Source organism: Tympanuchus pallidicinctus, unplaced genomic scaffold (assembly GCF_026119805.1).
Source record: "Tympanuchus pallidicinctus isolate F22 unplaced genomic scaffold, pur_lepc_1.0 scaffold5, whole genome shotgun sequence".
NCBI lineage: Eukaryota > Metazoa > Chordata > Aves > Galliformes > Phasianidae > Tympanuchus > Tympanuchus pallidicinctus.
Genome location: NW_026294769.1, coordinates 62,206,573 through 62,278,661, shown reverse-complemented (window position 1 = coordinate 62,278,661; position 72,089 = coordinate 62,206,573). Strand labels below are relative to the sequence as shown.

The 72,089-nt window shown below is 40.2% G+C and overlaps 1 protein-coding gene across 1 annotated transcript; it reads right to left on the bottom strand.

The window, feature by feature from the left end:
- Positions 1-27,873: 27,873 nt before the first annotated feature.
- On the bottom strand, positions 27,874-47,646 carry SLC30A8 (solute carrier family 30 member 8). Its single transcript, XM_052703649.1, has 8 exons — positions 47,567-47,646; positions 38,454-38,662; positions 34,449-34,595; positions 32,308-32,461; positions 31,620-31,809; positions 31,117-31,222; positions 29,000-29,134; positions 27,874-28,019 (listed from the first exon to the last, which is right to left on the bottom strand). The coding sequence occupies exons 1-8, from the start codon at positions 47,644-47,646 to the stop codon at positions 27,874-27,876; spliced, it is 1,167 nt and encodes a 388-aa protein (XP_052559609.1).
- Positions 47,647-72,089: the final 24,443 nt, after the last annotated feature.

Genomic DNA, 72,089 nt, shown 5'->3' with positions numbered 1-72,089 from the left:
GGGTCTAGTGGGCATCAAGCGGGCAGTGCTGTGCCAGAGCTTGGAGTACCTCTGGGTTGTGAGCTGTCCTGCCTTTCTATAAGCAGCTCCTCATGAGAGTGGAAACCAGTAAGAAGCTGCCTGGCACAGCCTAACATTGTCATGGCTGATGGCATCATTTATAAGTTAGGTACCTAGGCACAACCAAGAGAAGCTGAGCTGTGTCACATCTCTCAGAGCTCTGCTGTTTAAGGGGAGGGACAAAACATTGCCTCTGGAGACACAGCACGGATAGGTGAACTATCTGCCTCTCCCTGGTTTTATATTATCATTTATTTATCAGTTACCTTTGGACTTCTACCTCTTTCCATCAATTTTATATGGCACTGAAGTGACTAGCTTTAACTACGTGCCTTGATATTACACAAAATGAAAGCATATGAATCCTTCCTTAAATTATTAACATCTCCACCTTGGGAGAAATAAACATTTAAAAGACTTCTTTTTTTTTTGTATCCCACAAGTAAATCTACAACAATATTGGGACTCAGCAAGTTTTTAAAGATTCATTGCTGCCTTAATAACAAATATGATACCAAATCATTTCTGCAATTATGATAACAAAACTGTGCATGAATTGAATATTTCTCACCACACCATAACATAAGCTACAATATGCATTCAGTGTAAACCTGCACAAGCTTCGAGCTTAGCCTTTCTCATCTCTCATACTTGTAATGAATTCAGTCAGGGATTTTTCTGTTTGCTTGAACTGCCTTTGGTTTGAACACTGGTTAAGGCAGGTTTATGCAGATTCAAAGCATAAGTACAGAATATAATTTCTCAGCTATTATTAATTTTGCCCAATCCTTTTCTTCCCAGAAAGTGCTCCTACGAAGGAGCTATTTCCTTTTTATATACTACTTTTCCTTTCCTAACTCTCTAGTTACATTTCATGACAGTGAAAGGATTTGCTTATAGCTAGGGAAATAAATCCTTATTCTCTACTCTTCAAAGACACCTGAAATGGTGATCTTCCAACGTGTTTTTAAGCAGAGTGCCCTGCAGTACAATGAGGGGGCTCAAGATTTCATCCAGAAAAGGGGAAACTGCTGCAAACTGATTGTCTGCGACCTCTGCTGCTTCTGTGGTTACAGGTGTGATGCTGCACTATAAAAAGAAATGTCTTACTCCATTTAGAGGTAGAAAAACTGTTAGAGACTCAAATCTCATTCCTGATGTATTAATCAAAGAGATAGGTCAGAAATTCCTTCGGATGATTGGTTTAGGCAGATAGTTTCTATGGATTTATATGTAGTTCATACTTAGACTACTTAGTAGAAATTTTCAATCAATAAGAATTAATTCTCAATTATTGTTATTAATTGGACACTCTCATTCTTTAGCTTTTTAAAATCAATTCCCATATGTCTAGGTAATGAAATGTCATTCTGCCAACCAAAGCAGTTGTTATACTGCAATGCGGTGAAGGAAAAATACAACATGCTGGGGTAAGGAAAAATTGTCTCCCTTCATCTTAAGCTTCAAGCAAAATTTTGACAAAATTGCCCAATTATTCTAGGGAAACTCAGAGAAATAATGACAATATAAATCCCAAGAGGTGTTTTCATTCAGGTTACAAATACTGGGACTACAAACATTAATATGGGAGCTTTTAAAGATCCCATCCAACTCATATGATTCTATGATTCTGTTATATACATATGTGAAGTAACAGGGAATGTCAAAAGAAGTAAAACAATTGAACACGGATGTGAACTTACTTTTCTTCAATTGGATCTTTCCTATAAGCAAACTTGTATGTTTTCATCAAGCTTTTCCCTTGTATGCTACAAAAATATGCTTCTACTGTACTACCTTTTTCTCGCTCCATTTCTAACAAGGATCCTGAGAAGATTTTCTTTCTGATGTTTCTCCTTTTATAACAAAAGCAGCTTTCTAGTATAACAAAAACATTCGTGGAAAACATCTGCTTCCCCTCAAAGCCTGTTTTTTTTTTTTTGTCAGGAAACAAAATCGACGCTCAAAAACCTTTAATCCAGAAATTCAAAGTTCATCTGATTTATGCTGGCATATATTTACACAAAGCTCATATACGTAGGTTTAAGACACTGTGTAAGCTCTCAGTACTAATATGTTCCATGGAATTACCAGCCTCATTCCTGTTTATTCATGACACATGGGGATGGGTCATCTCCATTTCTGCAGCTTCTGTCATTGTGAACCCAGACTGCTGCTTTCTGCCATATCTTCTTGTTATTTTCTTGCTGTCATCCATAGTCAACAGTCCATCCATCACCATTGCTTTGATGATTGCCAGAGCCACTGCAGCAGGACCACACTGTCAGCTTGACATCCTGCATGTGGAATGATGTGTCAGGGTTCACCTTCCCATTGCAGCAGGGATTTCAGGCAGCTCAGTGCTGTGGGATCATGCTATTGTTGGGAGCATGCAGATGAAAAACATTCTTTCTCCTGGTTTTACGATGTTCTTTTTAAATTATTTTTGTCTCTTTTGATTTGTCCTTCTGTTTATTCTGATTTCTCTCCTGTGCTCATGTTGCTACTTTGAGAGAATCTCTTACTAAGAAATGAAAGGATCGAACTGGATTTTATTTACTCCTGTTAACAGGAACACTTTATGCCATCGTCATTAGTTCTGATTTATCAGTAAGTATCTGCAAAGTGGTGCTGTAAATTTGTAACTCCCCTGAGCTTTCATTAGCTTGCATCAAAGCAGTTTCAAACAGTATGTTTTAAACTAGAAAACAGTGTGTTTGCTTTCATCTTCTCCCAAGTGCACAAAAAACCCTCCACACACTTACCTATATGTATGAAATTATCCAGATATATACATAAAAAGAGACAAGCGGGGCAGACTCAAAGCATAAGGTGACACAGAGGTCACCATCCCACTGGCACAGTTCAGTGTTTGAAGAGGCTGTGTCCTCAGAGTCCCTCAGTGAAGGAACCTCTTCAACACTGTCTCTGTTATGTCTGCAATTTGCAAGGATGCTCCAAGGGCTTCTATTTTAATCAGTCGCAGTCAATTAGTACACTTACATCTTTTATTACATTCTTTGATTTAATAAAAGAAAAAGAATAAATATTTAAAGATATATTTTGGTATTGTGGGTCCTTTTTCTCTTCTCAGTGCATATTATTCTTATTCTCTCAAGAGGGATATTTTGAACAGTTTTCCCTTGTACTCAGAGCCTTGTACTATTAAATTGCCTAATTGGTCCCACAGCATGGGAATAAATCATCCCAGAACACAGGATCCTGAAAAATATTTGTTTCAAGAGAATCTTTCTTTGTCATTCCCTTGTCACGTGTTTGCTGCTTTTCCCAATGATGTGGCCAGGATTGCTAAGGCAACGGAACGTTCTTGTTTTGAAGTCTGGGGAATGATGTTGCCATGAAGGATTTGCATATTCCCAATCAGAGTGGTGTTTTTTCTGACTGTAGTCAGCACAGTGCACGTTTGGCTAGGAGACTTTCTGGTTTTCCTCCTTGAGAGGAAACTAACCTGACAAAAGTGACAAAGCTTAAACATCTGCTCAGAAATTATAAAAATAGAAGTGATACTTTGCAACCTACTGTAGGGAACCTGTTTTGGCAGAAGTGGTGGATTTGATGACCCTCCTGAGCTCCCTCCGAACCCCTATGGTTCTGTGATTCTGTTAAGGCTTTGCTTTCTACTTTCTCTTCACAAATAACTATTTATCAGTGGAAATCTGGAGGCAGCCACTCTCCTCATTGTTGAAACTAATGGACAGCATCACCACCAGTAAATCAAATATTTGATCACTTTATAGCTTTCCAGATATGACTGCAAATAAAAAGATGAACTCTTCCAAGTGACAGAAAAAGTTAATGAGCATCTTCTGTACAATCCTGAAAACGGCATTTAACACAGCATAAGGAGGGAAATGTCTCCAGAACTGGAGAAAAAGTCTTTTGGAAAGGAGCTTCTATCTAAATGTTGAAAGACATTGAATCATATATGGTGCTAATGAATACAATTTGATGTAACTCTCAGAAAGGAAAATCACATCTAACGTCTCTATGGCTGAATTTGCACCTGGAAGTAAAGGAAAAACAGCACTTCATTACTGGAAAAAGGACCAGGTATAATTTCCTGAAGGCAATCAATTCTTGAACTGTCAGTAAGTGGTCTGCTCCTGTCCATGGTGTCCACACAAGTCAGGAGTTTGCCATTTCTCTCACAAAAATTATGACTAACTCTGACAGTACTTGGTCAGAAAAATTTCTGTTTTGGTAAATATGTGCCATTCAAACACATGAAATTAACAAAAAAATTATAATAATTTAAGTTTAAGCATGCATATCAAAAATCATAGCTGTCATCTTTCAACAAAGATAGATTTCAGACAATTTCAGACTCTCCCAATCCTAATTATATGCTTGTGTGTCCAATATTAGCTAAATCATCTGCTGTCTTATGAGGAAAGATCCCGAAGTACCTTAGATATATTTTTAGAGGCATACAAAATTAAATCAGAAGAATGGCCTTTCTTTTTGCAATTGCCAGGAATTTTCTGATTCTTTTTAGTATAATTAATTTAATTAATAATAATAAAATAATTAATAATAATTAAATGGCTCATGGACCAAGGATAGGCTGCCAACTTGGATGAGAAATCACCCTCAGGAGAACCAAAAGGACAGAAGGGCACAACCTTCTATCAAAGAAGACACGAGGCTTTGATTATTGCCTATCCCCAAGCATTCAAAGGTCATGCTCCGCTCCAAATAATATGAGGCTGGTGTGAAACTCACAAGGTTGAATGAAAGGTAAGATTTATTATATTTACTACCTGATTCTTAAGCCTAGTAGGAAGGAGGTGTTTGTGTTACATTTCAAAATTTCCCAGTGACTGTTAGGTTTGGACCTTGTAGCTACCTTCTGTTCTTTACAAATAAAGGAGCTTCAGGAGCTGAGATTGGCACTGCATCGCTTATTTTCAGAGGTAAATTTCCAGAGGTAAATCATAAACTATTGCAAGAATGAATGAAATACTGACAGTTGTCAGCACCGCATATACTGAAAAGTGTGAGGAATCTGACTTTGGCTTTGCAGAAATACATAATACAAAGTGCACTTTCACAGCAAGCAGGACTGGGGGCATGAAAAGTTTCTGTCAGATTCGTATTCCTATTTCCACATGAACCTTGCCCACTGCCCATAGTTACCTTTTCAAATGTCTGTCTGAAAGTTTTTACTGGTCACAGGAAGATTAGGGTATGTTGAAGAAAAATATTCTCCTTTATCAGCAAGTTTTCTTTCCTGTGTGCCTTTTGCTGAAGAATTTTAACAGCCTACAAGTTTATTTGTGTGTACAAAAGTACTGTGTTCAGTTTTGGGCCTCTCTGGATGTGCCCTGGAGCACATCCAGAGCAGGGCAGTGAAGCTCTGAAGAATCTGGAGCAGAAATCTTATGGGAAGCAGCTGAAGGAACTGGGAATGTTCAGTCTGGAGAAGAGGAAGCTCGTGGAGATTTTATTGCTATAAAACTGCCTGAAGGGAAGTTGTGGTGAGGTGGGGATTGACATCTTCTCTCAAGTAACAGCAATAGGACAAGAGATAATGGCTTTAAGATGCACTAGGGGAGGTTCAAGTTAGATATTAGGAATAATTTCTTCTCTGGAAGAGTGGTCAGGCACTGGAACAGGCTGTCCAGGGAGGTGGTAGAGTCACTGTCCCTGGAGATGTTTAGGAAATTTGTAGATGTGTAGACTGAGGGACATGATTTAGTGGGCATGGTGGGGATGGGTGGATGATTGCATTAGATGATCTTAATGATCTTTCCAACCTAAATGATTATGTGATCCTATGATTCTGTTTGTCAGAAATGGGCCAATCCCTATTTTCAGTAGTGGTTTAACCTCAAATTATTTTTGCAGAAGTGAAAAGCAGTGATGCACTGGGATAAAAGAAGACAATTCAAGACAATCCAACTCCCTCTATAAATAGTTATTTTTACAATTCTGCAACTTTTTTTTTTTTTTTTTTTTTTTTTTTTTTAAGAACTTACTTGTGCTGTGCTTTTCAGGGTGACTGTGTCCTTCATGGAGCCGATGCACTGCAGTGGGAATTTTACTGGAAGAGCAGCATTTCACTGCCCAGCAAAACACTGAGGTCCATCTGCTTGCCGGCAGCAGGGCTGAGTCCCCCTCTGCCTGGCCACCACAGACAGGGTCAAGCAGAGGACAGAGCTAAGATAAAAGGTTTATTAAAGTTTAAACAACCCAGCTGCTATGAGGACATCTTTTATTTGTGCTGACATCTTCACTGTCAGAAGGAATGACAAAGTACTCATCACTCACTTGCTTTCTCTTGGACTGAGGGAAATGGTAATCGTCAAGGACTGTGCCAGGGAATTTTATCAAGCTGAGCCATGGGATTTGATGGTGTTTCAGCAGTTGTTAAAGAACTGGTAGGCCAAGAATTGGCAGGAGGGACACCAAAACACCTTGCATCTCTGTTCATTACTGATGTCCCCAAGGAGCCCTTGTAAGAGAAACTTTGCAGAATGTGGTGAGGAACTCCAAGTAGGTATAGGGTCAAGAAAGCCAAGGCAAAGTTTGAACTAAACTTCGCAAGTGATGCGAAGAAGAAGAAAGACTTCTACATATATCTTAACCAGAAAAGGAAAGTCCAGGAGGGTGTACCTCTGAGTGACACAGACAAGCTGATAACAACAGACAAGGAGAAGGCTGAGGTAGTTTACAACTGCCTTGGTCTTCCCTGATAACTGCTCATCACACAGCCCTCAAATGCTTGGTAGGAGGGGAGTGGGGAAGCAACATCCCTCCCACTGTAAGCAAAGATCTGGTTTGTGACCACCTGAGGAACCTGCACATCCACAAGTGTATGAGTCCCAATGAAATGCATCCCAGAGTCCTAAGGGAATTAGCTGATGTAGTTCACCAAGCCACTCTCGGTGACGATTGAAAAGTCGTGGCAGTCAGGTGTAGTCCCCGATGACTGGATAAAAGGAAACATCACATCCATTTTTAACAAGGAAAAAAAGGGTGACCCCAGGAACTACTGACCTGTAATTTTCACCTCTGTGCCAGGGGAGATCATGGAACAGATCATTCTGGAAGCTATGCTAAGGCATACGGAAGGCAGGGAGGTAATATAATAGAACAAGCATGGCTTCACCAGGGGCAAATCCTGCTTGACCAACCTAGTGGCCTTTTATGAGGGTATAACTGCTTCAAAGGAAGAGTCACTGATGTCATTTATCTGGATTTCAGTAACGCCTCTGACACAGTATCACATCCACAAACATCCTTCTCTCCAAATTGGAAAGTTATAGATTTGATGGGTGATCTGTTCAATGGATGAACAACTGGCTGCAGAATTGAGTCCAGAGAGCGGTGGTCAGTTGTCAATACCTAGATGGAAATCAGTGATGAGTGGAATCCCCCAGGGATCAGTGCTAAGACCAATATTCTTTAGTATCTTGATCAGTGACGTTGACAGTGGGGACAAGTGCAACCTCAGCAAGTTTGCTGATGACACCAAGCTGTGGGGTGCAGTCAACACACCAGAGGGTCGGGATACAATCCAGAAGGACTTAGATAGGCTTAAGCAATGAGACCAAGTAAACGTCATGAGGTTCAATAAATCCAAAAGCAAGACCTTGCACTTGGATTGAGGCAATATCCACTACCAATAGAAACTGAGGGATTGATGCATTTAGCACAGCTCTGCTGAAAAGGACCTGGGGGTACTGGTGGATGGAAGCTAGACCTGAGCCAGCAATATGCCCCCACAGCCCAGAAAGCCAAACATATCCTGGGCTGCATCAAAAGAAATGTGGCCAACAGGGTGAGGGAGGTGATCCTGCCCCACTGCTCTGCACTGGTGAGGTCTTGCCTGGAGTGCTGCATCCAGATGTGGAGTACTCAGTACAGGAGAGACATAGACCAGTTGGAGCACATCCAGAGGAGGGCCACAAAAATGATCCAAGGGACGGAACGCCTCTCCTATGAGGACAGGCTGTGAGAGCTGGTGCTGTTCTGCTTGGAGAAGAGAAGGCTCCAAGGTGACCTGAGAGCAGCCTTTCAGTATCTAAAAGGCAGCTACAGGAAAGAAGGGGATGGGCTCTTTAGCAGCATCTGTAGTGAGAGAACAGGCGGAAATGTTTTCAAGTTTAAAGAGGGTAGAAGTAGGTTAGATATAAAAAAAGAGTTTTTACATTGAGGGTGGTGAGGCACAGGAGCAGGTTGCCCAGAGATACGGTTGGTGCCCCATCCCTGGAGACTTTTAAGGTGAGGCTGGATCAGGCCCGGACAACCTGGTCTGGCTGTGGATGTCCAGGTTCATTGCAGGGCAGTTGGACTAGATGACCTTTAAAGGTACCTTCCAATTCTAATGATGTTATGATTCTATGATTCTAAGTGAAGAATCCATTTTGGATCTGCTGAGAGAGAAGCAGCACTTCAAAAAGCAATCAGGTCCCTAATTCTCACTGCACCCTGAGTCTCTGAGGATCATTGCCTGAATTTTCAGCACTAGCTCTTGTGAAACAGTGACAGTATGAAACAGCATCAGTATTTCATGTCCTCTTTGATCTTTCCCAAATTGGTTGTTTCCTCACTCTCATTTACCACTTCCTCACTGACAGGTTTCCTGAGGTTCTCAAACACATTCTGAGGTAGAAATATAAAACAGAGTGTCACTGGGACACCCTCTAGGCCTTGTCTCTTCTGAATTAAACTGAACTGAGCATTTGTAAAAGAGAAATTAATCTGCCTTTCTGTGAAGGCTTAGGGTCTGAAGAGCAATTATCCTGCTTTACCCTCAGGCTTTCTCTCTTCAAGAGTCTGCAAGTCTGTAAGTACCACACCACTCCTAGCTCCAAAGTTTTGATAGGTCAAGGCAAGGATATCTAAGGTCTAGTGGGAGGTTCCTTATAAAGCAAGAGAGGCTTCTCCCTCCCAGTCATCCAAAGCAGCTGGCAAAAACATGTAGTTTCAGATGCAAGTGCAGACATCATTGTAAGGCAGAGACCTTAGTTATAGGATGCTTCTCTCTTGTTTTTCTCCCTTGCCCTAAGACTCAAACTATGGCCTTAAATCAACCACTATTTTGCCATTACCCTGAGAAAAGTAAAGATTTCACCTGCAGATTTTTCCTCTGTGATAATGTGCAGAGAGAGTGCATGACTTGGCTTCCCAGGCAACAAAAGAGAAGAGAGATTTTCCATTAAAAAAGATAGTTTCCTTTTAAAAGCTGATTTTAATCTCCTTTTGATACCCTGCCTAGGAAAAGGACAAAGCAGTGACTCTGTCTGTTCAATATTGCTAGGTTAGAAGTGAAGTAACTTTTGCTAGCAGTAGGTGAACTTATGCAAGGATTTTTATAGTGATATAAGATAACATATTTGTTATTTGGGATAAAGCAGATCAGAAAAAAATATGATTTTGAATCTGGATCTCAGGCTGTAATACTTTTTTTTCTTTGCTCTTACAATAGCTAATATTTTGTATTTCATTGTAGTTACTGTATGAGTACTGTAAATTACCTTTTGTTTCTCTTCATTAACATATGGTCTTATTTGACTGTAACATACTGAGATCAATAAATGCTTAATGTGTTAACTTCACAGACAAATTTTATGTGACATTTTGCTAAGCCAGCAAAAGGAATGGAGGACAGACTGGGATGTGCAGTTAAATTTGAGAGGTATTTCTATACAATAAACATGGAATTGTAGCACGTTTGACAGGTTTACTAAATTATTTTCACATCAGAAAGTCCTCCAACTACCTGTTTATGTAATTAAGACAGGGTCATCTTGCACTTCAAATACATTTTTTAACTATCAGGATTTAGTTCCTATCTGTGTCATAGATTTTGTCTGAGACCTTGGATAATGATCAGAGGGCGGGAGCACCTCTCCTATGCAGAAAGGTTGAAGGAACTGGGCTTGTTTAGCTTGGAGAGAAGGTTCCAGGGAGACCTCATTGTGGCCTTCCAGTACTTGAAAGAAGCGTATAAACAGGAGAATGAATGACTATTTACACGGGTTGATAGTGATGGGAAAAGGGGGAATGGTCTTATACTAAGACAGAGGGGGCTTATTTTAGATATTAGGATTAAGTTTTTCACTCAGAGGGTGGAGGTGCACTGGAACAGTTGCCCAGAGAGTGTGTGGATACCCCATGCCTGGAGACATTTAAGGCCAGGCTGGATGTGGCTCTGGGCAGCCTGGTCTGGTGGTTGGTGACCCTGCACATAGCAGGGGGGTTGAAACTAGATTATCTTTGAAGTCCTTTTCAACCTGGGCCATTCTATGATTCTATGATAATCACGTACTCTCTCTGCCTCTCACTTCTCTACAAACTGAAGTAGGTAGAATAACTTCTTAGCTGTGAGAATGAGCATGTTAGCATTCATAAGGCACTTACACAGAGGGTCCTTTATCTTCCTTGTTCTAAGATGGAGCTAATGAGAAGAATACAGGGACACTGTCTGGATGAGCAGAAGTGAGATTAGGAAAGTCAAAGCTCACATGGAACTCAGGTTGGTGACGGATATGAAAAAATAACAAGATAAATAAAAATAAAACAAGATAAATAAAAATCATCGGTTAAATACAAAGGGAGAATTAGCATAGAGAAGACTGAGGGACTCTGAGTTTTTTGCCTCAGTTTTCACTGGTTGTCAGGCTTCCCATATGTCTTGCATCCTTGAATCTCTAGGCAGGATTAGGGGGAGCAAATTCCCTCCTGCTATATGAGAAGAGGAAGTCTGAAACCTCCTCATGAGACTGAACATGTACAAGTCTATGCTGTCAGATGATATGCATCCCAGTGTCTTGAAGGTACTGGCTGATCCAGTTGCCAAGTCACTCTCCATCGTATTTGAAAAGTCATGGCTGGTGACTGGAGAAAGGGAAGCATCACTCCCAGTTTTGAGAAAGAGAGAAAAGATGACTCGGGGAACTAAAGGCTGGTGAGCCTCTCTTCTGTGTCAGGGAATGTCACAGAACATGCTCCTGAAAAATATGTTAAGGCACGTGTGAGACATGGAGGTGATTCAAGAAAGTCAGCATGATTTCAAAAAAGGGAAGGTGGTGTTGGCCAATCCAGTGGCCTTTTATGATGGAGTGATGGACAAGGAAGGGCAACTGGTGTCATCTAATTGGACTTATTCAAGGCCATTGACATGGTCTCACATCCTGGTCTCATATCCTGATCTCTAAATTGGAGAAATATGGATTTGAAGTTTGGATTATTCAGTGGATAAAGAAATGGTTGGATGGACACAGCCAGAGGGTTGCAGTCAAGGATTCCATGTCCAGGAGGCCAGTCATGACTGGTGTCCCCCAGCAATCTGTCTTGGGATGAGTGTCTTAACACATTTATCAATGACATAGACAGTGAGATTGAATTTGCTGATGACACCAAACTGAGTGATTCAGTTGATTCAACAGAAGGAAGGGATACCATTCAAAGAGACCTAGACAAGCTTGAAAGATGGACCCATGGAAATTTCATGAGATTCAACAAAGTCAAGTGCAAGCTATTGCACCTGAGTCTGCAATTCCAGATATGTGTACAAACTGAAAGAACTCATTGAGAGTAGCCCTGTGAGAAGGACTTAATTATTCTGGTGAATGAAAAGCCAGCAGTGTGCACTCATGGCCCAGGAGGCCAGCTGTATCCTGGGCTGCATCAAAACAGGAGTGGCCAGAAAAGAAATTAAGGTAATTGTTCAGCTCTACTCTTCCATCATGAAGTCCAATCTGGAGTACCGTATCTAGGTCAGGGCCCCCCAGCACGATAAAGACATAGAGCTGTTGGAATATGTGCAGAGGCGGGCCATAAATATGATCAGAGGGCTAGAGTACCTCTCTGATGAAGAAAGAGTGGAGAGGTACTGGAACAGGCTGCCCAGAGAGGTTGTGGTTGCCCCGTCCATGGAGGTGTTCAAGGCCAGATTGGATGGAGTCCTGGGCAGCCTGGTTGAGCGTTAAATGGAGAGGTTGGTGGCCCTGCAAGTGGCAGGGGGGTTGGAGATTCATGATCCTTGAGGTCCCTTCCAACCCTGACCATTCTGTGATTCTGTGATTCTGTGAAAGGCCAAGGGAGCTGGGCTTGCTTCTCCCGGAGAAGAGTCTGGGGGCAGTCCATTATTGCCTTCCAGTAATTAAAAAGAGCTTATAACCAGGAGGAACACTGACTTTTTATACTATCTGACAGTGATAGGGCAATAAGGAATGGCTTTAAAATAGAAGAAGGGATATTTAGATAAGAAGAAGGTGGGAAATTTTTCACTCAGAGGGTAGTGAGGTGCTGGAACAGATTGTCCAGAGAATCTGTGGATGTCCCATACTTGGAGGCATTCAAGGCCTGGTTGGATGGAGCCCTGGGCAGCCAGATCCTGTGAGAATTGTCCCTGTCCATAGGAGGGAGCTGGAAGTGGATGATCTTTTAGGTCTCTTCCAACCCAAGCCAGTCTGATTCTATGATTTTGTGGTTCTGATATAACGTTCCACCAGTAGTTCATATACAGTGAATTTCTTGCTCTATTAATGTTTAGGCCTGATCCTACTTGGTTTAGACTCAGACTATTCCCAAAAAGATAGTTCTACAGGTCTGAAGACCTTTGTTCACTCTGGTGCAGAGCCCTTTCTCCTCTCCAAAATACTGGGTTGAATTCTACCTTGATTCAACTCATTTCAGAAGATGAAAGCTTTCTGGGTACCCAGCATTGCCATATAGCCAGTAGTAGGACTTCATTTCAAGAGAGTATCAAGGCATAGCTGGAAGGATAAGAAAACCATGTATAATGAATTTGTTGTTTTTTCTTCAATATAAATTGAAAATTATCTGCATAATTTAGCATGCTAGGGGAAATGAGTATCTGCTTTGCTGCACAGCAGTTAGTTAAAATAGCCAGCAAACACATAACTTGGTTACATTTTGATCACGTCGAAGATTTCATAGTTTTCCAGAATATTTTAGGAGCCTGAAAGATTGCCATTGAAAAGATTATCAAGGAGATTTTGTATGGTGCGTATGATGTGTTGCATGTAAACACTGGGTGCATTCAGTGCTGTTTTGTGGTTCTTTGCAATTTACAGCTGTTGTATGCTCATCTCTTCCCATTCACACAAAGTGAATTTCACGACCTTGTGTGTCTGACACAGACCTTGTTTAACGTCAGTATGTCACAGAGTACACAAGGGACACTAGAAAGGTGATGTGCCCTTCTCTCCCTTTTCCTATAGCTGACAAACAGCACATAAGTATTTTTTCCTTCCTCAATAAACACATTCCAGGAATCCTTTGGGTAGAATCAGCGAAACTAGTACATGGTGCTATGGTCCCACATGTCCTCCACGTGATAGCTCCATGCTATGAGTCACAGCAAAACCCTGCTTTTATCATGTGCCATTGCCTATCAGTGATGGTTAGCTGCAGTGATAAAGCAAATCATGTTTTGTTACTTGTCAGGCATTTAGAATCTCAGCAGAAGGAAACAAGATGCTCTGATCCTGTGAACAAAGTAATTACCATCTCCTCTCCACCACAAATACCAAACCATCAGTTACTCATTGGGTCAGCTGTCATCCTACTTGAGATTCTAGCAATTCACATCACCACCCTCTGAAGTGAAGTTGCCTTCCTCCTAGAGCCAGGAGAGAAAATAAAAAGAAAGGGAAAGAAAACAGAAAAGCAGGAGCTATGTGAATCCTTGAGCTGGTCTTTGAATAAAAGCACACAGAAAATTCCCAAGAGGTAGAAGTCAGTGCTCTGAGCATCTCTGAAAATACTGAATATAGCTAATGAACTACAAAAAGGAAAAAAAAAAAAAGAAAATAGAAGCCAATTTTCTCTGTTATCATGGATGAAATTTTCTTTTCTATTGGAGAAATGATTTATCTTAAAACAAAGAAAAAAAATTAAAATAAGAAAGAGATACTGGCCAACTAATGGGCAGCATTCTTTGAATTTTGTCAATTCATCTAGAAATGAGAAACATGTTAGATATTTATTTGTTACTGACAGCTTGAATTTTTACAGTAGAATCAAAACCCAATTTTTTTGGATTTGTGAAAGAAAACAGAGTGCATAGAGCTGTCCTGGGGCTCAGCTGCAGGCCAGATTGCCTCAGGAGAACTTTTTAAATATGTACTTAAAATTTAAAAGGAAAGCATTTCCACAGAGAGGTTTTTTATGTAACAGAAAAAGGACTTGTTGAAACCATTCATATTTATAGAATGCAGTGTAAAAGAAAAGGTAACGAAAACCAAATAGTAACCAACAGACACAGTTTACCAAAGCTGACCTACGTGTTTGGTTAGCTGTAACTTGTGGCAGGGTTCTCAGAGAGATAATCCTTACCTACACCCTTTTGTGTTTCTGGGGCTGTAACATCCCAGTGACCTTGCTACATGCAGGATGTACTGATGTAAGTGCTAGTAGTATTAGTGAGAAAAGGCAAAATCCTCAGAACAAGTACTCTCCAAAATCAGCTTCTGCCTTATAAAAGCAAACACAGCATGCGTGCTACATCAAATGCCTTCCAGCCCCTTCAGTAAATTTGGCTTTTCCCTCATCTGAGGATAGGTTGCCTATTTAAGCTTGGAAGAACGGCGATAATGAAGCTCTGCACACATGTTGCGTCCCCTGAGGAAGAAGTGCTGATTCATATAAGAGGATTAGAGTAACAACTTCAGTGAATTGATGTAGGTTGCATTCATTGTTGTATTAAACTTTATATTAAAGCCCGACTTTCAGCTCCCATTGAGAATTCATCACTGAAGTTGGTTTTTCTTGGAAGTCTGTACTGCAAAGTGCACAACATTCATCTTAGCTTGTTACAATCACAGTGATAAGCTGGATATCTCCTAATATAAGACCAAAGAAAATTGTAAAAAGACACCAAAGTTGCTACTGCGAAGATTAATTACTCCTTAATGGATGATTCCTTTGCCCATAGACTTGTTTGTGATTATCATTTCAGGCTTTGCAATGCAAAAAAGGTTTGACAGGCTGAAGCGTGGCAATGAGCAGGACAGAGGTTGGAGAATACGATGTAGGAAAAAGAGGCTGAGTACTGGGTTTGTTCAGTCTGGTGAGTAGTTAAGTCCAAGAGATCTTGCTGTTGCCCAAAACTACCTAATAGAAAGGAAGAGAGAAGGCCGAGCCAGGCTCTTCCCAGAGATATACAGGAACAGGATGAGAGCCAACAGATACAATATAGAATTCAGGAAATTCCTGTTTGATATAAGGAGAATTTATTTTACTGTGGCAGTGGTCAAGAATGGGAAGTTATTACTTGAAGATGTTGTGGAACATTCCTCCCTGAAGATAACTAAAACACAACAAGTTTTAATTGCTCTAACTGGGCCTCTACTGAGCAGGAGGTTGGAGTAGTGACCTCCACAGGTGACTTCCGACATAAATTATTCTGTGAGTTTATTAATTTATGCTGATAAGATGTTCTGATTGGTTAATTCAATGGCTTTTGGTTTTCAGACAGAGATACTGTTTTTCTGAAATGTCAGCAGAGAGAAAAACGGGAGGAAGAAGCTTCTTGCTTCCAGCTTCTACTCCACTGGGTACCACTATGACCTGGTACTGGCACAGACTGCCCAGGGAAGTGATGGAGTCACCATTCCTGGAGGTGCTCAATAAAGGTGGAAAAGTGGCACTGAAGGGTGTGGTTTAGTGGGCATGGTGGGGATGGGTTGATGGTTGGATGAGATGATCTTAGAGCTCTTTTCCAACCTTAGCAGTTCTATGATTCTATGATCAGTTTGGGAATTCACAGTCCTGAGCATTACTTGGGAGATCACACTTAGGCAGAAGAAAGGGACTGAAAGTTCACCACTGATGATGGCTAAATGCAGCATCTGGAGCATAAAAGCATTTTATGCGTCATACTCCTTAAAGGGTTTGAGTGAAAGAATAAGGCCTTGGAAAAGTCTTGTGACACACTGTGTGTTTCAGCTGCAGCTGCTGGCTCAGGACCTCAGGAGGAGCAGGGAACCTTATTACGGCCATTTGGTTGAACCATAATAAAATAAAAAGTTATAAAAACTATTCTGTGACCAAGCCTACTTCTGAAATCTGAGGAAAATATATCGGTGAAGTAATAGGAGCAGATGAAGCCTGAGAGCATTTTGTCTAGATTTTTCTTTAAGAACTCAGCACAGCTCTGCTTTTCAGGTTAATCTTAGTGCTTCATCTCATTCCACACTGGCGTACTTGCAGCTGAAGGAAATATTTTTACAGCAGAATAATTCACAATACATCTTCCCCTAATATATGAGCTACTTCTTATTTTATTATTTTCCTCATACTCCCCATACACATTCACCAACCCAAATGGTGTTCGTTATGTAAGCTGTCAGGTTATCAGTGTAATGTTGTGTTAGGGATTTAGGTAGAGAAACAAATTCCCTTGGTGTTCAAGGAAGATTAGAACAGCATGTGTATGTGATGGATTTGTGGGCTGAAAACTCATTCATTTTTGCTTTGATTATGAAAGCAAGGTTTAATGTGAACTTTATTAGCAGAAGTATGGACCAGAGTCTTCAAAAATGAACTTTAAAACCTCTGCAAAACTGTATTTGGTGCAGCAACATCCCATTAAAAATGCAATGTCCTTTCCAGTTTCTTTTTCTTCCCTGAAGCTGCCAAAATTGCTAAATATTTCAGTAATCAGCTTTTCTAACACCACTTATTTTTCTCAAAGCCAAATCATCTGGATGCGTATCCAAGAACAGTGCTCTCAGGCTCCTGTGGACTCTTTAAAGCCTGAAGGATGTAAGACAGAACTCCTTTTGATGCCACAACTTGGTCTGGATATTTCACAGAGGCACAGTGAAATATTCCCAGCAGAAAGATGTTCCATATTTTGGTGAGGTATTGGAACAGGCTGCCCAGGGAGGTGATGGAGTCACCATCCGTGGAGGTGTTTAAGAAATTATAGATGTGACACTATGGGAAGTGGTTAGTGAGCATGGTGGGGATGGGTTGATGAATGGACTAGATGATCTTAGTTATCTTTTCCAACCTTAATTATTCTGTGATTGTGATGCCCAGCAAAAACAGAGGCTCATGCAAGAGACTGTAACAGCAGCAGTGTGGCAGGTTAGTAGTAAGCATGGCAAAGAAACTTCAAAAATAAATGGGCACTTAGTTAAGTAGGGCAAATCTGTGTAGGAGAGTTAGATTGATTCTCAGAGTTTTCTGAGGAGTACTATTAGCCTCCATGGAAACTATGTATTAGGTAAGTCTCTGCAAACTTGTAAAAAACTTCTTGAACAGTCTATATCTCTGGGTGTTAAAAGCTATCAGAATAGTAGAGATCCTAGAATTGCTCCCCAGTTTGCAAAACACTCTCCTGTCAGTGTCTGTTGGTTTTGCTGACAGACACATCAGCATTTATGGTGAACTCACACCCTTAGGCAACGAGATGCAATCCTCTACTGTGCTCATAGTGAAATCACAATGGAAGCAGTGTAAAAACACCCTATCTTCTGAGTCTGAAACACAAAAAATACCCTTGAGCCCCAGTCTCTTTCCTCTGCCTTTTGGAACAGTCACAAAATATCAGACAAGAAAACAGACTTAATGTCACTATTGAACCATGAGATTTATCACCCAGTGATATCCAAAGACCAAAGACATTTTGAGCATTTAGAAGCCACTTGGGTTAGCTGTGAATGAAGGATGTAAGATTGGATATACTTCTGATACAGATTTTGTAAAGAGATCCACATAATGATTGAGGCTGCCATATTGTATTCCATGGTGTTTTCATACTCAGAAGCAAATCAACTAAGTCGATTGTTACCACGAATGTGCTGAAGAACCAAATACAATGAGCAGAAAGTCTGGATTTATTTCACCATAAAAAGAGCAAGGTATGGATTTTAAAGTGGTTGTTACCACTTCAGTTACTTTCTGCTCATTGTTCACCTCTAAATAGCAGTATGCATCTGTCTGTTAGAGAGCAACACTACCACTTGAAATTGTTTCAATATCTTTCACATATTCCTCCATGAGAAAAGTAGATAAACTGGTGCTTATATCTCATTGTCCTTACTGTTTGTATTCTTATTCATGTTCAACAGAACAATGAAAAAAATCAACAAGAAAGCTGAGTCTTAATAACGTGCATTCGAACTCTCTCTCCTAGCTTTCTGTGTGAAGTAATACAAACTGCACTGAGTTCTTTGGCTATTGGAGTAGAAGTCAATACCATTCACAGCTGAGCTTCTAACCACCTCAGCCAGAGAAGCCAGCGAAGATAGCAAGACTGTAGGGAAATATCAGAACTATTATAAATCTTTTTTTCTCCTGCTCTTGTGGTAAAAGGATATGTTTGTATGCTGGAACTGCATACTGGCAGCCCCTAAATTTCTGCCCAGCATGCTAACCATTTTGCTGCATTTTCTATATCCTATGATGGCAAAGATTTCTATCATCTGTATTCGTCAGAAAGTTTGATGTTCTGGAGAAAGGAAAGACATAAGGTATACTTCAGTGAGGACTGAGTTTATTTTAATCTTGTGTTTGTCTGGCTATGGTGGCTGAGGGCAGCATCATAGAATCCTAGAATCAACAATGTTTTTCAACTGCAAGCTGCAAGATCATCCAGTCCAGCCATCCATCTACCACCAATATTTTCCTACTAAACCACATCTTTCAGTACAACATCTAGACATTTCTTGAGCACCTCCAGAGATGGTGACTCCACCACCTTCCTAGGCAGCCTGTGCCAGTGCCTGACCACTCCCTTGGAGAAGAAATTTTTCCTGATATCCAACCTGAACCTCCCCTGGCTTGAGGCCATTACATCTCATGCTATCATTATTACCTGGGAGAAGAGGCTGACTCCTACCTTGCCACAGCCTTCTTTCAGGCAGTTGTAGAGAGTGATAAGATCTCCCCTGAACCTTCTCTTCTGCAGACTGAACAATCTGCCTTCCCTCAGCTACTCCCCATAAGACTTCTGCTCCAGACTCCTTTAGCTTCTCTGCCTTTCTCTGAACACATTCCAGGGCCTCGGTGTCTTTCTTGTAATGAGGGGCCCAAAACTGAACACAGTACTCCAGGTATGGCCTCACCAGGGCTCTGTACAAAGGGATAATCACTTCCTTGCTCCTGCTGGTAATGCTCTTTCTGATACAAGCCAGGATGCCGTTGACTTTCTTGGCCACCTGAGCACACTGCTGGCTCACATTTACGGAATTAACCACAGAATAGCAGAATCACAGAATGGTCAAGGTTGGAAGGGACCTCAAGGATCATGAATTTCCAACCCCCCCTCCATATGCAGGGCCACCAACCTCCCCATTTAATACTAGACCAGGCTGCCCAGGGCCCCATCCAACCTGGCCTTGCATGCAAAAAAACATCCTGTTACCCAGCACCAGTCAGTGTAAGAGATGCAAGTTCCTATAAGTCCTTTTGCACACATGGGAGATGCTAAAAGCAAGAGAAAGCTCTGTCTTATTTTTCAGGCAGAAGTCATACTAGATATCAAGGACAGAGACTGTGGACAAAACAATGGGGCTATTGAAGCTCAGTTTTCAGTATTAGAAAAAAATTCAGAGACAAATGTTACTTTTTTAAAAAGAAATAAGAGAAATATTCCGTTGTATTTTCTTGATTTATTGGAGGGTTTCTAAACCCCCAGAGATTAGATACTGCTGGAATGCAATGGATTTTTCTCCTTATTGTTTGCTTTAATATGAAAAATCAACTCTACAATTCAAGATAAAACTGTGAGTAAAAAAGAAGTCCCCCTTAAGTAAAAGATCTTCTGGTACTAGTAATGTCATAAACCTGTTTGTTCTGAATGACTTTATTAATTTTGCAGGTTCTTTCAGGAAAAAAATAAAGAAAAGAAAGAATCAGGACCTAAATTTCTAACGTAAAAATAAAACCTTGAGGGGAAAATCTACCTGCTTATTCTTTAAGGAAAAATATACAAAAACAGACATCTCCCCTTTTGCAAATCCTCTTTGAAATAACCCAACGCATTCAAGTGATTTAATGGTTCAAACTGTAAGCAAACCTACTCAGTTACCACTTTGAAGGAACATTTGTAAAACACAGTTAGTCATAAGGTGGGGTTACAAAGGCACTCTGTGCTTACAGAGCTGTAGCCTTTGTTACTTCACAGACTCCTAATCAGCTTTGACTTTTCATTGACTTTCTCACCTTTAATTTAAGACTGCATTGACTTTTCCTGTCACCATAATCCATTTCTAGCATCAAATTGTTGCACAGCTAGCTATAATGCTACTTGTATTGACTATATTTTTTCCTCTCAATAATGTTTTGTTATATAAATTGAAAAAATATCAAAGAAAATTCCTAGTGTGTTGCTGCTTTTTAATAGCTACTATTTCCACTGTTTTTTAAGTGTTTTCTTCAGTATTTAAGAATTCACTTAAATCAGTATTTTAGTGGAAGCTGTAAATGAGATGCTGTGGAGAGGCTGTGCAAATTATTTTATCCCCAGGGTTCTTTATAAATGACAGCTGCATGATGGGGAATCCTTATCAAGTCTCAGAGGTTGTTTTCCAAGGAGCTGAAATCTCATTCTCTAGCTGAATCCCAAGTGGTTTCCAAGTAGGCTCACCGTGAAAGGAAGAGAGTAACAAGAGACAATGAAAGAGATAGATACTTCAGTTCTGGGACTTCCCAACTAGATAAACCTCTAATGGGGAAAAGCAACATTCCATAGGCTTTTGGGTCCAAACGTAAGACTCATAGTCCATCAACAGAAGGTGACTGCCCAAATCACCTCCACTAATGGCCAGCTACAGATGAGCTCCTGCAGGATGCGGGGACTCTGGGGAAGTGAGAAATGTGCCATGGATAAGGTTTGCACTGCCAGTATCTGGAAAGCAAGGATCAATGTCCTCTGTTTCCTTGTCCTAAAGTGGTGGCACTACGTCCTCCTTCTGTAGCTCTCCCTTGCAGGAAATACGGATTTTTACACCAAGAGGAACAGCTGGGGGTTGCCTCAATTACAGTAACCAAGGTCTGATTAAAAAAAATTTCTGTGTTACAGAAGAATTGAAATTATGTAAGTGAAAAGAAACAGTATTATATATATACAGTATTCTTCAGGCAAAGACAGCGTGGAATAACACAGTGTTAGCTGAGACTCAAAATACACTGGGGAAATTTAAAAGTTCCTTGAAAAATTCCACAAAGAAAGATAAAATCTTTTTTTTCCCCTCACCCTCGGGATTTAAGCTTAAATTTATTGTTCCATGGCAAGGTATCTCCTCTATCCATTTAGTGAATCATAAAATGAAAAATTCATTGTTCTTGTTTCTGGTCAAAAAAGTGACTCATACTTGCAGACAAGGCTCAGAATGTTTGCATGGTTGAGTAGCTCTGCAGCATTTTTATTATTCATTTATTTTTTTTAGAAAAGGGAAGGGACAAGATAAATAAGATAAAAATAAGTTTTATATTTTGTTTGGTTGAAGGCAAATACTGCTGCGTTCACTCCTCTCTGTCTCCTTGACTAACCATGTTGCCATCATCCAGGATGTCTCCTTTGCTTGGACACTACAGGAGAGATGTGCTCAGGGCCCCAAAAAGCAAATCTCTTCACCCACAGTACTGCCAGGGAAACTTACAGAATCATAGAATCATTTGAGTTGGATGAGATCATTAAAGGCCATCTATCTAAATCCCCTGCAATAAATAGTGACACCCACAGCTCTGTCAAGTTCCTCAGAGCCCTGTCCAGCCTTGCCTTGAAGTTCTCCAGTGATGGGGTACCTACTTCTCTGGGAAACTTGTTCCAGTGCCTTTATTGTAAAAACCCTTTTCCTTCTGTCCAATTCAATTCTCCCCTGTTTTAATTTGAAACCATTTTTCCTTGTCCTGTCATGATAGACCCTGCTAAAGAGCCTGTTCCCTTCTTCCTTACTGCCTCTCTTTAGATACTGACAAGCCACTATCAGGTCTCCCTAGAGCCTTCTCCTCTCCAGGCTCAACAGCCTCAGCTCTCTCAGCCTGTCCTCATAGGGAAGGTGTTCCGGTGTCCTCTGTTCCATGTTGGGTAGAACTTTTTGGGGGCTCTGGTTCTCATATGAACCTCAGCTGTGCCTGGTACAAACCCTGCATGCTTCAAGAATACAAATTAATGGCATTACACCACTGTTGAAAGGCCTTATTGACTCACGTCTTTTATACAGTATTGAATCCTGTGTGGCTCTTAAACCTCTCTGTCACAGCTAATACCTGATTTCAGTAATATCTTTGCAATTGAAACTCAGCAGGAGACTAATGGATGACCAGCTATTTTCTGCTAATACACAGTAGAAATGAATGTGCCTGATCAATTCTAAAAAACACGTACAGTGAAGAAAGTACTCAGAGAAAGTCGAAACTCTATTCTTTCAAAGACAACATTCTTTTTTTTTTTTTAATGATCTTAGATTCTGCATTTAATTCTGCAAGTGCAGTTGAAAGGGCAGAGGGAGTTGTTAAATTTCCCTTCACATTCACACTCTCCTCCCGCCGGCACCCTGTGGAGTTGTTCCTGCTGCTCATGCATTTTGAGGGGAGCTGCACCCCTTTGTAGACTGACTGCAGCTCTGCAGCTTGTTCCCAAACATTTCCCAGATGACTGGCACTGTGATAGCACTCAAGTCCACAGGAATTCCCATTTATGCCCTTATCATTTTCTCTTGCTTCCTACAAAGGAACTGCTTTTGCAGAAAACTTCTATGGCAGGGGAAGGCTGGATGCGACATCCCCATAAGCTCATCTGTAGTTTCTGCTGCTTCTTCAAAGTGCACCACATCCTTCAAAGCACAGTGCATTCTTCAAAGTATTTCTTACAGTTCCCTGTCAGCAAATGAAAAAGTAGGGCAGGAGCCAGAAGTTAAAGATCTGGGTTGCATGCTGCTGCTGGGAAGCGCACCAGTTCCACAGGTTCTGACAACAGAATTACTGCCTGGTCCAGCAGCTAGCCCAGAGTTCTCATTTCTCTTTGTGGGTGAGCAAGTTGTGATATGATTAATGAATTCTTGCTCTTTCTCCTTTAGACAGAAGCTATATGAACAGTTCCAATCAGCTCCAGTCTTCAAGAAGAAAGTCGTACAAACTATAACTAACAGAAGGAAATAACAAAATAATAATTAAAAGAAAAACTGCAGTGCTTCACAAGGCCTAAGTGATTGTTCCCAATAGCTGAGAAAGTCATAGGTATAATGTGCGAGGAGTCCTATGCAATCTGTCACAGCAGGACACCTTTCACAGCTTGTCATTGCACTCATACTTTGGGTGTTCTGTGTCCCCAATCCCTAGAATAAATGGATTCTCTTTCATTTTGTAGTGTTTGACAAGTAGGGAGAGAGCACATCATGTCAGAGCAGACTGCAATGCACTTTGAGACACAAATCTAGTGAGCCCTGCTGCTACAGAAGGATGCAAATAGTGAGGTAAAGCGCCTCCAATGCCAACAGGAGTGTTTTACAAAACAGTCCTTTTAACTGTTCCTTCCTTCTTCTCATTTTTTTTTTTTAATTTCTTTTAAATCAAAAGTGAAAAGCCAAGATTTCATTGAAAAGCAGCCACTTTCCTCAACAGTGTAACAACTGGGATGGAAAACTTTGAATGTGCATCTGAATTTAACCATCTTAAAACTCCTCTATTGTATAGAATCATAGAGAGTTATGGAATCATTGAGGTTGGAAGGACTGTTAAGATCACCTGTTCCAACCATCAGCCCAGGCCTGTGACCACCCTAGAATATGCCACTCAGTGACACATCTACCCTTTTCTTGAAGACCCCCAGTTTCCTAATATCCAACCTGTACTTCCATTGCAGCCATTTCTCTCACTGGGCTTCTCTCCAAAGCATTCTTCAATGCAGTGCATTCTTGCTAGATACAGTCTGACACAAAGTCCTGGCAATGAGAAGTCCTGCTGAATGACCTCAAGAAGGTGATGATTCAGGAAGCAGTTAAGCAACTCAATGTTTCTAATTACTTTCTTGATTAAATTGTGTTTACTTAGATGGGAAAGGATTTTATTTTCTTAGCTGAACGTTATCAGCAGGCTTGAGATTATGAAAGAGTACCTTAAGCTGGAGCTAGTGCAGATGACTTTTTGGATATGAAACTTATAGGTAACTTCAGTACTATATTGTTGTGCTTGACATGGACTAATGTGCAGTACTTGGAAGATTTTTGTTAGGACCCCATTTTAATTGTGCTTAAAATAAAGTCAAATGAAAAGATTATTCATACCATGTTGTCAGCAGACATGGAGTAAAGGCAGCCTCTTTCTAAGGAGCTTTTAATCTAACCGCACAGAGTGAAGAAGGAGAATGGGAGAGGCTGTAAGCAGAAAAAATAAGTGAAAAAAGTATGATGTTTGCATTGGAATTTGAATAGGCACACAGTCTAGGCCTTGCAGAAAAAAAGACAAATGGGAAAAAAATAGAGGAGCAGGGGACAACAGTCCAAGGGGATGAAAAAGGAGAGAAGAAGAAAAGTATGTATGTGTGCATTATTGCTGGGTGAAGCACAGAGGAAGGTCTGGTACAGCATGCCAGCTTTACAAGCAGGAAATGATTCTTAAGAAAAGGACTACGCCTGTAGTCCTAAGAACAGGTTTGCACCTTACATGTTTCCATTTTGAGTCACTATAAGTATTTCTGTCACCTTTTGGTGAGCATCTCAGTGCAGCGTTGGCATCTAGGCCATTTGTCAGTGCTAGATAAGGATAATCCAGCTTTGTCTTTTTTCTTTTGTCTTTTGTCTGTCCCTTTGTTGAGGGACATGTTTTAGTGGGAGCTATTGGGAATAGGTGAACAGTTGGACTGGATGATCTTTTAGGTCTTTTCCAACCTTGGTGATTCTATGATTTTATGATTCTATGTCTTGGTCAGATACATGGTTTCTGCTCAAAAAAGTCATGCAAATTCCATATCCTCCAAGCTTTACATGAGATTTTGGTTGTAGAAAAGATGGAGAGGGTTGCTTGGAGGTTAGAGAACTATATAATTAACAAGCTGCAAAATGACTACATTAACATTTAGAGGGACATGAACATACTTACATACTTAAAATTTCAGTGTTGCCAGTAATCCATGTACTTGCCAATGTGAAGTGAATTCCACCAAAATACACATAGATATGGAATTAGACTACTTTCTTGATAAATACTTCTCTTTTTCACAATAACTCCAAGAATGGATTTAGAGAAAGCAATTTTTTATCAATTTTCTTACAATTATTCTGCAGATGATCAAAAGAATGTAAAGTTAATAAAAACAGAAAAACCCATAAATTGTCTCTGAATTCCATGGCCCTGACCTTTCTGTACCACAGCAGCATTTTTGCAGAAATTTCAGACAGTCAGATATTATTCTGAAAACAGCCTCATACCTGGATGGCAGCTGCCTTCTCATTTCTTTCTTACACCTTCCTTTGCAGCTTTCCCCTACTCTTTTTCATTAAGGATCAATATTTTGGGTTAACAGTTCCTTTCCTCGTGTCGTTACGTTTCATCACTTTTTTTCCCAAGTTTTAATGTAAGTCTTCCCTGTCCTTTCAATTCATTTGGACAATATCCTCATCAGTCCTTGTGTTGGCTGCTTCCATCCAGCTTTTCCACAGGACTTTGTTACTTTCATGGTTGAAACTTTTCCTAAGACAAACACTTGCTTTTAAACTTCTTGTTTTCATCTCTATCTCAACTTAAATCTCAGAACTGAATCTGTATCTCATGGAGATGCCTCTTTCACCAACTCATTAACTTTTATGTTGTCCTTGATAATACAAATGCACCCTCAAATTCCCCATTATGTCCAGGTCTGTATCCTCATCTCACTCAAAATATTCTTCTATGAAGGCCATACTATTACCTTGTCCTCCCCTTTTAGTAAAAAGGATGTCCATGCTACCAATCGAGCACAGCTGTGATGGTTTTGATAGGAGGCAAGCATGCTAATTTATAGCAGCAGAAAAACTGGCCAAAATTAAAATTCATTTCTTCATTCCAAGTTTTTTACTGTGATCTGATTTATCTCTGTCTTATCTTTGGGAGTTTCAACTGTTAAGGGCAAGAATTGTCTTTAGCATTGTACTGAATACCACAATTATTCTCTTTGTTCTTACAAGTCACTAAATAATGAGATTCTCATGAAATTCTGTATTTTAATACCTTACCTTTCACTGGGAGGTTTATCTAACAAGATCTTCCAGGAAGCTTCCATGAAGCAGAATAATTTGCCTTTCCCCTTAACAGGTAATGATTGCCAACTTAATGTATTGGTCTCTCATCACATAGTTATGAATTATCTATCCATAGCCAAAAGTCCATAATAATAAGTTCTAATCTTTTTAGGATGATAAAGTAGAAAATTAATGTGAATCTATTGCAAATAAAACTTGAATTCCATAAAAAGGAAGATGTTTTTATACCTTAATGCTTAATAACTCAGTGCTCTTTCTTTCCAACTGCCAGCTTAGGAACTCAGCAGCACCTGGTTTCACACACTTTATGTTTAAGTAACAGGTTAATAAAGTGTGCCCTACAGCTGTGGAAGCAAGAAGTGTGAAGTGGGAAAACATGAAGTCCAGTTCTGCATGGAAACTGAAGCTGGACTATTATGGTCAAGAGCAGAACTGAAATTGTTTTGCAAAGAAACACTCGAGTATGCATTTTCCTGAGTAAGCATTATTTTTTACTGACAAGTGAGAGTTTGTCAGTTAGTTGGACAAAAGTAGAGGGACTGCAGCAAGGCTAACTCTGGTTTCTAAAGTGACCACGGAGCATGTTGAAGAGGAAGATTTAACACCCACCTTGGTCAGGGTATTTGGGAATTTGCTGCCCAAAAGGGAGGTATGTCCCTTCCCTGATCAGCAAATGACTGTGTGACATGCCAAAGGAGTTTTAATTATCTGATATGACTTCAGAGATGTAGCATTAGAGGTTGCACTCCACAGGCATTACTAAGAAGGGTGTTAGTTCACAAGTTGTGTTATTAACACAGGTTGTGCTGATGTTCATAAAGCCCCTAAGTCTTTTTTTGTCCTAATTAAATTTTCATCTTCTAGGAGTGCTTGGTCTTTTTTATTGTCACAACCCAGCAGCACCCTGTGACAAGGACTTCCAAAAATCTGCTACACGTGTTCCATCACAGTCTGTCATTGTGTTGGGCAATATGAGTTACGGGTTGTCTCAATGGTTAGAATACTGCCTGTGTCTGGTAGAAGAATTTGCTGGGGGCTAGCTGAAAAACTAAATAGAAGTAGCCATGAAATGAAGAACTATTTGTCAACTTTGAATGGAATTAATGCTTTTGTGATACATGCTGCAGAGTATGGTGCGCATCTGAGGAGGAAGGCAAAGAGAGCACGTATCAGCATGCCTTTGTTTTCCAGATCTCTTCATCCATCATGCAAGTTTAAATTTTCTCCTTTATCCTGAGTAACAGTGTTGAGCTTTGCTAATACCAAATTTACATTTCATTACCTTTTTTGATAATTAGTCTGTGGGTAATTTGAAGGTTGATTAGTTTTTGTTACCTGTGATTACAAACAGGGACTCTTTAATGTTGCTTTAGTGCCAGCCTGTCATGCCAGTGAGGAGTAATTTAGAATCTCTTGTAATTGAAGGTAACCACTGATGGACAGGTAATCTAGATGATGGATGGACCCAATACCAACAAATAATGGTCCATGCACAGCTCTCAGTGGCAGGGCTTTTTAGTGCAGTTAATTACCATTTATTATTAATCAATTACAAATAACCAGCACATATAGTCTCCATTGACCTGTAAGAATGGTCATTATTATGCATAACATAATGCTTCCTTTAATTCCTTGGCTCCTGACAGAAGACACAGTTTTGTTTCTGATCCTCTCCTGATTCAATCTGAATGGTGATGGAGCGGAAGCTGTAGTGCTCAAACAGGGCTTGGGTGATGTCTTTCAAAATCTTCTGACTGTCCACTGTGTCTGCTATAGAGAGCAAGCAGAAAACAATTATATTAAATATAGTGTAATAGTTTGAAGAGTGACAGAAACCATTCACAAACATCCTAGCACTTCTATGAAGCAGCTGATTTTGAGCAGTGTCCCTTGTCCTTTCTATCCTTCTACATGGCAGCAAAGGTTTGTTCATTTGAATGTGGTTAGAATATGCAACTTTGGCAAGACACAACTTTAACCATCAAAGAAATTCAGATTGACAGAAGATAAATTCTGGATGAAAGCAAAAATACTTAATAAAGATTTGTTCATCCAGTCAGGGAGCAATAACAGTGCTAAAAGATTGGGAATTGGCCTACTCTTCCTGGGAAGGTAGGGCTTCATGGGGTCTTTGCCTATGAAACACTACGTAAGTAGAGTTTTCTCACATGAACTATAGCACGTACATGTTGCAAAAAGCAAACAGACAAGAAAATTGATGTGGATAATGGGCAGTTTGTCAACAGGAATAAGGACATTATTAAAAAGATATTTTTAAAGATAAACTGTTTGCCCTGGAGTTCTCTCCATGCTCCGAACTATTTTTAAAGATTGTTTTACATCTGGAGAGGCATCAGGAATGCAGATTTGGCCTGTAGGTTTTTGTTACTAGCAATCAACACTTTTCACATTTGACAAAACAATTCCAAAATCAATTTTATATTCTGAGAATAGTCTGGTCTGGATCTAATTCTTTTAATTTATTTAAAGTACGCTGTAGTTTACCTCCTTGTTCCACAGCCTCTGCAGTTCCAAGTTTTATGCTAACTACAAGTCCCTGTTATTTTGGCAGGATTTCTGAGGGGACGATTTGAAAGCTTTTCATTCTACTTTTCTTATTTTTCCACTAAAATAATGGCATTTATTTTAAGAAGAACAGATATACAGCCAGTTGTACACCAATCAGAACTACCTGACCTTTCCCAGACAGCTGCTGAATACTTCTTCCCTGTTTACAGAAATTTACTGACCTGTGGCCACATGAGCAGATAGAATCGTTTGATTCATCGTCAGAGACCAAAGATGAAGGTTGTGAACAGATTCCACTTTCTCAACTGCTAAAATTCTTGCTTTCACTGCATCGTAAGAAAGTTCTTTCTCTGTTCCTTATAGAGAGAGAAATTGTGGGGAAAAAAGAGAATAAATATGATCATTAGAGGAAAACACATCATGAACCTTTCTTCAGTTAGATGTACAACTTTTGTTAAAATATTCTGTCTTGGGAAGCCCCTTTATTTCGGAGTTCACTGTAAACTTCATTTCTGTTCTTTGTATTATAATTCTTTACAGAATGAAACATATGCATGTGTTAGAAGACATTTTGCTGGTCCCATATGCATAGGCAGGTCAACTGTTTAATCAGATCATGTCTTGATTCAGCACTGATATCTTTTGTGAGTGCTAATTTTATGGCCTCACCTGAGTATCTGTGAGGAATTTTGTTCTCCATACATGATTGAGAAACATCAGTTTAATGGAGAGGCAAAGACAAACAAAGATTAAAATGGTTTGTCCTGGGAATATTAAATGAGATAAAACAAGATTACAGGTTAGTTAATTAGTAGATAAGTCTTCTTAAATGGGCCTTCATACAAAATATGATAATGACGATGACAACTCTTATTCAGAATGAGGACCCTTGTGATGGGGGTACCTGCAATATGAAATTCAGTGTTCAGTCCAAATTTGCTCAAAGAATTGAATTATGGGTCTTCTCTGTTGTGAGACGTGGGAATTTAGAAGTGCACCTTTATGCCTACTTGAACAACCGTGTTTATCATGTTTTGCTTGGATCAGTAAATTGACAAAGTATTTTTAATGACACTGATTATTAAGTATAATAATGATAAGTATTGTATTGATTAATTGGGTCTCTCATACCATAACTGATGCTAATAAGTCACTACCTCCAATATCCTATTTCTCTTCAGAAAATTCTGGGCAGAAATATGCTACTTAGGAGGCAGAAGACTGGCTACACCAAATTCCCTGGAGTTCAAGCTTGAAGAGGCTTGTGGCAGAGCATGTAAGTACTGCTTACAGCAGTTGGCAATCTCTGCTCTGAGAAAAAGATCCCTCAGGGCTGCCAGGCCTCCTTGGTAGTTTGGTTTTCCAGTAATCAAGAGATCATCTGTTTTGTCAGCAGCTGAGATACAGCCAGCTGCTGCCTTCTATCCAGGTACATTTTTACACAAATGTAAACTATCTCTCAGTCACTGAAAGAAGATCAATACTAGAATGAAGCTTTACTGTAAAAGAATGTTGAAAATTTCCTTTCTTGAACCAGCAGTAGGGGAAGAATGAAAGAGAATTAAATAGGCATGCAGATTGTAACACCAAGTAACTTGTATACATTCAAAACCTGCTTTGTTACAGCTATTTTTCCTTTTCACCCTAAATCTTCATTGCAGAGAAAGACGTTGTATTGCATTATTCAGTGTATAAGGAAGGCAAGAACATGCATTTGTTACTTGCTCCAGACGTTTGGCCTTGCACATCAAATGTTCAGACCCATAGCCGGCAGGATTAAATATTACTGAGTATAGCTCTTGTTGCCTTCATGTTGATGTGCTGGGAATTGTCTATTTCCATGTGCCCGAACGTGACTAGAAAGCTCCATTGGCTTGCTTTTCTGGATGGGCATAACTGAAAATCTTTGAAACTTCTGCCTCTTGCACCCTGTCTGTTTTACAGACACGGTTCAAAGCACAGCCTTTCTCTTTTCTTTGGTCTTTTTGGCAGAGACTTGTTTTTCACATGGGTAAAGGAATTACACAATGAACAAAGCAAGTAGACATTTATTTTGCTGAAGGGATAATATAAAGTAATGTTATGACAAACTAAAGCTTTAGTAATACACTGGGAGTTTGTTAATAAATCACCAATAGACCAGTTTTTACAAAAATTGGAATGTGTAGAAGTTTTCTGGTGTAATGGTAGAAAAGAATTTAGATTAAAATTTTAATTAGAATTTTAGCATGATCACAGTTACGAGTGTTGGAAATTGATAGAGAGGCATCCTATTATAGTTTTGTCAGCAAGAGAGAAGGAATAAAATATAGCCATTGATTCTGGAATCAGGTCCTACCTTCCATTAACACAACCAAAATATCCCTTAAAATGGTGATGGTGGTTGCCAAAACAAAGATGGAAAACACAAATGTGCAGATTGGATCAGCTATTTTGTATTCTGGCTAAAAAAATACGAACACAATACTTTGTTAATTTCATTATTGTTGGTTATTGCCATTTTTAGTTAGTTAATCTGTAAAAATAATGCATTCCATTCTTCTAGTACAGAATCAGTGTTGACCTCATTTGCCAGTTGGCGCAGGGGGTGAGGGTGCTATGAGTGTATGAGAATAAAGAGAGAGACATGAAAATATCCTTCTTTCAGTTCAAACAACAAGAAATGGTAACACTCTCAATAGCCTTTTCAATTCCCAAGAACGAGTATAATTGTCCTTGACTAAATTACAATGTGTATCATTTAAACACAGAAAATATTTACACAGAACCTAGTTTTACAATGCTGTGAAAAAAATCGTTATCCTTAATTGCAAGGAGAGCAAGTGAACTAATGAAACTAACCTTAAAGAAGATGATAAGTGCACTAATTAGCACACTAATACTCTGGAATAAATCCCCAATGGCATGCACAAAGGCTGCCCGCAGGCTGGCATTGCTCAGAGCTGGTTTTTCCAGAGAGGCCAGTGAGGTTTCCCTGGCTTCTGCTCCGTGGCTATGCCTCTGTCCAGTTTGGTGCAGAATCAGGCTTAGTCTGCAAAGGATGTAAAACTCTGAGGTTATCGTGTCTTTGAGAGCAGTGACATCACACACGTCATTACCTCTCTCATTTCTGAATGCTGAACAGTACAATCAGACACACTAGATAATAACACAGAGTGGCTAAGCAGATAATTGGTAAGTATTTCAGTGTTTTGCATACAAACGGGAAAGTCTGTGAGTAGGGAAATTAATGAGAACTCATTTTCTACGGAGTTCTTGAATCTTCTGATGTCTAATAAAATATGAGACAGAAATAATTATTTTTATTCACAGAGTTTCCGTTTTTGTAATTTCCCTCCCCAGTTTGGCAGCAAAGAGAAAGTAGGAGAGCAGCAGGACCTCTCTTCTCTACCCAACCCATACTCTCATAAAACTCATTACACACTTGATATTTTTTAGGTCAATATCTCTCCATCATCTATTACTGAAATACACCAGCAGATTCACTGTTAGAAGTTATTTATTTGGAATGGAAAACAAGGTAACTTACAGGATATTGGCGAACACAGCACAAGCAGAGGTGATGAGCATCACTGCAGCATCAATATCATAATTAGGGTGTAGCAGCCTCATGCTAGCCATATATGTCAGCACACCAGTCACCATCCAAATGATTATCATAGACATCAAAGCTCCCAGAATTTCTATGAATTTTAAAAATCTAATTTTAACAGTAATCATAACAGAAACACAAGAATTATTAAGGGTATGATGCTAGTTGTTCTAAGTTTGTGAATCCTACAGCCAAGAGAGTTACTTGTGTGTAAGCTGATAGGTGCACATAAGGAATGGGCCAAGACATATTTTGGACACTGGCAAATCAAGTGGCTGTCCTGGGCAACCTTATGAACATGGTGGCCTAACTGTTTTCTACCTTCTTTTGTCTGCTTCCCAATGTGGAGCTCATGGAGCATTTGGAGAAACTGGAGAGAAGAAAAGGCCTGTTGTAGGAGCTTTGGGAGGAGTAAAAGGAACAGGAATGGGAAGAAGGAATAAAAGAGCAGTTCTTTTACATCCTGTGTACTTGCCTGGCCCATCCAATGTGTTGTGAAGGCCCAGGAACCAGCCCTTCTCCCACTGTGAGATTAGCTCAGTCAGAAGAATAGAGGTAGGAGGGAAGGAGAGAGACATGGCTCACTCAGACCTGCTGGAAGACAGCAGCTTCCCTTATTTCTGCCCACCTCCCTTCATTTCACAATTCAGAAAACCAATGAATGCCCCCAACAAGGCCAGCAAACCCCTCCTACCTCTCTCCTGAGACTTTTTCCAACCAATGCCACTAGTGGTGATAAAGACAGAAGAAGTTATTTTGTCCCTGGGGCAGCAAAATTCAATTTTGTCTCTATTGGCTCTGAGTTGTGCTCAAGTAAATCCGACGTCCCCAATGCCAACTTTTATTAAACTGCCATAGGCAAGGTCTGGGGATGTTTGTATGAACGTGCAGAATGTTTTTAACAGGATGTGGAACTAGTAATTGCCATGTGACTTGAATGGGTAAATGCAGCACTTTATGAGCACAACTGACACAATTCCAAGGAAAATGAAAATTCACAGCGAAGAAAGAGAGAGCCATAAAGAACAAACCACTTGCACAGATCTCCACTGATAATCTGTGAAAGCAGCTAAACCTCAGTGTACAGTTTTGAATGTATTTTCATGACAGTCACAAATTTTGCATCAGTCTGGGCCTCAGAGGCTTATCAAAATAACTATTTTGTCTAAAACTGATGATTAATGAATGAAACTGCAACCTCCTGGAAGTCTAGTTTTACTTAAAAGGACATAGAGAAAAGCTAAAAGTGGTATTCAACATTTGTGGTGTTTCTATTTTCCAAATTACAAAATGAAACCTTGCAAACTTGGCCCAGAAGAAGGTGCTGATAGCTATGAAGGAGCCAATAGCCTTTGTGAGCACCTGCAAGAATGTCTGTACATGTGTATATACTCCACCACTGTAAAGTCATTTATGTGTATGTACTCCACCACTGCTAGAGGTCATCTTTACATTATTTTTCAATGTAGAAGCTTAGCAAAATCCCAGTGAATCATCCAGACCAGTTCAGTAGCATTAAATATTTCATTTTAAATATTCTCACTCAAATTTACTCAGGACTGCTAGCACCATCAAAGTACTGCATGTGATACCAAGGGATTGCTTGGGAAACTTATGATTGTAAGAGAAAGAAACTGCAGCTGAAGAGAACTTTCCTATGTGGAAGTAAGTCTGACTCATACATCAGTCTCATTCAATACTGTGCTTCTAACCATGCTGTTAAAAGTAGCTGCATACCCAAAGGATTGTGTAGGACTGCTGCTCTGACTTATTCTGCTGCCTGGTTTAGGGCACTGGAGGCATTCAGGTGGCTCCTGCTAAATCTGAGCCTTGTCATACAGTTTTGCATGACAAAACCAATCTATCAGTCCGAGAAAAGAGGTAAAGTTCTTCCAGTTAGTCAGCATGCAGTGACTGTGACCCACCCTATTGCTCTCTGCTACTCTGTCAAGGCACCCACCTGCATATTAAACTGGAAACACACTTCAGAAATTGAGCAAGAAACATGATAACTATCACAGAATGAAATCAAATAGACACTGATATTGGATATTGGATGCAGTTCTCTCATTTGCTACCTGCTCGGTGCCACCCGAAGGTTAACTGCTTGGTGGGAGGCTTGGAGGCCAGCCACAGTGAGAAGAGACTGATCAGGAAGCTTGTCAGGTCCACCAGGATGTGTGCTGCATCACTGACCACCGCCAGGCTGCCAGCTATCTGTCCACCTGTGGGAAGCACATGGCCTTGTCATGGCTCTGGTCACATCTTGGAGTCAACTGGATCAAACATGGGATCTAGGAAGTATTTCATTTTGACAGATCAGACCTATGACTCAAAACTCTTCATAAATTGCTTCATTTTGCACCTCATTCATGCAGAGAAAGGTACAAATTAATAACAAGGTATTTGTCCCACATAGATAACTGAGTGTCTTAAGGACAATGCTGTGATTCATAACTGTTGTGTCATAACTGTTGTGTTTATATTACTATATGGACTATTTTACTACAACTACTTCAATATCTTTCTTGGTGAAAGACAGACTCAGGCATCACATTTCCAGTGTCCTTTCACTATAGTATTATAGATTGCTGAAATTGTATGTATGCACAAAAAGTCAAAAATTTTTTTATGGAATTGATTCCTTATTTATAACAGGGAAAGACGAATGTTGTTCTTGATGACTGGATGCCAGACCTTTTGTTTGTCACAGGCAAACATTAAAATAGGAATAAAAGGGAAGTTTCCAGCATAAGAGCTGTGATAAACAACCAGCCATCTTAGTAAGGGCATGGAGAAAAATGTTCTGTTTGCAGGACTAATCTACCATTTCATAGCTGTAATGCATGGTTTAATTTTGCTGTTGGAGCTGAAAAAATGTGGCTAAATGTCATTTTACTTTGGGGGTGAGGAAGGTGATTTTCATGTGAATTCTGAAAAAAAAAAAAAAGCTGTCTGAAATCGCATTTCTTTTACCCAGCAAGCCAAGTGCTGTTTTGCCAAGTCCTTGTAACCATGTCTCAGGGCTAATGGCAAAGAAACTGAAGATTGTTCTAAACGAACCCCAGCTGCCAGTGGCTGCAAGAAAAGACACGGACCACAGGCAGAAAGCTGTCCTGCCAACTTGGCGTAGCAGGGGAATGTTTTCATCGCAGAATTAATGTAAAAAAATGGGAATGTGAAATGATCAAGACAAAACATCTAGTTTCTGCATTTGACAATTTCTATTGTCAATGTATTTCTATCCTTGTTCAGTTGTTTAATTAACTTCAGCTCACTTACTTCTCTTGACCAGTGCCCACATGAAAATAAATGAATCTAAAAAACACTGTAAAACCCAAAATGCTTCTTTCAAACCCTCAGCAAAACACCACTGCCAAATGGACATGCAGAGAAGTCTCTTGTTTCCTTATACATGTAAAGTCTTTATGCCAGCAAGACGCTCTACCTGTTTGATTTCTTCATATTCAGATTTTACATTGGAACGCATTATACTGTGTGGTTTGCCCCCCAGGGAAACGCATATCACACATATAAGGAACATTTTTTTGTTGTTGTTTCTTCTGTTGCCTCCCTATAAATCCCACTAACAGCTGCCTGTGAGTCACTCCCCAGAAGGGAAAAGAAAGGACTATAGAATTTTGCATTGCATTCGCAATAGTGAAATGTAAAATTCAACAACATGAGGATTTCCCAGAACATAAGCAGATGTAAAGGCACATTAATTTTTTTGTCATTACTAGATTCTAGACTTTCACTGTTTGCAGGACAGCTCTTTCATGGGTGGAAAACAATTCTACATAGCAGAGGGAAACAGGCTTGTCTGACAGTGCACAGATGTTAACAGCCAGGGCATCAGCTACCTTTCAGCAAACAAAGGCATAGATCACAAGCTGCCTGCAAAGCCCTATTGCATTTTAGATAATGTATTTCCATGTTCCATGGGACAACCTTACAAAAGCTTGCTTCTAGCCTGCTGTCTCTGAAAAATGTTGGTAAATTATTATTTTATGTATTGCTGCCATAGCTGATGCCTTGGGTGAGTTTCTGAGATCTCAGTCCATTTATCTTAGCAACTTGGTCAAGTCTTTATGTACCTTTTTGACATGATAACACATGCTAGTTTTGTTTCTTTATCCAAGTGGAAAAAATGTACTTCAAAATTCATATTTGGTCCTTAGCCAGTAAAAATCCTTAGAAAGCACTTTTATATCAGGGCTGTACACAGAGTGTCATTGGCTTGACTAATATCTCCAGATCTCAGGAGTTTGCAGTGGAATTACATTGGAAGAAGAGAAGGTAATAGTCTTTCTGAGATGGTTTGTGCAGCAGGCTTGGCCAGCAGTGCCCCTTTTGAGAAGGCAATGTGGGACAGCACAGATGGTTTGAATGAAAAGAAAAAAAAATCACAGGGAATATCTAGGGGTTCAATGAAACACAGTTTGTCAACATCTTTGAGAGTGATGTAGCTTTTCTTTCTTGTGTAACATAATAACACCTGAGAAGTTGTTTGTTCCTAAGACTAAAAGGAAGGGGAATATCTTGCTTACTCTCAGGAGGAAAAACTGTGCAATATTTACAGGCTTTTACTGCTCTGTATCAATACTCCCAACAAGCGGCCTTTATGAGTTACTATTACTCATGATGGCTGTTTATAGCTTTGCATACCACAAAGCAGTAGAAAATGTCAGTCACTCTCTGGTCAATCATCAGGCACATGCTGTCTGGCCTGATGATTAAAAAAATTAAATGTGTGGTTCATAATTACAAAAAACTCCATAGACTGCTGTCTGTAACTGCTGTTAATAACTGGTTTGTCAAAGTGTAATGGTCTGAAGCAAAATGGTCTTCAAGCCTGTTACTTAAGCTGTCACTACAAAAAGCTGTATGATTCATTAAGCAAAATGAAACATTTAGTTAACGTATCATCTGTCCTTCCAATTATCCTCTAGCATTGCTGCATTCACCAAACTTAGGCCTGCTGATTACATGGTTTTGCTAATAATGCATTTCTTCTGGCACTGGAAATTACTGCATGGAGATTGGTGGTGTGCACCAATTTTCATGGGCAAAATGCACGTGACCTACAAACAAGCAGGCTTCATGCAGAAGAAACCTGTGGGAAGAAAGATGGAGAAATCTCTGCTGGGTTTGGCAGCTAAGAGTAAAGGCAGAAGTGCAGTGACTCCATCAGTGCTCCCAAGTCTGACTTGTGAGGAAGGCAAAGCCTTTCTATTTCATTTTCATGGGGACTCCACAGGCAGGCTCTGGAAAAACATGGGTTTCAGAGACCTTTCTGGCCAATTTTTTCATACCCCTGGAATACGTGTGGCAAAGACCTGTGAGATTCCTCGTTTCTTACCTTACCTCACCATAGAGAAGGGGAAACTAAAGAGCCAGCAACTATCAGGTATGTATCAGTATCACAGAAGCAATCCAGAGGGCAGATCAGGGGTACAAAATGAAAGCAAATGCTTTAGGAGAGAGCCAAAAACTTATCTTGGATGTTGTATCATAGGTCCAGAAGTGAAAGCTAATTAGACAGGGGAATAATCTTCAATTGATCCAGAGGCACACCAGCAGGCCAATTTAAGAGATAAACGTGCTCTGGTATAAATACATTGACTTAACTGAGGAAAAGCAGATGGTGAATCTGGCCGTGGATTTCCCCGGATTTTGTAAAGACTGTTGCATTTAATATCAGATCCTGCTGCAAGCGGCCCTCACCAGTGCTGAAGGCTCATTGGCCTGAATAAGCATGTAAAATCCTTTTATCTTTTCCCAGAAAAGTAACTTAAATTATTAAAAATCCTTTTGTGACATGATGCTGAGACATGGCAGCCACTTTTATCTGAGCTGAAACACCTGAGAGAACAGTTGAGGCCATTAACTGATCCTCCTAGTCCTACCCAGATGCTTATTTTGTTAATTTAACTGGAGAAAAAAATATATTCTTTTAAAGACTGGAGAGGACGGAGCGTTACTTGATCCCAGGTGGGGTCACCTCTGTGCACTGAGCGTTACCGTAGGCAGAGTAAGTGCAAAAGGGCAGGAGTACAGATGTGCTGGGCACACAACTGAGCAAAGATACTCCCCTGTAATCTCAGCAACCATGAAGATGATGCAAATTACTGATGCTGTGTAGAGCTTCCTCCGTGCTCGGTGCTGCTCCCCTTTCCTATCCTCATAGGCCTGTAAATAGCCATGACAGTGATATGCTTGATTAGCTTCAGCATTTTCTTCTTCCTGCTGCTGCCTCTCCTCATTGAAATTCTTCTGATGCCAGCTCATCCTTTGGGATTGAAAGGAACAGAAGGTTAAAAAAGAAAAACCCCAGTTATTTTGGCTTCTAACCCTGCAGCCCCAGAAAGTATGTAATTAATGCTTCTGTAAGATAAAAGCAGCACTGGGAACAGTGGTTCATCGAGGAGGCTTGCTCATGCAAGCAGGACTCGGTGGGAGGGAGCTGCACATGAAATGAAGCTCTGGCAGGGTTTCCAAGCTCTCCAGGCTCTCCTACATCATTTACCAGTTTATGAAGCGGAGGGTGACTTTCTCTGGCTTGTGTACATTGTGCACATAATGAAAAAGGTGACAGAAAGAAAAGGACTCCAACTGCTCAGCACAAGAATTTCAAAAAGTCACACCTCAGGCAGATACCAACCAAGTTCAGCGTAGCATGGAGGTAATTCTGAGGGAATTTTTGGTTTTCTATTTCCAACAGCTTTATTATGAAGACAATGCAAAAATAGATTTTTTAAATCTTTTATTTTGTTAATATAATTGACTAAAGACATTTCTCTCCTCTCTCTGCATGCAGAACTGTTTTATCTCAAATTTGCACTCAAGCACAAAAACTCTCCATCTTCCAGCAGGGCCTGAGCATGGAAGATATTAGCTAAAAGGTTTCAAAGGCATTTAAAAAATCAAAGAAATCAGTTCTTCAAAGCTCGCTGAACCCTTTGTGCCATAAAAAAGAGAAAAGTTCAGCAGAAGCAGCTCTCATAGAACCGTCTTATCCCAAGGTAATTTCCCATCTGATCTGACATCTGATCTGTCACAAAACCTCAGTGCTGTCCTTCTTTAGGGCTTTCCTGGGAAATAAGGGATAGGAGAAGGGACACGAGGAGCTATGACGCATTGAGGCTGCAGGAGTTCCTGAACAACCATCACATGTGGTACTTGCAGTAGGGCAGCCCAGAGTTCATTCTTGGAAGCCTAAAGATGGTTTGCTAAGTAAGAACAGCCCTTTCTCTGTATCTCCCAACTGAGAAGAGCCCAAATGAAAAAAAAAGAAAAACCTTAAAAAAAACCATTATGTCACTCCAGCTACAGCATTTGTGGCTGCTGCTGCTCATGAGAGTGCACTATGGTATCCAAAGGGGAATTCTGCCCAGATGGATATTTGTAATGTTCATATAATCACATTACAGCTATTTGTTTCACTACCCCTTGTAATGACAGCCTCTTTTTCCCATTCAAAAGAGTAGAGACTTTTCTTCAAGAAGAGCTGTTTCATCAGCTGCATGAAGGGGAAGTGCAAACATCTTAGTGATTTTGTGTGGTGTTTCTGTACTGTTGATGGAAGTGGAAAATTGCCTGAAATCTCACTGGAAATAAATTGCACCAGTGTCTGCCAATCAGCAGTGATCAGTGTCAAGAAAAAAAGGCACTGTAGTCACAAACCTTTCCAGCTGCCTTTTGGGCAGTTGGAGCAGCCTGCAACTGCTCCGCAACCAGGGCATTGCACAGCCCTCATCCACTGACGAGTAAGAATCAGCCCATTGGGTTCTTCAGTTCCTCAGAGGCTCTTGGTCTATCTAATCAATAGCACTTTCTCTGCTTTCGTGGCAGCTGAGCCCTGCAACTGTACATAATAAGTGTGGGTTTGGGTTTGTAAATATTTTTGAGATGTTCCAAGGGTTCAGCATGTTCCCCTGAGTCAGCTTGTTTCCCAGCCAGGTTAGCATGCGGTCTCTGTTTGCTCAGCAGAGGCCACTGATTCCTTGTGCTTGCCTCCAAGAGCCTGCATGAAAGAGCGATCCCTGATGCCTAGGAGACACTTAGTTTTCTCAGTCTTTTTTTTTGCTATGTTTTTCTTTTCATGTTTTTTTTCCCCATAACAGCAAATAAATGGGAGCTGAGCCATCTGGGGAATGGGCTGCCCATATGGCAGCCAGGGTGCCTGCAGCCAGTCGTCCTCCAGTGCCTGAGTTTTGCATTCATCAGACTCCTCGTGTGCACTGTGTCACTTGCACACAATGTTTTGCTGATGAATTAGACTCAGAAGGTACCACAAACTGATTTCTTCCAGATGGCTGAATAAAATACTGTAGTTTTCTCACTCTCCCCAGGAGATTGGGGCATGCAAGGTTTTCTTTCTTGTGATCCCTCTCTGGAGTTAACTTCCAATGCTCTTCTGCAGTTTGCATGTAAAATTAATTTCCCTTTAATTCGATTTTCATCAGCTGGCACTGACTGTAAAAATCATCTTAACAACATGAGCCATGATCCTTTCCACAGCCTGTCAGGACAGGGATGCCAAAATTACCCCTGTCAACTTCGGAGCCACCAAATCCTCTCCTTGCTGCTAACAAAATGGGCCACTTCAAGCCCCTCCATCAGCAAACAAAACCTCAGAGTTCTGCTGAGGGCTAGGAAAACACTGTCCACAGACCTCACTGAGCAGATGCAAAAGCAAATGGAGGCAGCATAAACCCACAAATGTGACACTATTCTATCTAAAAGTGCCTAAATAAAAGTGGTCTCATTGTCAGGGCTGGTGAGTGTTGCTGCTCCCTTTGAACTCACAGAGCAGCATCCAGCCCCACGAGTTAGGAAGGTTTCTGCCAGCTCCAGTGCATAACCATTCATTTTATTTTATTTTTTGCTTCTGAGACCAGTCTGCCACTAATTAAAAGAATCTAAGAGACAGTTTTGTAAAAGAGTGAATCAAAAGCTTAAGGTGCAGAGATCAGCTGTGACAAACTGTAAACCCCTCCTGAGTGCTTTAGAGCAAGATGTAGCCTTTGAGCATCAGATCTCTGCTTCAGCACACTGCAACAAGAGATCCAGATTAAAAGATTTTTTTTCTCTCCATTTCAAATTCTCTTTCCTTTAAAAAAGACAGTCAGGGAAAACATCAGAGAAAGGCACCTACTGAGTCATGCATATACGGAGGGAAGAAAATATTAATACATATTGTAAATTCCACACAAATCATTAGCAAGAGCTTTTGATTGCAGCTTCCCTTTGTTTGTTTTCACTTGATCTGTTGGGTGCTTTGATCTGATTAGAATAATTGCCATCCTAGACTGCTATGAGAACCCCAGCAAAAAGAGCAAAATGTGGAATTACTACACTTCCTTCAGGAGAGAACCTCTGTCACAAGGGACAAGAGTAATTTTTGGTGTCTGAAAGGGTATGAAAATGTCTTCAGAGATAAAAATTATTTAAGCCATAGTCACATCCCTTATGCTGACACAACTCTGATTTCAACTGAACATTTAATTCATCTTGAACATTTCTAAGTCACATAATACCTTGTTTATAGCTTGTCCATCCAGATTCTTCTTTTCCTCCCACAGTATTTTGAGCACAAAACAAAGGCAATATTTATGTGTTTGAATACATTTAGATGTCTATTAGATTGCAATTGTAGCTATGATGATTTTATCTAGTCTCATTTTGAGAGTCTGAGCATGTATGCATAAATCTACTGTGAACAAATTTCCTTCTGCATAAAAGTATGGCAACAGCTGTACAGAGTTACAGCAAAAGTGTTCAGAGACATGTATCCAAACTCTGTCGTGAGAACAAAGAGACACACACAGACACAAAAAAAAGGAAAGAAGATGTCCAGAGTGGTGCTTCCCTGATGCTTCTCCCAGGCTGCACAAATCTGGAGGCTGGGAGCTAGCTGAAACACAGCTTATTCCTAGCAGCCCTTCACAGACCTTTCCTCCGGGAACCACAACAACTCAAGGCACAAGTACATGCTGGGGGTCACTCAGCTGGAAAGCTGCTCTGCAAAGAAGAACCTGGTGGACAACAAATTGAACATGAGCCAGTAACGTGACCTTGCTGCTATGAAGGCTAATGGTAATCTTCCTAAAATGTGGCTAGCAGGTCAAAAGAGTTGACCTGTCCCCTCTACTTAGCATTGGTAAGGCTGCACCTGGAGTGTGTTCTGTTTTCTGGGGTTCCCAATAGCAAGAGAGACATGTATACACTGGAGTGTTCATCAGAAGCCACCAAATGATGAAGAGACTGGAGCACCTCTCCTGTGAGGAGAGGAGTGCTCAGCCTTGAGAAGAGGAGGCTCGGGGGAATCTATCAATGTCTATCAGTACCTAAAGGGAAGGTGCAGAGGATGGAGCCAGGCTCTTTTCAGTGGTGCCCAGTGCCAGGACAAGAGGCAGTGGACACCAAATGGAACACAGAAGGTTCACACTGAACATGGAAGCACTTCTGTTGTATAGGTGACAGAGCACTGGCACAGGTTGCCCAGAGGTCGTGGGGTCTCCACCTTGGAGATCTTCAAATGTCACCTCAACATGGCCCTGGGTCCCCTGCTCTGTTTGCCCCTGCTTGAGCAGGGGTTGGCCAGATGGACCCTGAGGTCCCTGCCAACCTCTGCCATTCTTTAACTCTATAGTTCTATGAATCTGGCTGATTTAAAAGCAGTTAGTTCCATGGATTAATTATGATTTATATAAAAATAATGCAATCTTTGTTAGTCTTAAGCTGTCTACCTGATGTTTTAATTAGTTCAAATGTTATAAATTTTGAATGACCATTCCCTGCTTACCTTTATCACACCAGTAATACTTTTATGTATCATTGGTAAAAAGCCTTCACCATCAATTTCCTGAGACTGAGTTATTTAATTTGTTTTATACCATTTATCATCTTGGTTCTAATTTATTTATTTTTTTTTTTCTGAGATGAAATGGGAATAACTGTACTATGAAGATGGTGTATGGCAGACTATTCCTCCTAGAATGTCTCATGTCAGCTTACATGAGGCAAAAAGCAATCGTATGGGTTTTGCTGTGATCGCCATGACACTGCTTTGTCCAGATGACAAGCCAGTATGAAGGAGATAACCACAGGGCCCACAGCCAACCTCTTTCAGAAGTTACAAGAAACACCTAAAATTTTCTTAATCACTGACTTTCACAAGGCACTAAGAGTGGTGGAAAGCTTTTATTCAACCCAATAAGAGTTTGCATATCACTTGCAGGAAGGCAGAAAAAGAAGAAAATATTCCCTATACCAACATCATAGAAAATCAAGCTCCACCTGATTACACTCTCTTACAAGTTCTCTTCAAACTTTTCATTTAGTGGTATGAGCCTGGATGACAGGAATCAAGTGCAAGTCTAAGCCTTCACTGATAGATAAGAATAAATGCTGGTCAAGTTTAAATCCTGTTAAAAGCTTCTACATGAAGACAAGCTCTGAAGTACACATCTTTCCCACTTCCAGCATCACCCTCTTTGTGCCTCTTTTCTCAGAGCGCTACCATTATCCATCCGAGTTGAACATGATAAGATTCAGATCTTCTGTACGTCATAGACCCTCAGCAGTTATGTGGCACAGATGTCAGGGTGATTTAGCAGAGAGCAATAAAACTTTATTTCCATCATGTAGGTTCAACAGCAGAAGTAAAAGTAGGGGTAGGTATGTCACTGTAACTCTACACATTTAGACCAAGGTCAATTAAAGCTTTGAGTCTTTCTCGCTCTGCATATGCCTGTTTTTTCATTTCAGTTATAGTAAAATAAAAGCAGAATTCTTGAGACAAGAAGCTTTGAGTTTCTCCTCTTGTATGGTAATCAAATCCCACTGTAATGACACATAAATAACATAATCAGAAATGCACATCAAGCCAAAATCCAACTCACAGTGTACTTGGTACAATCTGATACAAATGCATTGGTTAATGAAGTGTGATATTGAATATTTCTGGTCAATATTACACTGATCTATTGCCAGCAAGAAATAAAATGGTCTAGAAAACTGAGGATTTTGGTCAAGACGTTTCTTAGGTTTTTAAGAGTTATTATCCAAATCACTTGATAGGTAATCAACATATCAAATAATTAACTATCTGAAGAATTTATTTTCCCACAACACTGTCTCAATTGCTAAAAGGAAGTAGAAAACTATCCTAGGCCTAATCTAAAGATAAATGAATCTCCTCTGATTAGAGTTACAGACATCTTTTGAAAAAGGCAGGAAGTTCTCAGTGCTCAGCTTCAGATTCTGTTACAATTGTGATTAATATTCTTCTTGGAGAATGGTGAGAAGTTGGATATTGAGTTCGATGTTAGGAAAAATTTCTCCTCAGAAAGAGTGGTGAGGTATTGGAACAGGCTGCCCGGGGAAGTGGCGGAGTCACCAACCTGGAGGCTTTAAAGAGAAGAGTGGATGCTGCACATGGTCTAGAGTGATCACAGGCATAGATTGATGATTGGACGAGATGATCTTATTGGTCTTTCCAACCTTAATGATTCTATGTGGATTGTGTCAGCTATCCTGGGACAAGTTCTGTTTAATATCTTTATCCATCACCTGGGGAAGGACATAGAGTATGCCTTGATCAAATTGACATATGATTCCAACCCAGAGGTACAACTGAGTTGACAGATAACCTATGAAATTCAGCAAGGATCAGTGCAAAATCCTACATTTGGAACAGACTTTTGAGACTACATCTAGAATACACTGTACAGTTTTAAAGCCATCAGTATAAGAAAAAGCAATAAAATGGTAAGGGATCAATTGATGGCCACCAGGATGGCTGAGGGCTGGAGCACTTTGCCCTGCGGGAACTGAAGTTCCATCCTAGAGAAGAGGGGGCTTCAAGGGAACCTAGAAGCAGTCTGCTAATGTTTATTAAGAGGTAAGTGAGAAGGAGGTGCTTAATTAATTTGTGTGAAGGAAGGGTGAGGAAACGATCATAAATTAAAACAAAAGGGATGGAGACTAAATATAAGGGGAAAAAATGACTATGACAAGAATTCAGTATTGGAGCAAATTGTCCAGAAAGGTTGTGCAGTCTACATCCTGTGAGATATTTTCAGGACTAGAACAGATGAAGCCCTGAGCAACCCTGTTTGATATATGAGCTGACCCTACTTCAAGCATGAGGTCAGAGCAGAGACCTTCTGAGGTCTCTTCCAGCCTGAATTATCCTGTGAGCCTACAGCTGACCTGATTTTCAGAGAGCTCAGTTAAAGACAGGCCCTTTTTAAGCATTTAAAGTTTGGCAGGAGAAACTTCAATGCATCCAAACCCGCTAGTGACTACTGACAGTCTTGGCATGTCTAAAACACTCTCCCTCACAGGCTGTGCACAGGGAACAGGGCCTGTATTCAGATTTTCTACTCACTCGATTGAGATAAAAACAGTTTTGTTCCCTGTGTATTGTAATAATAGCATTTATTAAAAAGAAAGAGACTGGGGGCTGGCAAAGAAAGAGGCAATCTGTGTGCAAAATAGATTCTGTTGAAAGCACTGGAGCTGTTCATTAAGCCTACACACAGGGAATGGAAAAATATGGTAATTTATACCAATGGCTAAAATGAGCTTATTGCTACTGATCGGCTTAAGACACCTGAGGCTGTGCCCACTGCTGGTCTGTGCAAGCTTGAGCCCAGCAGGCTGCATCCCCATTGATGGATGAGGCAGCTGAGAGCTTATGAGTTTGGATTAAAGGGAAGATAGGGCTAGCTGATAGTGACAATCTGCTATGGGCAATCTTAACAGGAAGATCAGGCAGATAGGGCCTCTATAGAAAGATAGGTACAGCCTTAGGTTCACAAGCCCTGGTTCTCACGGAGGACTTCAATCATCCTGCAATGTGCTGGAGGGACAACACAACCGGACATAACAAATCCAAGTGGTTCTTGAAATGTATTGATGGTCATCTATGTGGATGAGTAATCAGCTCTTGCAGTTAATAAAACTTCACCTGGTAAAAAAGGCCATAAGAGATGCAAGAAAAAATGTCACACCTTTCCGAACAATCGTCTCTGCCTCAGGGCACTCTTCCCTGTACCTTGTAAAAGTTTTGTCCAGAGATGCCCCCTGTGTCCCGAGAGGCCAAAGGACTTCAGGCACTGAGGCTGTGCCCACACAATTGCAAGCTATTGAAAAGGCTCTGAGACACTTCAGTAACAAAAATGAATTGTAGAATCATGTGGTATTTTTTAAAAACAGAAACATTACCATAAAAATCATTTTGGACAGTGCCATTTATATTTATGGAACTGTGTAATAATATTTAAGCAATAAGACAGACATTCAAATGACTAAAATATGATGGAAGTGACTCCAATATAAGAACATGGAGAGATGGATTTCCATTGGAACCAACAGCATTTATGCCTTTCTGTCCCACGCATTTTAAGAGAGCCAAGCAACAAATAACCTGAAAACCAATGAGATAATGGAAATGTCAAGAGGTGCTAAGCTGTAACTGAACAGATATTTAAAAAAAAAACAAAAACTTGCTGCACTGAGTCAAGAAGAAGAATGAAAATAAGTTTAACTGTAAAGCTATTTTGTGACTGACTGATATTCATTTTGAACCCAAGTTATAACACATTTTATGTTTTCAGAGGGTCTTTCTTCACTCAGGCAAGCATTTACTCATAGGACCTGTGGCACATAAGAGACACATCAGCTTCAAGCCTAACAGAGTATCCACACGAATAAGGTTTTGCAGGATCAAGTCCCTAGTAGCATCACATTTCTTTCACAGCAAATAGAGTATTTAGACATTCAAGCATGAAGAAGCTTTGAATCAAACATGATGTCAATAGCACTATAATAATTCAGCCTAAAACTGTAACATAATCCATGAGGTTTTGCATCTTTCAATAAATCTACTCAGCTTATAAAATACATAGCAGGAGACACTTGCTTCAGCAGCGGATAGGTTCAGTCCATCACAGACACAGATACACCAGGCTGCTGTACGGTAAATACATCAAACATTTACTAAGAAAGTTTGGAAATGAAAAAATATCGAACAAAATATTTGGAAAATAGTGAAAGCTGTTCCCCATACATGCAGTGAAAATCCCCATACTTCAGCTTTGGCAGCCCGTCTGCACATGAGTGACCCTCATGTTTCTGACAAAGACAAAGCAATGGCAGAGAAGGAAGCACAGAGCTGTGTTACCTGTCTAGGGCTAAGGAGTACCTCTTGGTGTCCCTCTCACTCACAAGGCATGCTCGCTCAGGACCCTTTTGTGCAGCCATGAGGATTGGCGGTGGGGTTTTGCTTGCTTTTTTTCTCCCCCAAGTGCTACTTGTTCCGTTGGAGGTGGATGCGGGCAAAAACGTCCTTGAAACTTATTCAGAAGTCTCTGCCAAGTGTTCTTCAATGAAAAAGTTTTGATAATCTTCTCAATAAACCCACCGCAAGAGAAAGCAGCTTTCCTATTGTTAGTGGTGTCACTAACATGCCGAACAGTAATTCGTTGAGGATGAAAGATCGGAGGGCTTGAGCCTCTTTGCCTCTTTCCTTTCTTTCTTTCTTTTTTTTTTTCTCTTCCATGGGATGATGCTGTGACATGATTTCTGTCACATGGTGAATGAGTGCTCTCGCACTGCTGACTCAGGGTCAAGCCCAGCTCTGTGCACACTGACTTAACGCACACTAAAAGGGAGAGAGAAGGGGAATAAAAGCCTGATTTGCCTGGAAACAGCCAAAACACTGTTTGTCTATCTGCTTCCTCGGCTTGGAAGGAAAGCACACCTCCCTCACCCTGATTGGCACAATCTTCCTTCTGCAGCTCCCCATAAGTATGGTCCCAGGAGGAGAAGGCCTCACTGCAGCCTGGCTTCAGGCACGTGCTGTGGAGCTGGTAGTGAACTTTGTACTGGTGTTGCCAGCATCTTGCCTTATAGAAAGTAATGGAACACAGACTAGAAATATGAAGTGAGCAAATGCTGGGTGCTGTTTTTCAATACTGCAGCTCTTTTTTTTTTTTGCCATGAGTAGCCTAGTTGGTATGCAACAAGCTGGGATCTCCCCTCCTTTTGTCCAGCTTTCAGAGCATGTGGACACATACCCTGCCTGAGGTTCATTTATGGAGAAGGCTTTGTACATCACATCCATGAAAATCTTATTTTTATGGCATCCGCATGTTGCCTTCCATGTGTCAGCTGTGCCAACACTTCCCTCGAGCCTGTGAGCTCAAGTATCTCAAATGTGTTTCTCAATAGTCACCAGAAAATGGTAGAAATACACAATTTTTTTTTTCACAGTGTCTATCATCACTGCCTCTCTACTGTCCTTTGCTCAAGAGCATTTTCCCAGATTCTTGTACACACCTACACACCTTTAAAGCCAATTTGGTGAAAGAGATTGATTTTCTAGCTCATTTTTGTGACTTCATAGCTTCTTCTGGATATTACAAAGCTGTTCTTTGATGTTTTTTTTAAAGTTGCAGCCACTTACTGGGGCCTGAAAAAGTAGATGGCTGGCAAGACTAACTTTGAGAAGAGCCTCAGCTCACAGGATGAGTGCTATCATAGAATAACTGAATCATTAATGTTGGAAAGATCAATAAGACCAACTAGTCCAATTATCAGTTCATGCCTGTGACCATTCTAGGTCATGTCCATCAGTGCCACATCCACCCTTTTCTTACAACTTCCAGAAATGGTGACTCCACTACCTCCTTGGGCAGCCTATTCCAATACCTCATCACTCCTTTTGAGAAGAATGTTTTCCCAATAACCAGAATACAGACCCAGAGCATCTACAAAAATGTTTCAAAACCGAAGTACCAATTTACATTCCACAAAAGAAATGCCATTAAATAGCAATTTTCATTCTACAGCTAACAGAGATGGAAGGACAAGGAATGCAGCTTCTCCAGCTGTGCATCCTGGACAATGACACAGGCTCATAATTCTTACCCAGTAAGGGCTTCTGCTGGCACCCCGTCCCATAAATGCCACCATTACAGCAGTTTCCCTCTGTGCTTCCCAACTCACCTTTCCTTTAGAAATTATCAAACACCAGCATTCTGTCACTGATTAGAAACTTCTGAAAAATAAACCTGGACTGGGACCTTGTTTACACCAAATCCCAGTCTTTCTAATACGCTACACCAAGCTATCAAACCTGGACAGCCTCAGTTTAAAGAAAACTTATAATTCACCTCAGAAGACTGTAGATAAAGACTATTTCTGTTTCGAGCACTGGAAGCACGTAACTTTTGTTAGTGATGTGGATGAGCTTCCATCATTTTGCAAAGGGATCCTGCGCCTTTGCATAACAGTGAAACAAAGTCATAGATCACTCCCCAAACCTTTGTTTTCTGTTTATTGTTGTCAGTGCTGAAGGTTGTACTTTTCAGGAGACAGGCTGTGAGACAGGATAAAAAGAAATCTCTTCAGAGCTTTCCACAAATCCATGGGTTTCCTCCTTTTGCAGACACTAAAACTCATTAAGAGAGAGACAGCAGCTATCTGTAGAATTATTCAGACCATCTCAATAAATTCATCTTCTGCTTTCAGTAATAATACAGTTTGTTTCTGAATCTACATTAAAATGTCACATATCCAATCATGCCAGTTCTAACAACAGCAGTCAAGGACATTTCTCCAAATTTGCATCCAATACAGACATGTGAGACATCACACTGACTTTTGCAAATGAAAGTCTCTTACCATTATTATCTAAAATCTCCATCTGTGAAAAAAGAGTATCCTTGCTCCCATTTCAACTCTAATCAGCCGCACTTTAAAAACGGGAAAATAAAAGCTCTCCTCCTATCATTATGACAGTAGATACTGAAAGCCTTAGATGTACAGAGGGAAATTCTGAACATCTATTACTTGAAAATGCCAGTGAAGGTAGTCAATTTTATCAGGCACAACATGTCTTACAGATCATCAGCAAAGTTCTTCTTCACCTTTCTCTGGCACCAACTTAAGTAGTTCTGCACTTCACTGCCTGTGAGCTGGGACACCGGGCACTTGTGATTTCAGGGATTGATTGTTAGAATGTTTGCATTTGTAGTAAAAATATGCTTGTTCACCCACGTGGAGCTCCAATGCCTTTGGCTGGAACCTTTCCAGGCATAAGATATCGACAGTGGCGTTGAGTGTTTTCTCAGCAAGTTTGCTGATGACACAAAGCTGAGAGGTGCAGTCAACACACCAGAGGGTCGGGGTGCCATTTGTAGGGAGCTAGATAGGTTTGAGCAGTGGGCCCAGGTGAACCTCATGAGATTCAACAAATCTAAATGCAAGGTCTTGCTCCTGGGTGGAGGCAACCCACAAAGTGGGGGATGAAAGGACTGAGAGAGCAGACTGAGACTGAGAGACTGAAAAGTTCCTGGAGGTACTGGTGGATGGGAAGCTGGACACGAGCCAGCAATGTGCCCCCACAGCCCAGAAAGCCAACCTATCCTGTGCTGCATCAAAAGAAGCATGGCCAGCAGGGTGAAGGAGGTGATCCTGTCCCTCTGCTATGTGCTGGTGTGGTCTCACCTGGAGTACTGCACCCAGATGTGGAGTCCTCAGTGCAGGAGAGAACAGACCAGTTGGAGTGCATCCAGAGGAGGGTCACAAAAAGAATCTAAGAGATGGGCACCTCTTCTATGAGGACAGGCTGAGAGAGCTCGGGCTCTTCAGCTTGGAGAAGAGAAGGTTCCAAGGTGACCTGAGAGCAGCCTTTCAGTATCTACAGGGGAGGTACAGGAAAGAAGAGGACAGACTCTTAAGCAGTGGGCCCAGGGGACCCAGGTGACCCAGGTGACCTAGATGACCCTCTTAAGCAGGGTTCGTGGCAACAGAAGAAGGGGAAATGGATTCAAGCTCAGGAAAGGTATACATAGGTTAAATATAAGGAAAACATCTTTTACAGTGAGGGTGGTGAGGCACTGGAACAGGTTGTCTATTGGTGTGGTTGATGCTCCAACCCTGGAGACTTTTAAGGCAAGGCTGGACTTGCCCCTGGTCATCCTGATCTAGCTGTGGATGTCCCTGTATATTGCAGGGGAGCTTGACTAGATGGCTCTCAGAGGTCCCTTCTAACCTTCTATGATTCTATGATAAGTCATTTTGGGATCCAAGGCTGAAGGCCTTCTCTTATGACAGATTGTGAGAAAAAGCACTTCTCTTCTTGTGAAACTAGGAATGTAGTAACCTTTTATAAATGACTGTCAAAAGGAAAATATCTGCCCTGATTTAGAGCCAATTTAAAAATCATTAAAAGGATGTTCACATTCAATATTTTAAAATACTGAATTTTTAAACATCAGTGTTTTTATCTTGGGTTTGATTGCAATATTTCAAAAGAGCGGAGACTTATGACAGGCATTGACTATGTCACTATTGAGGGGAGATGTCCTCTACAGTGTTTCAGGTTATTTCCAATTAAGCAGTTTTAGGAGAAAGAAAAGACTTCTTACTTTTCAATTCCCTGTCAAAGAGAGACTCTGCATTGGGAATGAAGCTCTAGAAGAGCATAGCATGGTACCATTTTGTGGCATACACCACTACCTCCAACAATAAAAGCCTATGCTGCTATCAAACCAAATATGAATTCTTTGACAGAGGGTGAAGAGTATCAGAAACCTACTTTCCATGCTGGGAAGTATCTAAACTCAGATTCTCTTAGGCTCTTTGTGAAGCAAATGGTATGAGGCATCCATTCCAGAGCTCAGGCAGGCATCTCTGAAGAAGCTCAAGACCTTCTATGGATAGTGAGAGACCATGTGTGCCCAGACTCGGCAGGGAGCATGTAATAAATGTATGAGGAGATATGGGATGAGTCTAGACCTCAGTGTGGGTGTCTTGAAGGGTACCACACATACAAACCTTGCAAATGTCCTATGGCCAGTGTCAGACCTCTTGAAGGACATTTTTTCTCCCAGGTATGATATGAATACATGTTTAATCCGTACAGTCACAAAAAAAAAAAAAAAAAAAAAAAAAAAAAAAAAAAAAAAAAAAAAAAAAAAAAAAAAATCAGGTTTAGCACTTTCTGTCCCTTTTTATTTTAATTATTTAAGCTATTTATTTTATCATATCTTCTTAGGGCCAGCATTTCAAAAATGCTTGGGATAAGCTTCCCAGTGTATCATCTGTCATGGTTGAATCCACACGGCCCAAATAACCCAGCTCTGATTAAGTTCCTCAGGCAGACCAGACCTTAAGAAATAAGCAATGCCAAGAAATGCTATTTTGTTACAACTGCTTTCTTTCCCGAGACTCTGGCAAGCTACTTTGGTGCTGGAGTGTCCCAAAACTCCTGTTCTGCAGTAGCAAATAATCTGCCCTTAGAAAAGGATTTTCAATCTAGGCTGTAGCTTAAAAGAAAAGAACAGTACAGTGGAAAAACAAATGCTAATAACTCCTCAAATGTTATTGTCAAAGAGTGTGTCAGCTTTTGTTATAAGAATATATTATTATCTTTCTCTGAACACTAAGTGTTTTTTCCTCCCTCTTTCCATTGCTACTGCAAATGGCTTCTTCTTGTTTTTGTTTTTATGATGCCTTAAGTTGGTTGGGGAATTAAGCCTGTAATTGCATTGCTAACAAGTATTTCTTAGATACATTTATTTTTCCTTGGGGAAAGAGACTGCTACGAAGAGAGTACACATATTCTGGCAGCAAAAGAGAGAGCTATGACATTTGGCTCCTAAGTTACTGCCTGGATATCATTTTAATTGTTTTCTCCTGCTAATAAAATATAGGAACTTTACTGTGCTAGTTCCCTTATTACACTTGCAAACATAGATTTTGTTGTCATGCTCTTCCTAAGTATATTTGGGTCATGAGTGTACATTACAATATATATTGAAAACCAGTTTGTTAAAGACACAATGAGGTCTGCATTATTTCTCACCACTGCAAAACTAATTGTTTTGGTTTGTTTTTTTTTCTCATCTACTGCTTGTACATTTTTATTTTCCATTTTACCATCCCTATAATTGCAGTTTGAATTAGGGAAAGTACAGAGCAACCTGGTAAAAGCATTTGTAGGGACATCTTACATAAAGGCTTACCAAGCATCCAGGAATTCTTGTGCGTGCCACTGTTCAAACACTGCCCACATCCTGCCTTTCTGTGCCATGCAGGCCATAGCTCCAGCACTTTTCTTTCCTGGAGAACTTCTAAACTTTTCTTTGCAAAAAAATATGTAAAGTGAGATCCAGAGGCTGCTCTTGTCCACACCCAGTATGAATTGAGGGCTATTACCACTGCAACCAATGGGTTTTACAGGGATTTAGCTACAGAGCTGGCACGCTGTCTGGCATGAAGTGACAGGCAGGCTGGCAGTACTCCAGAGGTTGCCACTCTTGCCTCAAGGAGCATCAGGCAGCTGTGTCCACAGACAAAAGGACAGTGTCCAAAGCAGTCACGCAAGCTTTGAACTTGATTCTGACCCTTTGGAAAGCAAATGGAGGATCTAAATGTGGTGCTCCATTTGTCTCTGGTAGAGGATGAAAGGCCAAGAGCAGCATGAGTCCAGCTGTTACACCAAAGACTGCCATTCTTGCTTCTTAATCTGGCATGCAGTGATGCACCCTTGCAGGGGCTCCCAGTGGGCCACACCAGCTGACTTTCATGACAGAGAACACCACGGGGTCCTGGATTCAGCACCTCACATTGCAGCACACATGTGATCCCCAAGGGCATTGTCCTCCTGGACTCCCAGCCAACTTGGCAGGATGCAGGGATGTCAGCCCTAGAGCCTGAAGCCCTCAACGCATGGAAATTGTTGAAATGGTCCTAGTTTAGGGAAACAAAACACACTAGATAAGCTATAATTGTAATGGTATTTTCCACACACACTTACCTCTGAGCTGCCTACCATAAGCCTGTTTCCTGCTAAGGTTCTCTGGATACCTTTTATATGGTGCATACACAGCATCTGGAAATTAAATGAAGAGTTAAATAATGGCTCTCTTGTGCATGAAGCACAGTAAAAATTACAAAGAGAGTTTTTATAACTTTTTTAGTATAATAAAGTTAAAGAGACTGAATGCTAATTTTATGACACGAGATTTCCAGATTGCTCCCAAGTCAGCAGGAAACTATTCATAATCTTTTATTATAGTATTGTCATGATGACTGTAATCAAGTCCCTGAGCTTCCTGATGTTACCAGGGATGGTAAATACCAATAAGTTTGCATTTAGTACGACATGTAAATAGTCTGGTGCTTGCTTTTTCTAATACTAAAATCAGTTGATAAATCTGGACCTACTTTCCTTTTTTCAAAGGATCTGGGTTCTGCAGATATCTTTAGGATAACGACATGTGAACTGATTTGGTTGAAATATATATCGGTGTTCCTACTATAAGAATATTCCTTCTCCAGCCTCCCTCCTCCTTTCCCCACTGCCCAGAGTGTTCCTACTATAAAAATGTTCCTTCTTTAACTCCCTCCTCCTTTCTTCATTGCCCAGAGTTTTCAAATATGAATGATAGTTTTTGTCTAAGCAAAACCTGGCAGGAAAACACCCAAGTATGCTATTACAAATTTTGGTTGCATTCGCTCACTAGGTCGAAGGTTTCTCCTATATGTTCAAACCAGCACACTGAGGCTTCCGCTAGGCAGAGAATCCTGCATTGCCTCTGGGCTAAACTCATACCAAGGTGAGAATCAGGTTTGTTGTAATGCCCTGTCCTCTGTGTTCCTAGCATATTTATGTGTTCTCTGTCAAAACAGGCCTTCTTATTGGGGTTAGCAAACATCAATAAATGGAGTGCTTGCTCCAGGCCATCTGTGCTAGTGCTGTACAGATCACAGTTTATCACAGCCATGGTGTTTACACGTAGAAAAACCCACTCCTCTCTGTTCACTAGCACTGAAACCAGAGCTGCTCAATCCTATGGCTGGGTTGTCCATTCCTACACTTTTCTAGCCTCTTCTCAAAAGCCTCAAGTGCTGGATATTCCCTATGCAGTCTATTTCCATGCTTAATTACTCCTGCTATTAGAAAACTTTTCCTAGTGACTAACTTAAAGCTCACTGTAATTTAATTCCTTCACCTTCTACAGCTACTTTCTATGTGCTGGAGGCACGGATTTTGTCTCCGTGTTCTGTCCCTTTCAGCAGGCAGCTCAGGTTCCTCCAGGCTGTGGTTTTGGCCCATTGTGTCCCCTGGACACACACCAGTAGCTGCACCGTGCCAGGCTGGGTGCATGCTCCAGCTGAGACCATGCCAGCACTAAAAGGAGAAAGGTTCCCACCATGTGTATCACAGACAAAATGCTGCTCATACAACTCACAGCAGTAGATACCTGTCTGGAAACAGTACAATCTTATTGACTTTGGTTCACCTTGTAATTTACTAAGTGTTCCCTTTCCAAGTCAAATCTTCTCCTATTAGACTGGTGCTTACCTGATGTTGGTGGTTGCATATTTGAGTAGATTACTATCTCTGTCTGTGTATAAAAACCTTTCAGTTGGCTTGATTGAATTGCATATTCCTTTTCTGTTTAAATATTTTATCCAATTTGTCAAAAGCGTTCTGAATTCCAATCTCATTTTGCAGTCATCCAGGTAACATTTTCCAGATGGAGGTCATCTAAAAAGTTAATAAATATATTCTGTATGCCACAGTTTATAGTGATAACACAAATACTAATATTGGTGCAGAACAGACCACAGTGGAACACTGACCTAATGAATTAAAGTGATTTAAAGAGTACAAGTTGCAATGGATATTAAACAATTAACATTGAGCTCACAGACATGGTTACCCACCTACAGCTATGGCAATGCAGTGGGATGATAATACGTAGCCTTGTAAGGAAGCATCTAAAACACTGAGGTGCTGCAAGTCTGGCAGAAACAATGCTAACACAGAGAAAATCTTTGGAAGTTGTCATGACAAGTTAGTCTTTATTTTCCACCAGGAGTGTAACTGCTTTCTTGGACCAGACTTTGACTAGGAATGATAGATAACATCCTGGGAATCGTGCTCAGTGTTTTCTTTAACTCCAGTACCCAAGAACATAGGGAAACTGCTAATCTGAATCTGATGACTTTCTGAAAGCTTGCCCTTCACATTCACCATGTGAAGAAGACTTATGGAGAGGGCTTACTCTGGGTTTGTGTGGCTACAGTTCCCCACCATATAGCATGTTCCTGCTCACGTGGCTCTGCAGATGTCCCTCTACATTAGGTGTTCTGCACTGAAACACAGCATACTTCACCCCTTCCACAAGGCTTGCAGTAAGGCTTACTTGCTATAAAAGGATTATACTTTAAACAGACATTAAAAATCCATTGTTTATTTTTACTTATTATGAATTAGGCAAGATGAGGTGGGGAAATCTCCCCTAAATGCTTAAGAATATTCTTTGTTGAAAAAAAGTAAAAGACAAAAAAAAAAAAAAGAAACATTGCTCCAAAAAAACCTTGTTTGCAAGGTTACTTTTCTTAGGGGGAAAAAAAAAAAGATGTTTCAGAAAAAAAATTGGAGTGGTTTTATTCAATGTCATCTGCTTCTGAAATTCCTGAAATGACCTTAACTGTGGCAGTTCTTGATCAGCCGGCAGGATATAATGGCTTAATACATGAACTAAAGCAGGATGAAAATCAAAGAGCAATCATCTTTGGGAGGCAAAATGTCACCAGAAAAACATCAGTTATCTGGAGTGAGTTCAGCTGAGGGCCACGGAGATGCTGAGGCCAGCCCTGTGAGAAGAGGCTGAGAGAGCTGGGCTGGTTCAACTGGAGAAGGGACTATTTTAGGGGACCTGACAGCAACCCCATAGCCAGGAGGAGATTGTCAGGCAGATGGAGCCAGGATCTTCACAGCTATTCCTGGGGCTTAACAAGAAAAAAGAGAAACTGAGGCTCTGTATAAGAAGACTTTTTCCCCCATGAAGACAGTCAGACGTTGGTTGCCAGGGTTGTACCATCTCCATCCTGGAAGGATTTGAAGCCCCATTTAGACACAACCCTGAGCAATCTGGTCTGATCTCAGTGCAGATCCTGCTTTGAGTAGGAAGGTGGAATAGAGACCTCGGCAGATTCTGACCACCGTGAATTTTCCAGTGATCCTGGGATCAGTCCATGGCAATTACGTCAACTTCCATTTTGGAGGTACTCAATCCTTTAGCTCTGGATCTCATGTGTTCTGAGAGAAGAACTCCTTGAGAGTAGCCCTGTGGAGAAGGACCTGGGGGTCCTATCGGATGAAAAACTAAACATGAGCCAGCACTGTGCTCATGCAGCTCAGAAGGCTAATGGTATCCTGGGCTCCATCAGAAAGAGAGTGGCCCAGCAGGAACACAGAGGTCCACCTCTACTCTGCCCTTGTGAGGCCCCACCTGGAGTACTGAATTCAGGTCTGGGGCCCTCAGTACAGGAAAAATGTGGAGCTGTTGGAGAGGGTCCAGAGGAGGGCCGCAAAGATGATTAGAGGGCTTGAGCCCTCAGGGGGCTGTCCGCTACGAAGACAGGCAAGCTGGGCTTGTTCAGTCTGGAGGAAAGAAGGCTGTGAGAGACCTCATTGAAGCTTTCCAGTATTTAAAAGGGACTATAAGAAGGAGAGGAATCAGCTGCGAGGGTAGACAGTGATAGGACAAGGGGGAATGGTTTTAAGCTCAAGGAGGAAAGGTTTAGATTGGATGTTAAGGGGAAGTTCTTTACAGAGAGAATAGGCTGATCAGAAAGGCTGTGGACACCCCATCCCTGAGATGTTCAAGATCAGGCTGGTTGAGGCCCTGGAAGCCTGGTCTAATACCATGTCTGGAGGTTGGTGGCCCTGCCTGTAACAGAGGGGTTGGAACTTGATGATCCTTGGGGTTCCTTCCAAATCAAGACATTCTATGATTCTATGATTCACATACATTATTAACTGTTTCAAACAGTGTAAATAAGCTGAGCAGCACCTATGTTACCCAATGAGGAGATGCTGGTTGTAATGTAGCAGTAAACTGTCTGCTTTAAGAGAGAGAAATGCATAATGCAGTATGAGGAAACATCTACAATTGAAATAATTGCTGTGCTTGAACATGACACTTTCAGAAATATCTGTAAGTTGATAGAAAAAGTCATAACTTACCATTTTCCTCGCACCAAATCTACAGTAGTTTTATGTTGCAGATTTGCAGTTTTATAACTTTCTAGTGTAGCAAAAGATGATTTATCTGGTCTATATGATACAGTTCAAATGTTCTGTGATAAAAATGAGTTATTGATCTCAGGAGATTCTAATTTAGATCAGTTCACTTAAAAAGAGTAATAAACTGAAACAGTCTGAGAAGCTTATGTTTCAAATGACTTATCAAGGAGTTAAAAAATTTAGTAACTTGAGCCAGCAGTAGCTTTAACAGTAGCCAGAGCTCCAGACTTCACTGAGCCCAACTTTTCTGAACTATTGCCACAAGTATGTGTCTAACATCCTATTCTATTACACTGATGTCCAGAGAGATGCTCATTTGTAGTAGATCTTAGGAAAATAAACAAAGAGTAAAAGACATTCTGGAGAGCTCAAACTAAAACCTTAGCAATGATTCTGAGTAATGGAGGCTTGGGCACAAAGACCAGTAAGTAAAGTCAGAGGAGATCAGTCCTATTTTGCCATAGATTTTCCATCACTGCAACTTGAGGTTCTGCCAAAGATTTTAGGACATTTCTAGAAAAAGCTTGATTACTTACACAGCCTGGAGTTTTATTGCTGAAAATCTGCCTAAATGGGTACTTTGGCAGCCCAGATCCTCACAACCACATCTTCATTTTAACCGCCTGGCCACTGCATTTTAATGAAGTTTATGAAATAAACATTAAGTGAATGGTTTAAAAGATGAATGTACAAATTGTTTTCAGATTGTACTCTGTTATCAATAACAGGCTGCGTCCTGCAGAATAACATGTGCTGTTCAATATCCCTGTTACTGACCTGAATAATGAAACCGGATGAAGATCCTCGGATGCGAAAATAATGAGCAAAGAGGGACTGAAAGCACTGGGGAGTATTAGAATTTTAAACAATAAATTGGAGAAAATATTTGAAATCAAGAAGACGAAATACATCACAGGTGAGCAGTAAAGTGCTACACTTGAAAAGAGGAATATATTTTAAAAATGACTAAGAGCTGTACAGGAGAAGGGTAAGGGAATATTATAGGGAATCATAGTCAATATGATGTAACTGATGTCATACTGTTTCCAGAAAGGTGGCTTTTATTTTGGAAAATGCTCAGTAGTTTTCCTCTCATTGATACTTCTGAAGTTTGACAAAGAGACCTCATTTAGATGTTTCATATTCATAGAGAAGAAGATGCTTTCCTTGGTATTAAGAAACATGACATCTTCTGTAGGGGATGACAAAATCAAGTGGGTTTGACTCAGCTAAGCAAACTGACAGGAAGGCAAAAGGAAGGTGGTATCACAGAGATTGTACAGGGGTTGAAGACAAGGACAAGAATTGAATAAGGGCAATGAGTGCAAGAGGAGAAAGCTGGGAAAGAAAACTGTCTAGTTTGAAGAACAGTTAATCAATTCGCTAGGAACATGTAACCTCAGTCACTAAAGGTCTTTGAAACTGTTTAAAAGAGGTATGTGTTTGTCCTTCAAAATGCTCTCTGAAGAGGGAGCCTTAAGTTACTGACTTCAGGTAGACCTCCAGAAGTAGGAGAGGAGAGTTTGAAGCAAGATGGCAAAGGAGGTTGTGGGCGGTCTTGCTCAAAGTAGCGTACTTACAATAGACATCTAGGATGTAAAGGATCCAAGTTTAACTATTCATAAAGAGAATTCATTCAATTCTTCCAGTCAGGACACTGTCAATCACCAGATTATATCTGGGTGATATAATATATAAGGTGGCAGAAGATCTCTGTTAAAGACACCTAACTTTCAGTAATATAATAAAAAGTGCATTAGCATAAGAGCTGAAGTCCATTTTAGGAGTTTCAAAAGTGAGAGGATCTGTTTTCTCTCTACACTGAAGGAGAGCTGCTCCAGTGGAGGTGAAGTTGTTTCTTTGGTGGCTGCTGCGCACATACTGTCAGTGCCCCAGGAGCATTGCTCCAATAGCAGACACAGACAGAGCATTTAATAAAAACAAAATTGAGAGTATTCGCATGAGGTAATGCTCAAATCCTTCAAACAACATGGCGGTGGGTGTCTCTGTTGTGAGGGTCCTTGCAGTATCTTCATCTGGACTCGATGAGAATCTCCTAACCACTGCTCTGGCACCCTTGGGAATTGAGGGCTAAGTGTGGTGGGTGTGCACCCAGGCACAGCCCCCATTGCCAGCTACACCACTGCTGCAGATGGAGAACTACTTGAGCTTCAACCACTGATCTCACAATTGAAAATACACAGCTTTTGCTATGCTCCAGAGTGGAATCCCCATTAGCCGAATAGTCTCTGTACTACTTACTGCCCTATTAGTTTCCACGGTAGTAATTTTACTCCTTCTCAAAAGATTCCATCCTCTAGACATTCACTGCTTTTCATTGTAGAACTGAAGCTCTCTTTTGAAAGCTTCACTTGCTGGACTAATTTAGAAGCACATAAACCTGTTGAGGTAGCAAATTAATTATGGCCAGACTGCATCAGGCACTAATAGAGATATAGTTTAAATGACTGTTTCAGGTTTGGTAGATAAGACTCTTCTCTAAAATGTAAACTAAACTTCCTGACCCATCAGTAATGGCTGTCTCCAATACATACACAGAACTGAATATATTTAATCCTCACATGCATTTCCCTGAATGGGGAACTGTACATTTTTCTGCATTCCTGAAGGCTTTTCTCTCATGAATTTTCCTACTTATTTAGTGTATAGAACACAATATAGTACAAAATTCAGTTCAAACATTGAAGCTCCTGCTTTGGAACTTGAACAGCCCTCACAAGACTTTGATGCTTCTCTCAGCATTAAATGAAATGCATTTATTCACATATGCATGAAATGGTTGCATATTGTGACTAGGAGTTTTGAAATAAATGGTCCCAAGGTGTTTTGGAGATTTTGATGGGGGAAAAAAAATAAGATGGCAGATATTCCAGGTGGAGGAGAGAAGAAATGTACCCAATGTATGAGCAAATATAAAAATATCTATCCCAAGGACTCTCACTCTGGAGGAGCTGATAGATCTTTAGATCTGTGATCACCTTGTCTTCCAGTTCTTCACTAGATACAGAGTGGAATCTCTGAAGAGATGAAAGAGATTCACACTGAGGAAAATTCACATCGAGGATATTGATCTTTGATCTAGTAAAGCTCTTTGGATATGAAATAACTAAGCTTCTAACTAATTTGTGCTATATTTTCTCCTATTTAGGCAGTAAGCTGAATAGTAACTATGACTTTCCTGGAATTCATTTTTCACTTACCAACAAAGATACTACTCCCCCTACTATGCAGTGAACAGATTAAGAGTATGAGGTGGAATATCACATCACCTAAGACATCTGATGCAGCTTGTCTGAAGAGATAAAGCACCTAAAGGAATTTATTTAATATACACCCACTGGGAAGTGCTGTGAGACAAGTCTGTAAGCTAAGACCTATTCAAACTGAAATATAGACTAGCCAGAGGTAGCCCATGGAGACAAAGTTATGAGGATTTCAGGTCCTCTAGCTGTTAAAGCAGAGTAATGACACTGGCCTTCTCTGGAAAGCATTTTGAAATAAAAGGAACTCAGTATCGTTGTAGGAGAAAAAACAATTGGGAAGTTGCAATACTCAACAGATAATCTGTCAATATAAATATCCATTAACTGCTGAAAAACTGCTTTAAAACAAAGCATTTTTTTTGCAGTCTTTCAGGAAGGAAAAAAACCACAAACCTTTTTTACAGAACAGCTTCACTCTTTATAGGAGCCGAGGGGATTCATACCGCTTTCAGCATCACATCATCTGAAAGAAGGATTATGTTTATAACCATAAACACAAAGAGCCCCACAAGCACTACTTGCTGCCCACTCAGGGCTTCACAGACACAGCCAGAAGAAAGCTCGAGGGCCCTCTGGAAATGACTGTACCCACTCCAGCTACTTCTGTGGTCTCTCAGTCAGACTAGAAGGACAAAGACTGAACTGAAGCAGATCTCTCTTTTGCTGTACTGCTATTTTGGCAAGCAATGAATCTACACTGCTTTGCATAGCACTATGAATAAAAAAATCTGTATATAGGACTTGTCTGATGCTATAGCAACAGTGCACGACTGATACATGATTATGATTCCAATAAAGGTGGGCAGAATAACTTGCTAAGCTTCATGAAAGTGCTTCAAGGCAATAACGTTTCTCCAGCCGGACAGGCATCTGCCTTTCAGCACACCATGGGTGGTCTCAGCAGAGGAACAGAGAATCTGCGGTGTCAGACTTATTGAGCTATACTCATCAGCTGTTGCTTTTGCTGACTTTCAGAGTATTATGGACTCCATGTTTAGAAGTCCAGTTTTTCTGCACAGAGAAAACTGCTAGATTGTTGTAAGAAGACGTCCAAAATACCAGTGTTGATATTTTCATAGCAGAAAATGTTTAACTGTTTTCCCCAGCTATCAGATTTTCAGAGGGGAGCTAACTCCTCCAATGGACAGCAATTACATTTCCAAAAGAGGATTTTGGCCACTTCATGCACGAAAGTTACATACAAGGGGATCCACGTACTTACAGTGGAGTGTCTAATTTAGCCTGAATCACTGCAAATGATTTCAAGTAAGAAGGGACCCAAATTCAATCTAGAGATTATCTGAATTACATTATGCTGGAGAAGAGCCTGCCCCACTACCCTGTAATTCCCTCCTGCCTGAATCTGTGAGCTGTAGTAAAATCACTCTGTGTTATTTCTCTGCCATATTTTGTTAAATGTCATTTCCTCTGTGCCTCGCTTTCTCGTTATAGACCACATTTTACTATTCCTACTAAAATTCCACTTGCTTGACATCAGGGTAGTAACACAGGTGCAGTAGGAAACTGCTGCATTTACACTCACTGCTGCTGACTGTTTAGACCTAGTAAAGGAACTTGGAAAAGATTAGGCAGTATATCAGCTATTAACTTATGGGCTATTTCACACTTCATATACATTTTTCTACTTTCGGAACTGTGTTGCTCCACAAAACTTGTCAAAGTTTAGTGACTTTCAGAGCTTGTGCTCATACTGTTTGCATTAGTTCACTGAATATGGATTTTCAATACATTTCACATTCCTCCAGTTTTTACACTTATTCTTGTCAGCTATCACAATCCAAAACAGCAGTATGTCCCTTTTTATTTTGTTCTAATTGCTGCTAACAGCTTACTGATGGAAGCAGTGGCCCTCTGACACTTACTGTCTTGGAAGTTGTTTATGTATGAGCGTTTAATGCAGTATCAAGAGAAATATTTATCGGTAAGAGATCTAGACTAATTTTGTTTTTCTCAATTATTCCTTAGTACAGACCTAGGGAATACGTCACTGAATCATAGAATAAACATAATCATTAAGGTTGGAGAAGAGCTCCAAGATCATCAGGTCCAACATACCACTCATGTTGCCCATTAAACCATGTCTCTCAGTACAACATCTCCATGTCTCATGGACACCTCCAGGGACAGTGACTGCACCACCTCCCTGGGCAGTCCATCCCAGTGCCCGACCACCCTTTTGGAGAGGAATCTTTTCCTAATATCAAACTTGAACCTCCCCTTCTGCAACTTGAGGCCGCTCCCTTTCATCCTGCTGGGATGGCAGAGGTGAGAATGCTTAGTCATTAAGGTAAGCTTGTAAAAGTACAGAAGAACCTGAAAATGTATATAGCTTACCAAAGACAGTAAAAAATTCACAGTCATCTAAGCTCAGCTGAAATCAGTGAGAACGCCTGGTAAAATAAACAAACAAATGAAAATAAAAAGTGGCAAACCACAGGCAAGATAATGCTTACCATAGGCTTTTAATTCTAATGATTACATGTACAGATAACATGCAGGAAAAAGAAAAAAGGTATTACAATCCCAGGAACTAAAAATAAAAAAGAACAATTTTTAAATGGGAGATTTTTTAGTGATAGTAATTGGATTTGTGCAGGCAACATTTTCCCCATCCTGCAAAGCTGACTTCAGATATTTTTCACATTCTGTGAAGCAACAATAGAAATCCTCTGAAGCATTTTTCTTGAGTGACTAGACAGGCCCAATCACTTGTCGTGTTCACGTTGATAACAACTAAGCATGTGCTATAATGAATGCTTCATAAGCATATGTCTATGCTTATGATGTTCACTGTTTTAATTCAATGTTGTTAACAGCATTATAAATGAAACAAATGAATAATGGGACCCAGCTTCATGACCACACATGGCTCCTGTCAGACTGCACAGCTCCACTGCCTTCCATCAGGTCAGATAAGGCAAGATCTGGGTCTATTATATCTGAAGCCATTTCCATTCAGCTCATGGACCTGCTGATTTGTAGAAGGCTGTTATCTTTCTTAGAAGCAAGTTTCACAGCATCAGCTCTAAAGAAATGTTGAAAACTTCTCTCTACTTGCTCATAGTCTTGCTGCTGGTGCAATTAGCTGTGTGGGAGGTCTTGATTGCAGGATGATGTCTCAGAAAGCTATGATCAGTCTTCTGAAGGACCAAACACGCTGCTATAGAAATTTTCATTTAGGATGTCATGGGAGGAATTAATGCAGAAAGGAAGAATCTTAAGGGCAAAGAATAATTGGCTTGGATGGCCACGTGTACCCGTGAACATTTGGGATTCTTGTTCTAGACTGCAGAACAATTTGAGATAATTCTCTTAATGAACATAAAGACAACAGGTCAGAGAGGGCACCATTTTCTGCTTAGAAATAAGAGTCTCTTCAATTTCAGGAACTATCATTCTTAGGAAGGAGTTATTTAGTGACATTTCATGTTATCAGTATGGTGCTGCCTTCAAAAACTGCTTCTGAACAGTTATCTGTTCTTCTAAACAGCAGTGTAAAAAGCAGTCATTAAACAAGTTAAACTCAGTGAGGTGTTAGTAGAAAAAGTAGGGTCTTGACCCAAACAGTTAGAAGATCCTTACCTGATTTTGTAAACTATTCAGCTTTACACCTATTTGGATTACTCTCTGGAACTCACTATCCCAAACTACACATCTGTAATACAGAATTTGTATTTTAGTCAATTCAGGCTTCATTTTTAGTTTCTGGGTGATATTTTCTTCACTTTAGTATTTCATTAAATACAAAATGAGGTAACAGCTGTTTTTTTCCATGTTCTGTTTAAGGTCTTAATGCTGGTTTAAACAAGGACAGTTGTGACACCTGTCAAAGAGATGCTGCCAATAAAATTCTGTGTATTTTGTACAGTAGAAAATATAAAGAGCATCTCTGAGTGAAATGCCATTCAGTAATATGGCTATAAGAGAGGCTTATATCCCTATTTGCTCTCACCTTGAGATATATCAGAATGGAAGTCAGTGTCATAAGACAATTCAAGGTTATTTTCTTCTAAGCACCTCATGCAAATTGTATTGAGCAGCAGGAGAGAGTTGTTTTTAATAGTGTAAGAAGCTCGAAGGTGAATTTTGGAAACATATCAAATATTCTACCACTAAATATTGTCCTTTTCTGTCAAGCATATGGAAGATATTCCTGACTGAAGCTGAAGGACACAATCAAGTTCATATTATTTTTAATAGAGTGATGAGTGCTTAAGCCAATTGCGATAATAAAAGAACAGGATAGCTCTGGAAAAAATGTGATCATTTCTGTACTACAGCTGTTCACTGATACAAGTGTGGGAACTTTCAAAGGAGAGGCACAAAGCTAAAAAGAGAAAATTGCCCTTTCTTGATCAACTATGCTGTAGACGCTTAAATATTTGGGGAGGGTCAAGTATTTGCATCATTTGTTGAGTTCCTGACAAAGACTTAAAGAGGTTTCTTCCCGTTTTCACATGTAATGCCTTCCATTTCTGAATTCATCCTTTGTTACAGCGAAGACTTCACGTGTCAGTCTCATTTCAAGAAAAAGCTGCCTAAAATTAGGTATCTGCAAGTAATTTGTAAAGTTGGTGCCTAGACTGCTGTTACAGGATTCTCAGTGGAACTTACGGTGATCCAGCTAACAACACGGTGAGGGCTGAATCTCTCTTCTGACTGCAAGAACCAGATTTTCCTCTCCCTAATGACAGTTAAGGTTCCATTCAGTTCACAAACACAGGTGTCCAGTGTCATTTAAAGTGACCTATGAGATCTGGCAAATACAGTACATTTGTGGAAGATACAGTACAGTACCTGCAACAGAACTTAATTTTTTGTATTTGCAGCTGCAGGCCAAATGAACATTTCCACAGGATCGCAAAGGCATCTCAGAAAGCACTAGGCATCTATGTTTAGGCACCTGGGTCAAGGCCTTATGACACCTTAATTTAGGTATCTCAATCTTGATCTGAATGGCTGTACTGAATACAAAGGATTTTTGAATCTGCATTGACTTTAATCACTGATTAAAGCCTGCAAGCATCATATGCTCCTCAGAGGGAGGCAGGGACTCCCTCTGCAGCACCAGATTATGGGGATAATCTTCATGGATAGTTAATCTTTCCACGCAGAAAGTACTGCTGTTAAGCTTAAGTGCCTAAAGAAAACCAGTTACAGAACTAGGAAAAGAGAATGACAATATACAGTATCATCCGCTCATGCAAAGAGAGCATATTGACCATTTCTGTTAAACTTAAGATGAGACAAAATATCAGTGTCATAGTTATATTAAATAGTCTTTATAAAGTGGAGAAAAAATGAAATGTATGAGTCAGTAAATAGGAATACAGTTTTCCAGATCGCATTTACCTGGCTAGCACTAGCAAAATAATTAACAGATAACAAGCCAAGTATTCTTAATAAATAAAGGCTTACTGGAGCAAGACAAGTAAAATTGGAAAATTCTATTTGCATTCCAAGCCACAGTCTCCCATTTCCCATAGGAACTGAGAGATGATTAGCGTGTCTGAAAATTAATTCATGATTTTGATGGGCTACATATGGATTCAGGGACTTCACTTCAGCACAGATCAAATATTTTGTTACCTTCAGTCGTTTCCATTAAATGTGCTACTATGGAAACAAGAAGCAGCCATGTCTGGGATTCCTGGAAGTGGCAAAATAGATAATTCCTCTGATTAGCAAACATTCTGGCAGTACAACTCAGTACTTAACCTCTAATGGGTCATGGCTCAGACTGACAAAGAAATACAATGAACTGTTATTGAATTGTTACACCATTCTTAACATTATCTGATTCTCATCTTAAGATCAATTTATATTTTTTAGCTGTATTGTAAACCTTGGTAAATCTCTGAAAACAGTGGCGTGCCCAGTCTTAGCCCAGCTGTGGTTATAGAGGTCATTCAGGTCACTCTTCTCTCCAGCAGAGTTAAACACATGCAGTCAACCAAGCTCTCCATTGGCACGGGCAGTTGAGGCACCATACACCTGCTTAGCTCCAATCCTTTGAGAATTTGGAATTTCAGCCAATTTATTAGGCAGACAGGATTGACAAAGTTTTGTCAACAGACCTGAGGAGGAGAGTTGCTTCCAGTGTATAAGGGAGTAGTAAGCCACTGTAGGCATGTAGTCAGAAGTATTCCTGCACTCGAAGAAAGAGTGGAGTTGAAGTGTGCTTGACAGGGACAGTAAGTCTGAAAAAATCCTCACAGAAAATAGTCCATAGAGATATTCAGAAGTTCAAAAGATTTCAGAAAGAAACTGTAGGAAAGGTTTGTGACCTAGAGAGAGGAAACCAAATGATATGATCCTATTTAATGTTTGAAAGCCAAAGAATATTGCAGAATGGTTGAAAACATCTACAAAAGAAATAGACCAGATAATAAACTTTCTAAAGAAATTGCAGGCAGCTCTGTAATATTAAATGGCTGGAGAGTGAAGTTTGAAAATAAACTGGGGAATTAATTAAACTGACAGTTAAAATAATTGAAAATAGAGTAATTCCATTTGTTTTCTAAATAAATGAATTTAGGGGCAAAAGGGTTTTCTCTGGAAACTCTAATGTTTTCTAACAGAAATCATCTAATACTGGTAATCCAAAAGTCCCTCAGTTTTCAGCTGAAGACTAATAACTTTCAGCTCAAATTTACTGTCCAATGCCTTTATAATTCTGCTTACCAGTGTGTTGCCCTGCTACCCTGAAGATTACTTCTTTCATTATGCTTCTTTTTACAGAAGGTCTCATAATGTGTACAGATTTCAAATTAGGGAGTAGTATAACAAGAGAGACTTAAATTAAGGAGATTTAATTACGATGAATTCGAGCAAATCACAATTCCTGTGTTGGGAGTCCCTTTCAGAAGCATTCTGAGAAGAGATTACACTGATTTCAGAATTCAATGTAATTAAAGAGGAGGGAAACATTTTTTAAACAGTTCTGTTTGGTACTTGTTTTGATTAAGTCCTTGGCGCTCAGTCCTTTCTCAATCAAGACCAGTTATCATCTTAAAATATGGATTTCAATTAAGAAACAGACTGGTATTTCTCTCATATATGTGAAATTCTTGTTGAAATATAATCATGCTCTTGAAAATGAGGTAAATGGTCCATCTGGCCTTCCCTTAATTAAACTGTAAAAAAGACTGGAAAGTTGTAGAGCCTAAGAAGTAGAAAACTATTGCAGAATTGACTGGGTTTAGTTTATATACTTATGCATGCTAACTTTTCTGTCAAGTATACTTCAGTGAATATAACTGAAGAAGATTATATGTTTGATGACATTTCACAAAGCCAGGAGCAAGAATCATGGAATCATAGAATCACAAGCTTGGAAAGGACCCAGAAGATCATCTAGTGCAACCATCCATCCATTACCATTGCTACCACAAGCACTAAACCATATCTCACAGCTCCTCATCTAGCATAGGTCAGTTGAACTGTTGAACTTTATGGATTGTAGGGCAATTTTCAAAAAGAACAAGGAAAAGGAAAAGGAAAAGGAAAAGGAAAAGGAAAAGGAAAAGGAAAAGGAAAAGGAAAAGGAAAAGGAAAAGGAAAAGGAAAAGGAAAAGGAAAAGGAAAAGGAAAAGGAAAAGGAAAAGGAAAAGGAAAAAGGAAAAGGAAAAAGGAAAGGAAAGGAAAAAGGAAAGTGGAAAAGAGAGATGATATCATTTACGTCAAATGCATGGAAACCTGGTCAGATTTCATTTTGTACTCTGCTGAAATTTCATCCCTTGCACTATTTAGGTGCCTTCTTTGACTAAGTTCCTAGTAATACTCTAGGGAAAAGTTACACAGATGGCAGAAATTTGCTACAAGAAAAATTTACTGTCATTCCCCCTATTAATAGATGTGAATGTAATATTCATTAAAAAGATTCCAAACTTCAGTCATCCCCTAATGATCATGCAAATTCCCTCATCAATGCATAATAGAACAAAAGAGATCCATGCATTAAGAATTACTTCTACCACTTTCTGTGGCATTTCATTAAAGTATCTTATTTGAAACAACCTTTTGCAGATGCTACTTAGATTTTCTTATGTGTCACATCAGAATATGGACAGCCAAAAAGGCAAGTGCCTCCCCACAGTTCTGTTTGGTTTGATTCTGCCACTGATAAAATCCAACATAAAAGCTTTGAGCTTCCTGTTGATTTTGACTTCTGCCATACAAACTAAACACCAGGACCACCATTTCCTCCATGATGAGGGTAGATTTTGTGAAATTTTTGCAGAACCAACAAGAAGAAGTAAGCAGTGAGAAAATGCGCTGCTTGATTTCACCCTGTGTCTTGAACAATGAAGAGAAAGTACCAGTGCCTGGGAGCTGGTAGGTAGTGATTTCTGTGTTTTTGGGTTGCTTTACATAGCATCTTCATACTATCTCAAAAATATCAGGAATTACTTGCAGCACAAATCCTCTCATCTTTCCAGAATTATGGACAGTGGTGAGAAAAAACTGCAGGGACTGCCAAGAAGTGTTGATGGGGAGATATTCAAGTTAGAGCTAGGCTATCAATTTTAAGCGATTTTGACTCAGGAACTTGGCTGCCAGTGGGTGTGTAAGAGGAACAGATACCTTAAATTTGATCCAATTTAGGTTCCTGCTCTGAATTGCTCTCAGGATGCTCTTTCTCTTGATCACTTGAGTAGCCCACAGACTAACCTTGTAACTTAGGTAAGGTCTCTGAAAACTCCTCGCATTGACTGAGACCTCTTCTTTCTAGCACATTTCAGCTATTACATGCTGGAATAGCTGCTGGAAGATCAGATATGATTGCTGCCCCCCTTTTGCTAGAAAAAGCTAAAACTTAATTCACCATGAAATAAGACCATGTGCTTAAATGACTGATAAAATGACTGTGAAGCTGTTCAGGCTTTTTGACCTTTGAAAAAGCATGAAATGGCTGAAGAGATGAGCAGAACACCAGACCCTTGATGGTGCATCCTTCTGGTCAGTGTACCATGCTTAGAGGTTAGGAAAGCATCACTCAGGTCACATCACACTGTGTATGAACCAGCTTAGGGTTGATCTGGTCACTGTACCAAGGTGTCTCAAGCAATGCAGGGGACAGCAGTTATATTTCTTCAGATGAGAAATTCAAGTAAAACCCCTTGACCTTGGTGTGCTTATTCGCCTTTGAGGATTCAAATTTCATTTTCCCTTTGTCTGTGACAGCATGTTTGAGAATAATAAAGCAAGGCTCTGCTCTTATTTCAGGTGAGGTTTGTTTATCAGGTACCAAGTTGCTCTAAAAACAATTGAACTTCTTTGTAAGAGAGAGTCACCATGCATTAGAATTTCTGTTAGCTTTCTGCTGAGGTCTGTGAGTACAAGAACATTTCAAGATCAGGATTTTTCTTTTTGATGATGACATTATCCAAAGAGGGCTAGGGCAGAAGGGAGGAATGCAAAGTCATGCCTGAGTAACTGTAATCATTAATAACTTGCTTATTTATAATTAGATAAAAAGCCTCCCAGGTTTCAGTTGTTAGTTCAGAGGATTAACAGCACAAGGACATCGACCTGTCATGTCTTTGCAGGAGCAGCTTGCTGAGTGGAGATGCAGGAGCAGTGAGTTTTTTTATGCATTCTGGGCAGGAGAGGATCAGTCCTCCTTCAGAGAAGCAAGGCAGAGAGCACTGAGTGGGGGGGATTCACTGTAAATTTGGATGGGTCTTTTTTGGGGGGTGAGGGAAAGTGGGCTGCTATGTTAGGCTCTATGTTAGGTTTGGAAATGGTTCTAGGTGTAAAAACGACTTACACCATTTTTATGGGTAAAACATCATTTTCCAAAGATTTTCTTTCAAAATTTAAAAAAATGTTAGGCAGAAAAGTCAAAATCAAACAAGCAATGAGTGTAATTGTATCAGATTTGAAGAAAGCAATGATCACTCCAAGAGTTCTCCAAGAAAGGAGATATGAGGACTGCCCCAATCGTCCTCATATCCTCATATGTAATGCCTACTATTTCATTGTGTTGGTCCGCGATGTCAGAGGCTGTTGCTGGCATGGCAGTATAGGGTTGAACCTTCCCAACAATACACCATTACATTTTGTTGCCATTTTGAGGCATTGAAGCAACATCTTTTCCTCAAGCAAACAGAACATTTCAGATGATGTTTTTACTATAGATTGGCATTTACTTAATCTTCCTGATAGAAGACAGCACTAAATGTCTATATTTGGTAGACCCTTTGAACCTGTTTACCTCCACTGACAATAACTAGGTTGGTCTTGCTTGTTTAACTTTTTGGATGCCAAAGCCAATATGGAAT

Excerpts from the sequence above, each read along its gene's own strand:
- SLC30A8 (XM_052703649.1), bottom strand. The coding sequence starts at position 47,646 with ATGGCTGCACAAAAGGGTCCTGAGCGAGCATGCCTTGTGAGTGAGAGG. Across the intron at positions 31,810-32,307 it reads GCTGTGTTCGCCAATATCCT|ACTAAGCCTGATTCTGCACC; the intron begins GTAAGTTACCTT and ends CATCCTTTGCAG. Across the intron at positions 28,020-28,999 it reads ATCTGCTCATGTGGCCACAG|CAGACACAGTGGACAGTCAG; the intron begins GTCAGTAAATTT and ends TGCTCTCTATAG.